Genomic DNA, 72,089 nt, shown 5'->3' with positions numbered 1-72,089 from the left:
CCGGTGCATTTAATGCACCTAATGTCCATCAAATTTGACAAATCTTGCACGAAAGTGATCCCCCTGCAGTTCCTCTACAACGCCATGAGAATATTTTAGTTTGAATGACAACCCATCGGCGCTGGCACCGACCTAAACATGCCAACTCAGGCAGCCTTTTCTGCAGATTTGACAGGGCACCATGCCTACTTTGAACCAACGGTTGAGATCCTTCCCAATAGAATCAAGGACTGTAATTTTCCCTCCAATGTAGATAAGATTGCCCTCTTCCGCCGCCTATAAATAAAAGTGGATTTCATGACTTGAGAGAAGAGAAAATTGGGTCCAAATATCAGAAAAAATCAGCCTCTTCCTCGAGTTTTTTTGGCAACGTCTCTCTCTCTCTCTCTCTCTCTCTCTCTTCACTCTCTCTCTCCACCGTGCTCTTAGTGACCCTAACACTGTCACCACCGGTCTTCCCACAATCAGCTCCACCATAGGAAACTACCAACCGACCACAAGAGCCACCGTCAGTTTCTCTCTCCTCTCTATAGCCCCTCCCGTTTTCTTCTTTTTCTTTTGCTTCCTCTGCCACCGACTTCCACCGCCACCATCATTTCCATCAACCCAGCTCCTCACCAGTGGTAGAACAACCACCGGGACCTTCTCTCCCTTCTCTTTCGAGCATTTCTCTCTCCTCTGCAACTTTTTTCTTCTTCCTCCCACAATCGACTCCGGCCACCATCACCTCAGCCGACGCCTCTTGAGCCACTGGCCAAACCACCTCATCACTTCCAAGACCCCCACGCCATCCAACTTCCTCCTCCCTGCTTTGCCTCTTTCTTCATTGTCGTGGCTGCTGCATGCAGAATTCATTTATGCATGCAGCAGCTAATTAATTAGCCCATGGTTTGGGTCGAGGCCAGCTTGGGCCCAGCCCAAGTGGTTGGGTCTAGCCCGACCCCTATTTTTTAAAAAACAATTTCCAAAAAATTTCAAAAATCATTTAAAAAAATTATGATTTTCTCAAATATTTTTCTATTCATTTTGCATAATATCGGGTTGTATATTTACACTGTAAAATATAAATCTGATATTAAAATACCTGGTTTTATCTGAAATATTTCAAAAAAAAATTCAAAATATTTTCAAAAAGAAAAAAAATATTTTGTTGCATACGGCCAAATCTTGAGATTTTTCCAAGCATATTTTTCATTAAAAAAAAACAAAAATTGCATCTTTTTCATGTTTTAAAAAAAATTCAAAAATAGATATCGTAACAAGTTTATAATTATCCTTTAAGATTTAGCCAACATGTCAAAAATCTTTTTCCAATCCTTTTTTTTAGGATCCAGATGCAGACTTTAATATTTGTGGGGTGTAAAATTACACGATAAAGTACACTCTCAAGTATTAAAGATACAAGGTGTAGAAATGCGATGCTAAAATTCAGACTTTAGAACGGTTAGAATTTAACCTGATAAGGTAAAGACTCTCTCATACAGAGAAATCTGCCTTGAACCTTAGGAAAGACCAACGAAAAGAAACCCGACTTAGAAAAAACAATCAAATAACAATGCAACTTACCTTAGGTAGGTTGCACTGGGGGTGATGCATCTTTCCCTTGTACAACCAGTCCCTTACTCAGACTCTCGCAGACCATAGGTTTCTAGTGACCATAACACTAGGTGGCGACTCCTAAACATTAATCATAATTTTATGATTAAATCCAAAAACCCTTCCCAACACACAACAACTCACACAGGAGGCATGACAAAAGCCTTCACCATCGCCAGACGATGTCGCGTCGGCTCGCACCTCCATGACACTTGCTCTGCCTTCAATCGTGCCTCTCCCTCTGCAAAATGGCTCGACACAATCTTGGCTACTCTCTTTAGCACCTGTGGGTCGCCCACTATCTTTCTGAATCCTCCAGCACCTCAACCCCGGATGACATTCCGCACGAGTACACCTCACCTATCAATCAATTCATTTATTTTACCATTAATATTAGGTTTTGAGAAACTATTTGATTAGCATTTTGACATGATTGTTTAGTCTTTGCTTTTAGAATAGCAACCTCATGGTTGGGAGTTTGACATGTCAATGATAAATTTGTAACCAAAAGGTCATATGTAGTTTTGGCATGTCATTTGAAGGTTGAAACCTTGCATGACCAGAGAGTTACTACCATCCTTTATTAGTTCCCTAAAAAATAAATAAACTGAGTAACACCCGTCCCGTTTAATTTGTACAACTTTGATATTTAACATATTCATTCAAGGAATCATCAATTACAATTCTAAAATTTCCCCATAACAAAAATTATATTATAAAAGGTATGGACATCTTGCATTGTTCACACACTAACAAGACATGGACGGTTCATAGTGAAATTTTTTTATCCCTTTTTTTTTCTTCTAATTTAGCCTTTATTGGACCAAATTAGAGGTCAATTTGTTGGGGGGAGAGTGGGATTGAAAACCAAATGATCAAAGTGAGAAACATGAAGGGAATTGTGGATTTAGCAAAATTTAGGCAAAATATTCATTGTAGTCCCCAAACTTTTCAAATTATAAATATTGGATCCCTTAAGTTTTCAAAATTTAAAGGCAAAGTCAATTTTGATCTCAAACTTTATTCTCCTTATTTTTTGGTCTCTGATTTGAGAGGAAGACACTGGAATCTGGTGTTACATAGAGAAATTTTTGTTGACACTGATTCTAGTCACAAAGATGGTCGATATGAACATCAAATTATTCCATTTGATGAGGGGAGTTTGGTTTCAGGTTTAAGGATGGTTTTTTGAGGTTATGAATGAGTTTATTAGGTTGCATGTTTTCCAGGTATTATGGGTTAAAAAAATAAATTGAAAAATGATTTTTTATGTTGAAAATACTTCTACCCCAATCTTTTGGCCATCATAGTAACTGAAATCTGAATAAATATCAGATGATGCGCCATTTGACTATTTTTTTTCTAAATAAATAGGGCGGACGATATGTTCTTTGCCCATCTAAAATAAGAAAATTAGAGCTCAGATACGTTGGCTAGCCCTTGCATGCCTGTGCACAAGCCCTTAATAAATGGGTCAGGCCTAATAACACATGTTCTTTCTCTTTTATTTTTTGAAAAAAATTGTTTGTTTAATGCCTTTTTTATATGTAGTGTTTTTTTAAATTAATTTTTAAATTTAAATTTAAATTAATGTCCCTTCTCTTTTGTATTTTGTTTATTTAGTCGCTTTTTATAAATAATAATAATTATTTAGTTATTTTTTATGCATTTAAATTTTTAAGAGACTATTCATATATAGTTTTTTTTATGTTTTATATAAATGAAATTTTTTAAAAAAAATAAAAAAATATTTTTTGAATGATATTTCTAATATGTATGACGTTGCATAATATTTATTTGCCTTTTATTTTATTCAATTAATTTCACGTGCTTTTATTTTTATTATAATTTGATTAAATAAAAATTTGATTTCGGTGAACAAAGTCATTCTTAACCTTATCATTCTTAACTCATATCATATCTAAGATCATCATGGTCTTAACTTCATGATCATAAAATTCATCATAATTATCGATATTATATCCTAATTCATTATGGAACTTATGGTACTCATCAGGATCCTCAACAACCTATGTTTTTATAGGGTGCCTTGAGGTAATTTGCCTAGGATAGCATGTAAAACAAACTTTTTATTGTCATCTTCAAGGTGGCTCTTTTTTTCTTTGTGTTCATATTTGAGGCATTCTAACTCCTATTAAATTTTATCCAACCCAACTTGATGAGGTGAAAGAGTTTGACTTTGAAATTAAGACAATTATCAGTGTTATGCCTAATAGCACTATTATGGTACTCATATTTTTGGTCGGGTTTATACATGTAAGGCCTTGGGTTTGGCTCGATAAGTTAAAGCCTCAAGTCCAACACAGACCTTATAACCCAATATATATATATATAGGTCTCTTATTTGCCAAAACAATAACAATAATTAGGTGGATAAAAATTACAAACATTCCACCTTCCTCCTCTCTGTTATTATGTATTAGCATCTAATGGGTGTGAAAGTTTGATTTGAGGCTGTGATAGGATTTGAAAACAAGTAAGAATTCTCTTAAAACCCTTTTAAAGGATTAATTGTGATGAATAGGAACATGATTAGGGTTTTGGGAAAAGAATGAAATGGATTGAATATGATGAATTTGTATGATTTGAATGAGGAATTATGTTAGGGAGTTTAAGAGGACAATTTTAAGACTCTTGAGATCATTTTTATCTGTTTTGTTAATGCTGAGTTTGAGTTTGAAGAATTGCAGAATCGATGTGCAATTTGTTGTTCGAGAATTTGAAATTCCGGATGTCCATTTTTGGTGTCGTAGATTGTTTCCTTTATTAGCTGTCCACCGACTTGTTTCAGTCGATCGATTGGTTCATATATCGGTCGACCATTTAAGGAGCAGTAGGGTCTTTCTCGGTCCTGTTCAATTCATTTTGTATATATATAAGATTCATTTTCGAGTAATTTTTAAATGTCTATTTTATTTCTTCATATAAGTTTCAGCTGATACAACTCCAGTTGATCCTCAGTGAGTCAATTTACTTTGGTTTCGTTTGCACCATTTGGTTTTTATCTTTCCGGCTGAGTGAGATCCTTTAGTATTCCCGAAACCGTTTTTCTATTAAAGAAAACTTCTTAGAGTCAAGCTTTTTTTCATTTTAACCCTCGTGGTTTCTTTCGTGGTAAGGTCAATAGTCTGAGTAACCCGGGTTTATTTGCAAATGTGAAGTATGCTGTAAATTGGGACTTAGAAGAAGTGTTTGATGGCCATAGTGCAAAAGCGAATGGCCATGATGATATTTTTGGCACGACTAGACATTAGGATGTACGTAGTGGAAATTGCCTAAAAGAAAGAGTTGAAGTCGATCAAGGAAGGTAGGTGTAGCCAAGGATTCCGTTACTTGACCCTTATTCTATATTACAAGTTTGACTAGCGCTTCATCGATCGCTTATATACCTGCGGACTTCGAAGCCAATTGCCACCCTCATCTTCCTTAAAGCACCATGTTTTTCAACTTCTAATTCATATGCATCTCAAGATCGACCAAGCAAGGGTTAATGCTGTGTAGTTGAAATAGAGTTATCGGTAACCTTCGGCTAAATAGCTAGCCTAAGATAAGAGGCAATAAAGTAGAGCTAGCGAAGGGGGACCCAAAACAGGAGCTTTTTAAGCACGGTCTAAAACAAAGGAGGCAGATGCAAATACGTGAGTGAAGTGAGATATTGGAACAAGTGCAATGGACGTACTACTAGGGTTTGATTATTTGCACCAAGAAGACCCGGGAAAGAGCCCACATTTCAGGAGCTCGTAAAACTAAATCAAATTCTAGGGCAAGCCATTCCAAAGGAAGCATGGAAGTTGCTACGGGGAAAAACTCCATTGGTTAAATAAAGACGAAGGCTCTTCTACTTGAATAAGAGAGGCTTTTGCCTCAAAGAAAGAGTGGTGGGTGGGGTCGGAAGGAGGGTTTAAAAAAAAAGGCTTATGTACGAGCTCCCATGTAAAGGAACGATTAGGGTATATTTTTAATATCAAGCGTAAGAAAATGCTTTCTGATAAGATGTTTGAAGACTAAAATTGTCGAGCCAGTAGCTTTAGATAGCGCACCAATTGGTATTTTTAAAGCTGTACTTGAAAGAGTCAGTGCTCTTCACTTAGAGCATTGCAACAAGGGGCAGCATCTTCTCTCTTTAAGTTTAGAACAACAAAGGAAAAAGGAAAGGTTATATTCAATAATGCAGGTGTATATGCCCAAAGACTTTTATATATATATATATATATATATATATATATATATATATATATATATATATATATATATATATATATATATATCCTGTGTTTCACAATCCAGTGGGCTGTTTTGATGTCAGTATTTGAATAAAAGATAATTTTATTTAAATTTCACGATTATTTATTTTTTTATTATATATTTAAATAAAAGATAGTATGAAAAACAAAATAATTTATAATCTCGTTAGAGTCCATAACTTGGTTTAAAGGTTTAGTATGTTAGCTCGAGTAATCTGATTCACAAATTTAATGACTTTATCTTTTGGATGAATATGATTTTTTTTTTTTTGATCCTTTGATTTTTTAAAAAAAAATTTCTCAATTTTATCCTTTAATATTAGATTGGTGGGAAAATAAATTACATGATTTATTTTTTATTACTTTCTATAGGGTTATCACTATCTCAAATAAATATCTATTTTTAGATTGATATTCAATTTTATGAGCATATATTTTTATCATATAATTAAAAAATTATTTAACATAATATAGTCCATGACACGTGTCATTAGGGACTGAGATCAATCTAATTTGTCATTATTTCAATAATATTTTTTTAAAAAAATTATCATCTTGGAGTTTTATTAAAAGCTAAGCTATATTTTTACCAACTATAAAGATTGCATTTGAAGCATTGAAATCAATCAATTTAATTCAGGTTAACTCTCATACGATATAATTAGAAACTAAAGTTAGATAAAAAGCTAAGTTGCGAGATCTTAAATCAAGTTTAATAATATGATAAATAACTTTTTCCTTTTTTAATATTTTATTTACTTTTAAAAAAATCTATCCAACTCACACTAGAAGGCAAATAAATAACCTAGTATATATCTATTTAGTGATTAGTATGATAGTTTCTTTGATCTCACTTGGTCTTCCTTTTTTATTTGCTTCCCCTAGTTCGAGAAGTCATCATCAACCAATAGAGTTCGGAGTCATAGTTGACCAGGAAAAAAGAATTGATTAAAGAGACAAGATTTTGCGTAGTTGACCAATATATCAAATCTATAGTTTGTATACAGATGATCATCCAAATTATTCTTAACTTAGGATTTGATCTCTGAAACAATATAAAAAAAATTACCTAGTTACTAGAAATCATGACCAATCTTTTATATATATATATAAAATTTATCTTTCTTTTTGCAATTAATTATTTTCCTTTATAGCCCTTATAACTATCATTTTCTTTTGTCTTTCTTTTTAATTTTATCTAAATTAATTTATTTTGCATTCATTTTCTTTCTTAATTTGATAAGCTAATTGAAAACTCTATATTATGTTAAATTTGCGAGTTTGCTAGCTATTTTTTTTATTAAAAAAATAATAAAAAACAGATAATATAATATGTTAGTCAAGAAAACACCAATAAGTTAATGAATACAAGAAAATTTAGTTGAGATAGGTGCAAAACATTCTGATTATAAAAAAAAAAATTCCTCTATGCTCGATCCTATTTTACTATATATGTAAAAGACAAATCTCTCTTGAATTTCAACACTTGAATTTTTACTTCGCCCTATGTGATTAACAAATAAATGAGACATAGCAAACTAAAATGGGGAGAGAGAAATTCAAGAGAGATTTGAAAATAAATTCAAGAGAGAGAGAGAGAGAGAGAGAGAGGAAGGTAATCCATTGGAACGGGTACAGGTATAAATGAACAAAATAAGTGGAGAAAAAAATAATATTAGTTGATCAAATTACCATACTACGCTAAAAGATTTTGGAGGCGCAGGCACCTTCTTTACTATTTATATGAATGGTAAGGGTTTTTTTTTTTTTCATTTCACTTTTTTTTTATCATTCTTTTCTTAATTCCATTCCATGCTTTAATATTTACTTGATTTATAATTTGTCTTCTAAATTATTTGGGTCAATTTACTTTTTACCAGATTATTTCAATTTTAAATAAACATCTTGATATTTGATTTGTATTCTATTTTATGAACGTCTATTTTAGTTGTATAATTAAATATAAAATATTTATAAAAAAAAGTTCTTAAACTCATGGCATTCATCACTTGAATCGTAGATTTGACGGTTTAAATCATGAAGCCCTGATCGATCTAATATGCTGTCATCTTAGAAATTTTTTTAAAAAATCATCTTGAGTTTTTTTTTAATTGTTCATTTAAATTATTTTTGGAACTCCCAAGATAGCTAAGTTATATTAGAGCAACTACTCTTCCATGTAATTTCATTTTAAACCCAAGAAGAAATCAAATTTAAAAATTTAAAAATTAATGACTTGTTAATCTAAGATAATAACATCAAATAATTCCATATAACTTGTACATTTTCAAGCCACATACCTTTTAAACTTGTTTGAAATAAAGTATATTGCTGTCCGTTCGAGTTTAGCATTTCGAAATTAAGTGGGATAAGCCATGAGTTAAGATCTATAAAATAAAGCCATTACTGATTATTTAGACCATGATCCTAAGCAGCATGCTATTCTTTAGCTTAGTTTTAAAATTTAAACAGTTAACATAGCTTTAAAACATGTGTATTTTCCTACTTAATTTAATTTTTAAATACTAGCTACATGATATTAAAATGCAATTAGAAAAATGCATGTGGGCCGTGGATACACCTCAGGGTCCATGGGCCTTCCACCTTGGGCAGGATAAGAACTCAAAAAAAAAAAAAAACAGAGCATGGGGGCTTATAGCATCAGGTTCTTTAAGCCCGTAGACTCTAAATAAAGACCTCAACATCTCGAACTCCCCAGACCACAACCCAAGTGCCAAAACCACAGGGTCCGACTCAACAACTCCCCCCCTTCCAAGCACCACCGAGTTTACTGACACTCCCTCAAACTCAACTGTAAATCTCGTGTTTTAATAGCAGAATTTTCAATTAAAAACAATAAATTAAGGATAGATTTTTATGATTAGAAATAAAATTTCCAAGAAAATTTGTTAATAATCCCAAACAAAAAAAAAGGAATAAATACAAATAAAATAAATATCAGCATTTGGGTTTTGATGAAAATACTATCTATGGTATTAAATGAGTGATATTCTTGTAATTAGTGGAAAAATTCTCCTCTTTCCACCCTTAAAAACACGTCACCCATGCAAGGTAGGGAACCTTGGAATTTTTTTATTTTCTTTTCTCTTTCCTCTTCAATTCATCTACTTCATGCGGCATGAATTATCATTCAAGTGATTCCTAGTTAGGATAGCAAACCAAAATAGAAAAAAAAATGGAGAGAGGAGTTGTAAGCTTAAAAGCTAGTGTGAGAAAGTGCACAAAGTTGAAGAGGTAGGAGAAAACTTAGGAAATCTTTGCAAGAAACTCATTCCATTGGGTTTTTTTTTGTGGTTGTGATAAGGAGTCCTAATCTGAACATGTTTCACACAAAAAAAAAAAAAACAAAGAAGAAAAAAGGAGCTCAAATGTGTTCAAGAGTAATGTAGTTTGCATTTGATCAACAATTGATAATGACCAAGAAAAGGTAAAAGCAATGACCAGTGGAAAATGATTTTGGTAGCAAAGAACGTGAAAGCATAGTGTTAAGCTCCTGCTAGCTAAACCCAAAATAAATTTTATATCAAGAGCATTTCCATAACCATAGATGCTTTGAGAAGCTGCAATTTGGAGATGGAGTATTTTTCGAAGACAATAGCTGCTTTATAACTGTTTTCTAGTACTGGCATGCTGCTCTTCATTCCTGCGGTACTTTCTCGTGCAAAGTGGAGAGGAGGGATATGTTTCAGGTTCGAATTCCATTGTTGAACTTAACAAAAGTTGGTAAAATTTTCCAGTCATAAAGGCACTGTTAATGATACTCCATGGAATTTCATATGCATGAATAGCTTATAAATATGTGAGATGCTGTGTAGTAGTTTTGGAAAAAGATGATTAACCTGTTGTTAGCAGATAACTAAAGCAATTAATGCAACCCTACCACCGCAAGCCTACAATCATCGATCAACACCACTCATCTAGGATGTACATAGAGTTCTTCTCTTTCCATTCAATAACATTTTGCTTAAAATATTCTCTCTAAAATAGCGAAAAGATTTACCATATAGCTCACATCAAGAATGGAACCAGCTGCCTTCGTAAGAGCAGATAAAATATCAAGCAAATCAGACCTGAACTAAAAAAATAAAACAAAATAGAGAGCTCATCAAGCAAAAGTCATTTCAAATAAAATCTCAAAAGCTCTTAAACGTCTAAGAAACAAAGCTTGAAAGCAAACAGTAAAAAAAACTGAGTCCAAATCGTGTTGCAATCAAGCTTTTTTACTGCCTCTATGGAAAGATAGACCATGAACTTTCTGAACCCTTCATGGCATGTAATGTACATGAATGCAAAGACGACTTGTAACGACCCTAAAATAATAACATTTCCAAATATACCAATTTTAATGGTGCAGATTTAAAAAAAATAAATCAGTAGACCCTAATTTTGTCAAAACGGGTTTCAGTTCAAAATTAAATCCTAGGATTAAATCCTACTGAAAACATATTATTAATGCAAATAAACCCTAGATTATTAATTAATCAAGTTGACTAAAGGGTTTTATGCAAAGAATTAAACAAAAAATGATCCAAATCATAGAGCCAAGACAATAATCTTTTCAAGAAAACAAAGAGCATTGCCCAACAAACCCAGAAATGAAAAACAAGCTGTCAAATCCAAAAAATGGCTTATTATGCCTCTAAAACATGCTTCATCAAGATCTGATTCCATCAATACCCTTAGATATGAGATTTTTGCTTTTAATGACATTACTGCTTCCATCCTATAAACCTAGGAATAAGGTTTAGCTCCTGTACACGTTCTTATTACGGTGCGATATGCATGCAGAGCTCAAAGAAGCATTTCATGTCAGTCCTTGTACGTGACTACCATCTTCTACATAACCTTCTAGAATTCTTGTTGGCAACTTCCACATCACCATTTATCTTTGGTTTGTATAGAGATGAATTCGAGTGCTTGATTTTTCATTTTGCTCAAAACTTTATTATTATTCTTTCATTGAAGTTATGAGCATCATTAGTAATTATTTTCCCAAGTATTAATCTACTTTTTATTTTACAATTTTACACTAGGATACGATCAAAGAAATTTCCTTTTAATATATTTTTATTTAACTACTAAATTACTTCAAGGTGTTGACCACTTATCCTATATTTGTGCAATTGAGGAGGTCTCATGTTGCTGATTAGGTCTTACGACCTCCTTTATACCAACATAATCAACATGTCATTTATCGTTCATAACTTAGAACATGTTTGGGAACGCGGTTTGCATCGCGTTCACAAAAAAAATTAATTTTTTTTGTTAAAATTTAATATGGTTTGTACGTTTTGGATCGTTTTGATGTGCTGATGTCAAAAATAATTTTAAAAAAATAAAAAAAATCATCGGCATGTATTTCGACACAAAATGTTATTTGAAAAGCAACCGCTACCACACTGCTAAGCACCCTCTTAATGATAAAAAAAATCTCATTTTTTTACATAGGTTTCAATTTCTCATTTCAATCATGTCGTACATTCCATGTTCTTGTAATGTATAAAAGTCTACTTCTTTTTCATAAGTTCCATTCTTAATTCGGCGCGATTTAAAACAAATTACACATTTCTTAATTTAATTAATTCTAATACCTTTAAATGGACTTGGTCGAATTTCTAAATCAAAGAGAATACAATTCTCTTTTTCGATCCTTCATTGATATTAAATTCTTAATTCTTAAACAATTCACCTAATTCATTTAAAATCACCCTTTTATATTAACAAAGCTCAAATCAAAACCTTCCCCTCTTATGCGAGTCATGGTCGAAACCTTTATAAGTAAAGAAAGTGAGAATTTCTCTCCTTACTTGCAAAAAAAAAATCATTATCCATATTTAATAAATATATAATTTCACATAATTTCTAAACAATTTTATCAAAACTCTAATGTCCCAAATTTCTTCTTCTTAGCCAAAACCTATATAAGAAAGGAAAGTGATAATTCTTCTTCTTTCTTTGAAAAATGACATTCCATTTAGTAATAACATCTATAAACCTATAATTTTACACAATTTCCTAACAAATGTATTAATTTCCCAATCTCTCTATTCTTTCTCTTTGGATGAAACCACTAATTAAAAGATGGGTTTGGTTCAATCATAATTTACATCATTTTAATGATTAATACTATAAATTCTCAATTTCACATAATCATAACAATTGAGTTTCTTCAGCAAAACATAAAATCATAGAAATTTAATTACTTTGAACATGTTCTTTACCTTAATTGTATAATGATTTAAAGAATGGATGCTAGAAAAATCCAAAATCTCTTCTCTTCCCTCTTTCAAACCCTAGTTTTAAAATTTCTTCAAAACAACCTCTCAAAACTAAATCATCTCTCTTGATTGACTAATAGGTTTTAAGCACTCTATTTACACCCTTTTTTATGTATCTAGAAAGAAAACAAGTAGTAAAATCAAACAAAATCTCTCCCTCTTTTTTGGTTATAAACCGCCGGCCAATGAGAGAAGAAATTGGATATTTATATTTCAATTTTCTTTTATTTGCACATTAACCCTTATTATTTCCTATTTCTCTCTTTGCCTCACTAATTTTTCTTCTTATATAATTTATACCATAATACGTTTTCTTTTATTCTATTACATCCCCTCACATTACTTAAAACTATTTTATTTAGTCTATTCGCATTTTATTTCCGGATTAAATAAATCAAAAAATCTCTTTAATTTTTTATTGTTTAACAAGGTTTTTTTTACATGACACCACTCCCCCCCCCCCCCAAAAAAAAAAAAAAAAAAATTATGCCAAGATGTTGAAGAATTCAATTATCAAATTTGTTTCTCACAAAATCCTTCCCCCGCCACATAATTTATAAACAGCAGATCAGTAAATTAAAAATATTGAGACTCGGATAATAAATTAGATAAAGCTCTCCCTCCCTTCCAATTCAATTAAAATAAATATGAATGAAACATCAACAACCAGCAACGAAAATATGAAATCACAAAGGTAGGCGGAGGAAAAATTGCAGCTAAGAGCTCTAAAAAGCTAGGGCTAAACTGAGAAAAAATACAAAATTAAAAAGGAAGATAGATGAAACACCAAAACACTCAATCTGAAAAAACTCCAATGAAACACAGCACAGCAATCAACATTGATAAAGAAATAAGCAGAAGTGTGCACATAGGTAGATGGTGCCTATTAAAACACTTGACTTCATCCTAATTTCTGGTGCCTTCATGTGTTTTTATTTACCCTAATTGAATTTGCATGTGTGTTTTTGCATTGATTTGGGGATGGAGTTAGGGTTTTCATGCGGGTTATCAATGCACAAGAAAACCTATTTCTAGGATCAAACTATGATTTCAAGGGTATTAGTGTTTTTACAGAGGGTGTGAAAGGAAACTAGGTTTTTCAAGGAAAACACAAGGTTTTTTTTAGGGCAAGACACATATGGCTTTTGAGAGTGTGGCAGTAGAGAGGTGGTATTGGAATTTTGTGTGAAAGGGAAAATAGTACGGTTTGAAGCAAAGGCTGATTAATCCACAATATTTTTCCGAGCCCTCTTATTTGTTTTTTTTTTAAATTAAATGTAATTTATTTTAAGAGAAATGAATTCTTGATAAGTTGAATGAGCACTACATGAGTAATCATTAAATTAGCTAAATGTTTTTAATTATTTTCATATTGTTTTGATATATTATGTTAAAAATAAATTTTAAAAAATAAAAAAAAATTATTTTTATGTATTTTAATATAAAAAACTTTAAAAAATAATTATTATTACAAAAACAAACAGCTACAAAATAGTGGCCTCTCAACCCTCCCTCCCTCTCCTTTTTTTTATTTATTATTATTATTATTATAGTCAGTTGAGGATGGCAGTTTCTAATTAAAACACGGCTGTTGTTATCAAACATTATATTATGCCAGAAAATAAAAATATGGCAGAACCTTTTTTAGTTTATACAGTTAACACTATATATCATAATCTAATATATAGGTCACATCTCACCTAACGTATTCGAAATGTTCATGATTTAAGAAACAAAGAGGGAATGAAGTCAATAAACCCACCGGGCAGTGGACCTTTATACAAATATATATCTTTCGTTTCTTTGGTGTTTATCAAATATCTGATAACCCTATATGTAATTGCTCCCTTTAATTCTTAGCATGTGTTTTTGCACACCTCGTTATATGAAAAGGGCATATATTATATGCTTTTTATGAGTTGCATCGTGTGACGTACCTAGTACATAAACATTTTCTTAATATATGCATGATTTATGATTTACTTTTTATGTTTTTTAACCGTCTAGCAGGTGGCTTGATAGTAAAAACTTGAGACTAAGAGGTTTGTTTTTCCTGTGATCTTAAGTTCAAGTCATGTAGTTATTAATATGATGGTTGCTGAAGATTTATATAATTGTTAATTTCAGAGCCCGTAAGATTAGTCGAGGTGCATGCAAGCTAACCCGAACACCACGTTAATTAAAAAAAAATCTAAAAAGCACGAGTGGATTGGAGATATATTCTTGGTCTAACTTGTAAATCAATTCTTGTAAAGGTTCAATCATCTGAATGAGCTGCCGTGATTCTTTATTTCCTCTTGATAAAGAAATATGCTTCGATAATTCGTAGAATATCTTTTGGTGGATTACGTTTTATACTATGGTTAGTTAACTGATGAGTTTGTGCACATTTACTTTCATTGATGTGATTAAGACTACATATCTTTCCTTGTAAGCCATAGTACTTCCTGTTAGGTTTTATTCACAAGCAAGCCTACCAAAGGTAGGCCGAGCTCTTTGATATTCTTTCGGGCGACGAAAGGCTACTTCAATCTAGGAAACAGCCGGAAACTCGAAGGGGTCGCCTTTGGAAGCGTTCGCCGGTAACCAAAGCTTCACTCCTTCCTTTTAATTATGTCGTAACGCTGACTGAATCCAATCCATAAACCCGGAAACGAAACAAAGTTTCAAATTAAGTTCATGAAATTAGGTTTTATGCACAAGCAATTTTATTTATTATTTTTTTACAACATGTGACGTTTTAATAAAAGAAGATAAATTATTAGATATATAAAAAAATATATAATTTTTTTATCATGAAAATAATTCATCAATTATTATTTATTTGATAAATGATAATATAACAATTATTATTTTCTAATAAAATTGATTTGATCTATTTATTTTAGTTTTTATATCCAGTCAAGGATTGACTTGAGACAATTTATGAATTAGAGCTTAGGGGGTTGATCTGACTAAATTTAATTTTTTATTTTATAAAAAAAGTAAAAATAACATTATTTAAAAAAAATAAAAAAAATTAATGGGTTTTAATTAGGTTTTTATGAGTTTGACTAAGTTGACAGTTAATTTGAGTTTTGATTGGATGTTAATTGTATTATTTTTAATAAAACCCAACTTAATTTAAACCTGAATAACTTGGGTTATGAATCAACCCTGGAAGTCATGTTAGATTTTAAAACAATGCTATTTACAAAGAAAAAAAAAAGAAAAGGAAAACACGAAAATTAGAAAGGGTGTCCCAAGGGACGCCATATGCATACGGCTTAGGAAAGCGGGAATCATTTAAGATATTTGGAAATCCATTTTATCAGAATACGCTGTTTCCCACTAACGCCATGCCAAAAATACAAAATATGGGAAGTACTCTCAACGAATTAAAAGAAAAAAAAAAAGAAGAAGAAGAAACAAACACAGAAAATAGTTTTTTTTCTTCATTTTAACAAAAAAAATAATTAAAAACTATAAGAGAGAATTTTTCATCAAAAAATATTATTTACTTAAATAATATGTTTTAGATTTTTTTGGATTAAGTTTCAATCTACTTTTTGTAAGGTTATTATAATTACTTTTAATGAATTGGCTCGAATTTTTTTTCTTATTAATTTATTTTTTAAATTTAACATTTAATATTGACTTGATTGGGAATTAAACTTAGTGATTTATTTCGATTTGTTTTCTATGAGGTTATCACGTTCTTATAACTCGGGTCACAGGTTTAGCTGATTAATCTGAGTTGACTCAAGTTATATTTTATGTTTTTTTTATTCAAATTTTTTTTTTAATTTTATCTTTCAACAGTTGGTTGATTAAGAATTGAGTTATCTCTGTCTTATAACCTAACTTACAGGTTTAACAGGGTTAAACGGCATTAACTAAGCTATTTTTTAACCTTTTTTTATTTGAGATTTTTTTTAATTTTATTTTTTAATATTAAATTTATTAAAAATTAACTCTTGTAATTTAACATGTGTTTTGTTACAATTGTCATGTTTGTCTATTAATCTACGACATAAATGGTGCCTAATACAACTCGTTTTCCATGTGTCTACTAAAGGTGGATCAAATAATTTAAGGGGTGTTTGGCGCTATGGTTAGGCAGTGTCTTCTAAAAATATGATTTTTTTATTTTAAATTAATTATTTTTAGTGTTTTTAAATTATTTTAATGTGCTGATATTAAAAATAAATTTTAAAAATTAAAAAAATATATTTTAATATATTTCAAAATAAAATATCATTTGAAAAATAATTTTTATTATAGTTAAACATCGTCTTTTAGCAAACAAGTGGAACCATAATTTGATGGTGAGATTTGCGTCTTCTGATTTTTCACCTGACCATTATGTTAGCTCCTAAGTTAAGTATTTGATATTATGGTAATAGTTATTTTTAAATTATTTTTTATTTAAAAATATATTAAAATAATATTTTTTAAAAAATTTATTTTTAATATTAGCATATTAAAATAATTTTAAAATATATATAAACAATTAAATTAAAAAAAATTGAACACGGAAATAAACACAGCCTAGCCAAAGGCAGCTTAGAATTACTTGCAACGAAAGCTAGAATGTAATTATGATCAAGACAAACAAAAATTAATTAATTAATGTGATTATATAATCATGATGATTTCATGTTGTCGTTAGTTAGGCAAGTAATCAGTATGTGTTATTTTTTAAAATGTAAAAGTAATTGTATTAAAATAATAATTTTTATTTTTTAATTTGAAAATCCAAAAAATTAAAGTTAAAAAACTCTAAAATATCCAAAAATACAAAAAAAACTAATTTGAAGCTAAACAAAAATTAAAAAAAAATTAAAAACATGATTGAACCGCAATACTAAATAAGATTTTACATAACATAAAAAAAAGCATTGGATGTTGTATTTCTTATACTAAAGCTCCACTTAATTTAATAAAAAATAATTTAATTCAATCTAGTTAATCCTATCAAATTCTATAATTAATTCACTAGATCAGATACTAAGTTAATTATTTAATATTAAATAAAAAATTAAAATGACAAGGTTTTTTTATTCATTATAAAAAAGAAAAGAAAAAAAAACCAACTTACCTGAAAAAGCAAACTTAGATGATTCATTGTAACTTTATGAAGCGGTGAGAAGTGTGAAATGATTTTTTTTATTTTTTTATTAATATGGATGTTTGTTCGTATCTTGACCAATCTCACAGGCACTGAAATTAATGACCATGTAAACCTTCAGTGATCATGAAATTTGTGAGACTTGAACTGATGATCTCTAAGAAGCAAACCCAGAACCTGACTAATTAAGTTACACCTCACAGAATTGTGCGAAATGATTTTGATAGTTGCAGAGGTAGTGTTAGTGATGATAAGTGCTTTCTAAAATGTTTTTGTTTAATATATTAAAATAATATATTTTTATCTATTAAAAGAAATTTTAATATTAATACATCAGATTTAAAAATATAAAAAAATAATAATTTTAAATTAAAAAATGAATTTTCATGTCACGCAATGACGCCGTATCTTGGAATGTGAATAAGAGCATGAATGGGAGCTTGGGAGATAATCCGAAAAATTTAACTAATCAAACAGCAATAGGCATGTGAGTAGGTTAGTTGGACTGTAATCAATTAGTCAATTGTCTTGAATGCGTACAGGATACTGTTTTTTACATGATAACATACTTATAACTTGATAGTCCATGCTTTGGTTACTTTAAGATAAAATTTATGATGCGTTAAGTACAAACACGTTTTAATTTGTAACCACTAATTAGAAAAAATATTTACAACTTCAATATTTTTTTTATCCTTGGTAAACAGAAAGAGTCTTTTTTATTTTTTGCAATTATATTTAATTGTTTTTTTACATTGTAACATCAATCATAATTACATAGCAATTAACTAAATTACAAAATGATAAGATGATTTCTTAGAGTGTAATAAATAAATTTACTTAAAAATTTATTATTATTTACTTCTTACAAAGTAAATAATATATATAATGTAACAATGTACCTTTTGAGTTGTAATTGTATTGTATTATTAATAACTAGTTAATAAAATTATGGAATAATTAGTTACACCATTAATTGATAAGTTAAATTATTATGGTATAATAAATAAATATATTTTGATAGTCACAATTATAATTCAATATCAAAAAATTATCAAATACAAATACAAACAATATCGTCGATATATTACAGTGATATTTACCAATGTTATCTCCTCAGTATTCACCTGTAGAAAATTTCTGTCGGTGAAAACCATAGGAATTGCAGTTGAAAATCAAGGAATGAAAAAAAATGACGTGTAATTATTACAGATAAAATTACCGATGAAATATGTCTGTCACTAAAACCCATCAGTGAATCCATTGATAATATTTAAGTTATAACTTGACAAATGACCCCCCTCCTACCCCTCACCCATTTATTCTTTTTCATTCTTTTTATTCTATTGAAAACAACACACAACACCCCCTCATTTTGTCACAAATCAAGCTCTCATTATCACAAACTCGACCACTCCAACACTCAATCTGTCAGTATCCTTATTTTGGTTCAATTGTTTTTAGATTCACCTCGCAAGTAAGTAAAATTACCTCTTTTTATTGTTGTAACTCATTTTTAACATGTTAATTTTTTTGGCATTTTTATGTAATATATATATATATATATAGTTTGTTTGTGTGTTTACTTGTTTTATAGCTTTTTCTTATAAGAATTTATTGTATGAAAGTATAATTTGTTAAAAATTATATAGTTATGGATACAATGAGAATGAATCGGTGCTATGCAAGTAACTGTTCAATTGTAGATGAAGAACCAAATGCAGACACAACTAGTTTTTTTTTATCTTTTAAAAGATTCTGACGAACTATTTTGGGATGAGTTCACAAATAATAGTAAATTATCAATCATTACACATATATTCACCACCAAGTCAGATCATAGGCTGAGTGATGCTAGTTGCAATAGAGTTGTTGAATTGGCGAAAAACATTTTACCTAAACGAAATAGGTTAAAAGAGAACTTTTATATTGTTTAATCCATAATGGAAAATCAAAGCAAATTTATCCATATATAACAAATATAATCAAACACTAATCATGAATTAATCAAAGCAAAATAAAACAAGCACATTTATAAATATAGCAAAATAAAGCGACAACTGTGGCAAAAATCATGCTTTTTCTATGGTGGAGGTGTTATCCATGTTTTTATTTTTCTGTTCATTCCCCTTAAACTTCCTCTCGATCTCGATCGGTTTCCCTTCTAATTCTCTAATTCCCCTGTTCTCTCTCGCCATTCCCTGTTCATTCTCTAAATTCCTTAACTTCCTCTCTCGGTTCTCTTTCTCTAATTTCTCTGTTCTCTCTCTTCTCTCTCGCCATTCCCCTGTTCTTTTTCTAATTCCATAACTTCCTCTCTCTATGCACAAAGAAGCAGGACAAAGATCAAAGATTCAAGGGGTAAAAGGGCTAGACCTCAAAGACCTACTCCTCCTTCCCAGTTCTCCTCCCTCTCTCCCCTGGCTACATGTACTGATAATGCTGGGACTTGAAGAAAAAAAAAGAGCAAGGGTTGTTCCTCAATAGATTCACTGATCCCCCCCTTTACTTTGCCTCTTTCTTTGTGCTTCCACCCGGGTATAATCCCTTGGTTATGTTATGGAAACAAGAGTCTTTTTTTTAGAGGGGAGTGGATATGGTGGCTAGATCCGGGGACGGGGAAACAGGGTAGGGACTGGATGGGGAAGTTTTGGGATTTTGTTATCTGTGAGTTTTTTTGGTTTGTTTGGTTACAAACGTGAGCTACCGAATGTCATGGAAAAAATGTGCTTTGTATGGCTTGCTTGATGAATTTGGTTTGTTTTTTCTGTGAACTAGCTGAATGTGACCAGGTAAGATGAAGAAGAAAATTGTGTTATGGAAAAAATTTGACAGGTAGAAGATTTATCATGGTTTGCTTGAACAGCATGGAAAAAAACACAAAGAAACAATGGTTTTTTTCAGAACAGACAACAAATTAAACAAGATCAAAGGATTTTTGTCATAATTCTTACAAATCTAAACGAAGAAGATAAAAACATAAAGGAAATAATATAAAGAAATTTAAGGGAAAAAATACCCGAAATAAGAGGAATATCCTTTAATTGTTCTAGAGATATGCTTCAATTATTCCTGCTTCAATTTTTTTCGGAAAGAGACAGAGAGAGATACGGATTTGAGATGTGTTTTATGTAAGGATAGGAAAGTGTTTTCCTTTCCTTGTCAAAAGGAAAACACTTTCCTGTGATAAAAACAACTTTTTTTCTTTTGACCGGAATTAACTTTCCTTTGACTAGCTTTCCGGATAGTTACCGAACATGGAAAAATAAGGAAAATGGATTCAAGGAATTTGTTTTCCTAGAAACAAACAAGGCATTAACTAATTAAGTAGAATATTCTTCACCTAATATTTAGAATCTTTGTTGGAATAGGATGGTTTGAACTTATTTTTATCCTAAAATCTTATGAATTTCTGACCACAACATGTAAGTTTGTTTTTATTTTATGTATGATAAAAAATTAAAAAAAATGATTAATTTTTGAAAAATTAATTTCAATGCATGAATGGAGTTTAGGTTTATAAATATGAAGACTCCTCTCATGATAACATCGGATACATTAATTAATTAAAAATTCTTGTTCTTTTAATAAATAAATGAACAAGAAGAGATACATTGATTATGTTTTTTTTTATCTGTTAAATGTTTTTTTAGGTATCTTGCTATTGGAAAAAAAAAAACCCTTGAAATAATCATTAAAAAAAAAAGCATTTTCACAAGATAAGGTAGGGCTGGATCACTGTAATTAGATTTACATCCTCTACTGCAAAATGAAATTAATAACCATGTAATACTTCTTTTCTCCCCCTTTATCTCTCTTAAAAAAAAAGAAAAAAAAAAAGAAAACATAGGCATGCCCCTCCATAAAGCTATGCCCAGCACCGACCGACCAAGTCAATAGGTAAACAAAACTTACCAACCTAATCTAATATAGACGACTCCACATATGCCAAGAAAAAATCACATGAGACGTGCAACAGATTCTAAGCTCGTAAGAGAGGACTTTACATGCTGTCAATCTGTTAGATCGATAGATACTCCCTGCTGCGCCTCAGGGTGCAAGGCGCACGCGTGTTTCCTTTCAGACTGAGGCTTTGGAACGGTGGTAAAACATATATTTTTTTAAAATAGTTAATTTTTTATATTAGTACGTTAAAATAATTAAAAATATATTAATTTAAAGTTTTTTTTTAAAAAACAAAATTTTTAAAAATAAGACTGGACCCAAATCTCTTGCGCACATGCCGTTTCTGTTAAAAACAAAAAAATAAAAAAGGTTGCAAAGCCTGAAAGTGCTTTTTCTTCTTGGATCCTGAGCTTCTTTAACTCTCTGCCTTTTATCTTGTATTTATCCTCTCAGTTTATCAAATATTTTTCACAATCGACAGCACAACTTTGGTTTGTGTTCGTGGCATTGTGATTATTCCTTCATTTCTCAAGAGAAGACAAAATTGTTCTTCCATTGATGGCTATGGAAGTACACACATGGCAGCAGAGCACGTCCAGAGCCTCCAGGGGGTTCACCTAAAAATCTGTGTTAGAAGAAAAGAAAAGGATGAAAGAGACAATACAACCATACAGAAAGTATATTTCTAGGTGCCGAAAGCAAATCCTATACATATTTCAATAGAATTTGAGGAAGAACTTGGAAAAAAAATATTTCGAATTTTGGGGGACGTCATCCAAGCTCTCATTGAGATCATGGGGTTTTAAATATAATTTAAAAAAGAATTACCTTTCTATTCATTATTAAGGGAGTTTTAGAATTCTAACATAGTTTCTTAAAAGTATTAGAAAAATAACCCATTTTAATACAACTATTAAGAATATCAGTTAAACAGAATCACTATTAAAAATAGTTGTTGAACAGAACCATTATTCCCAATAATAAAACCATGTCCCTCTCAATTTAATTAACATGCATTAAAAAACCAACCCAAAATTTTATAAACATCCAACAACTAAAAAAAATAGCTAAGAAATGAGATTCAATATCCAATAAGCCAATAAAAAATAGGTTACTAGGGACACACCAACACTTTATTTTTTACACACTCAATACCGTTAGGAAAATCTTGACAAGACAATTCTAACCACATCTTCAAAGATCATTACTGATGGTCATAATTTGTTAGGGTTTTTGTTCGGGGTTAATTATGATCTCATTTGGTGTTATTTCAAAGTGTACTTAGAATTATCTCGTCAAGATCTTTGTAATGATACTGGATGTGTCGAAAATAGAGTTCTAATAACTCATTCTTCCTTTTTTTTTTTTTCTCCTCTCATTTTTCTTTTCTGTCACATCACTTTATCTCCCTTTTTCTTTCATGGTCAGATCTTCAAATCCATCTTTTGGCTATTAAATTTTCATAAATCTTTTGGTTGACTTGTGTTTAGGGTAATTAATTTGTAAAAGAAAGATGTTTTGAAATACTCACTAAACAACTTCTATTTCAAATAAAGGTCGTGTAGAAAAATATATTCTGAGACGCAATCACTATTTAAAAGTGATTATATACAAAAAAAAAAAAATATTTTGAAGCATGATTGTATTCAAACTGTACTATTTTTTAAATAATTATTCAACTTGTATCATTATCCAAAAACTTTTAGCAAACTTTGCTATTTTTTTAATAAAAATCTCTTTTATAAAAAAATTAACGAGATCTATCAAAATTTAAAAGTTCATCGTTTGATTTCCTTTCTTTTAAATTTTCTAAAATACCGTGTTATTGAATATGAAATTATCTATTTATGATTGGTTGTTTTACTTTTTTTTTCAAAGATAATTATAGATTTGAAATTATATTTCTTCACTTTCTTTCAATAGATTCTTTTAAATATTAGATGCCTTATAATTCACCATTCTTTCAATTACATCATCAAAATAATTCAATTAAGGTGCTTTTATTTATTTATTTATTGTTATTTCGATGCATGACATAGATAATATAGTTAAAGATATTTTTCACAATCTGAATTATGCCTTAAAGATGCTTTTCATGTTTTATTTTGTAACAATGATGAAACATATACGAAAAAGTTGGAGTACTAATTAAAAAAGAATGAAAAATCAAGTAAAATATAATAAGCTCTCTCATATAAGGTGTTTGATTATTTTAATATATAAAATATATTTAATACAGAAATTAGTTTTGATCAAAATCATTAAATGTTGTAATTATACTTTTTAAATGAAAGAAATTGTCATTTAAGTTTTTGTAATCTAAGCACGTGCATTTTTTAAAAAGAAATACGACCGACAATTAAAAACATTTAAATGGGATTTTATGGATTGGTGCATGACAAAATTAAATGTTGTTAATTTTACTACTTGGTTTTTATTTATAATTAATAGCATACATTATATTAATTGCATACATTAATAACATTCGTCCTACCATTTCTTTCGTGATTTGAAAGCTGTTTTTTTTTTTTCACTATTAATTAAAGTTGTCATTTAATATTCCTTAATTTGACACATACCCATAAGCAGTTGTGGCAACATAAACAATTCTGACAATAGTAATTAAGCTAATTAAAACCTTGTTAGCAGATTAATGGTAAGGTACGTGCATCTATTATTTTACAAGTGAACGTAAAGATTCGGTATATTATCTTATTCTATATATATATATATATATATATATATATAATTACAATGTTCAAGGTCTATCTCAAATTCAATAAAATATTAATTATCAAATATAAGAGGGAGATGATTATAGTGTTTTGGTGAAAAATTAAAAGCTGATTTGGGCGAGGGTTTTGCGATTCTTAGGTTTATATATATATATATATATATATATATATATATATATATATAGAGAAGTGACTGCTATTCTACATTGTGGATATAATAAACTTGTGATTATACATTGCAATTTTTATTAAAATTGTGATTCAGAACAGCAATTCTATAATAAAAACAATAATATTTTTGTTAAACTGTGTTATTTTCTTAAAAATTCTCTAAATTATATTATTCCCCTAAAACTTTCTTAAAACTGTGTCAATTTAAAAAAAAATCAACTCTTAGATTTAAGCTGTACTAGTTTACCATAGATGACATGACATGCAGTTTTAAGGATCGGGAATGAGCAATTGAACAAAAAAATAATTGACATTCCATTTTAATTGAGTTTAGCATAAATACTTTTAAATTGTAATTTTAATATTTACACGATTTAAATAAATAATTTCTTTATTCAATAATTAATGACATTTTCAATTCGGTTTATAGACTAATCTAAATTAAAAATAGATTTTAAGAAAAAAGAAATTATATAGCTTCATATATTTTTAAAAATTCACACTTCAAAATACTAGTTTAAAATACTAAGAACGTATGGTTGTGTGTTTGCTAAAAATTTAAATTTATTTGTTTAAAATTTAAAATTAAATCAACACATGTCACAAAAATATAAATTAACACAAGACAATCTAAAATTTCCTATTGAGAGTTGAGGTATATACAAGCACTTAATTGGATTGTACATTATTCTATTGATATCAATGAGTTGATAATTTTGCGTAATTGATCCTTCCAGCCAACTTACAACCTCTCTTTTTCTACGAAATGGGGAAAAAGAGTCCGTTCAATGAATGGATAAATGCAAACTAATTACCCAACTGCACTAAAACATTTGTACTTCTGTGAAGCTCCATCATTTTTTTTTTGTCTTTAATTTTTTTAATTGAATTCTTTTATGATCTAATTAGATAAAGATAATAGTTTGAAATTATAGTAAAAAAACCAAACTAAGAGTGTAAGAACTGAAATATAAAACACAAAAAAAAAAAATATGGTCACTTTTTAAATTTTTAAAATTTATATTTTTATTTTAAAATTTATTTTGTTTATTTTTCAGTTTCATAATACAAATAAGCACAAGCAATCCAATAATCAAATAACTCACTTAACAAGTTCATAACTTCAGTAACATTTAAATAAAAAAATAATGCGATGAAAACCAACCAAAATGGATATGCCCACAACTGACAAGTTCAAATGTTGAAAATAAAATGAATGAAGACTAACTTCAAGGATGCATCAAATGAAAACTAATTTTTTCAAAACTGCCAGCTCAATATTATGCAAGTGTAAACATGTATAAATAAAGTATCAAGCATGTTAAATAACATAACACATTTAATTTAGCTAACATTGTAAAAGAATAAATAAATTAATGCATTAGGGAAAAAAAAAAGCATACTATGTCAGCTAAGTATGTTTACTTTGTTCATACATTTTCTGCAACCATTTTAACTTGTTTTCAAGATTTCCTATACTAAACCATATTTATCTCCTCCTTCTAAATTAAGATACTAAATAGTGAAGTCATGAAAATCATCTTGAATTGTGACTCCTGGAATTGAGTGGAGCTCACCCATAACCTTTGAGATACTACACCATTTCCGATCCATATGCAAAGATGTGGAATCACTATTGGTCGGCATGCTCTCAACTTGTTGATCCCATCTTGACAGTAGTTGTAAGCCAACTCCAAAAATCTTTTTCTTTCCACCTCGAACCTTTAAATGATCTCTTTTTTCTCTCTCTCTTGACACTGTTTCTTATGTTGTTGTTGCTCGATATATTAACTAGACTAATCATTTGAGAAATGTCATTCTCAAAATTTAGAATCCCATCTTTCTCTGAATCATCGCTATCTTCTTCCAAATCAGCCTCATCAGTCTTAGCATTGTTAATATCAGCATCAACATCATCATTGCCATTAAGAACTCATGATGATGGTGCCTACGCATACTCTTTAGTAACAACAATGTTGAAGTACATTTAGTCAAATTTGAACTTAAAAAACGATTTAATACTATCATGTCTGAATTTTTTTTATTTCTTTTATTTTCTAAATAAAAGAATTACACATAATTAATTCAACATTAAATAGTAAAGAAATTTAAGAAACATGACAACAACAAATGAAATAGTTAAGATCATAAAAAATAACCTGAATTTTTTCTTTTCACCACTCATCATTAGCCAAGATTGTTTCTAATTCACTACGTCATCCCATACTAGTTTCAGAAATAAGCTTTGTCCATATCCTTTAATTTTTTTTGCATCCATCCCATTTGTTTTTTAGTTATGTTTGGGTGAATGCATGACCAATTTGTTCTTTGAATGATGTTATAAGAAATTTCCAACCCGTTTTATCGAAATGATTATTAGGTCTTATTCTCAAGTCAGTGGCCTTAATGCATATGCCACAAGGTATATGCAACATTTTCTGTCCAAGCAACCTTATCCATAGATTCAGAATCTTTCATTGTATCTTTTAAAACATTTAACGAAGAAAATAACCAGTGATATCATGTTTATATGCAAAATTCATTGTTAACACAAACACTAAATACTTATTATAAATAATAAGAAAAACTAAATAATATAAAATGCATGTTGTGTAACACTTTAGTTTATTAAATAATTGACAAAATAGACAAAGATACTCCATAAAAGCATTTTAAAAAAAGAAACATTATTTCATTCAACACACAACCTAATTGATAATTTCATTTTCAATTCAAAAGGCTTTACAAAACCAGCATGCAATTATAATAATACGACGATAATACTACCTTGATTATGCAATGTTTTAGCAAAAGATCATGAGAAAAAAAGAATTTCAATTCAACTTAGGCTATGCATTTATTACCATTGTATTCAATACTAGAAATGTGTTATAATAAAAGAACCTCTTCCAATACAAATAACACATCACCTGTAAAACCTATACAAGCAACAACAAAGCTAGCTAAACACTCACACAAATTAGTTATTAAAAAACATAATACTAATTAAAAATTGATATTAAATTATTATTACCACTGTTTTCTTAGTAAAATAAAATGATAACTTCGAAATAAATTACATGTAAGAAAACAAACTGAGAACAACATCAATTTCAATAATATTGTAAAAATTGTTGGCAATTTCAAAGAATGCCTAATCAATCAATATATCATCATTAAACAACTGTAATTAGTTAATTAATTACAACTATTCTCAATCTTTCATGCTATACAAGTTCTAGTATTAATTAATTTGGTTTAAGAACACGGGGCATTGTTAATGAAGGGAAAGTTCCTGGACAAGGGAGCATGTGCATTTTAAGGCAATTTCTGGAAAACCGGTTCCGTACAGGTTAGGATTGGTAGCCTAGAACGGATAGGGACCGGCAAGTGTCGGTGGCAGGTTTCCAGGCTGTGATTCGGCGACCACACTTGTCGTTCCCGCCACGTCAGCAATTTCCGTGAAACCTTTCCTTTTTAAGAAGAAAATTGTAAGAAACCCCGCGCAAAAATGGTATACAGGCTGGCAGTCCTCAGTCAACGAGAGAGAGAGAGAGAGAGAGAGAGAGAGAGTCATAAAACCTTGCCCAACCAACCGTTGCCATCTTTATCTTAAGATATATTTGATTTTTGTTTTCTTTCCAAAATTTCTTCTTGGGACAGTTAAAGACTATATTTGATTTTATTTTTATTTTTTAAAATTATTTTAATGTGTTAATATTAAAAATAATTTTTTAAAAATAAAAAATATTATTTAAATATATTTTTAAAATAAAAATAAAAAAGTACAAGTTTCGAAGCAGTAAGGAAGGTGTAATTATGGAAATTTAATCCTCTTCGAAATGATTGCACCCTTATCCTAACTCAGAGGCAAAACAAGGCAGCACTTCGTACATAAAACATTCAAAAATCAAGATCGAAATCAGACGCTCCAAACAAGATGATTATCAACCGCTCCAAATCACTCTCAGCCACAGCTTTCAAGAGAGTGGGGCGGACGCTCCTCAACAAGACACTCATCTCTAAAGTAAATAAATTAAGGGAGCGAGTTATGCAAAATCAGTGCTGCTCAAGCATGACGCGTGTCCCTCGCCAGCTGTGTCCCGAAAACCCAACCGCCTGCCTTGAGCCTTCAGTTCGATGCCCATAACGCCTACCTCTAACCGCCTCTCCCGGTCACCCGCTTCACTCCCTTTTTTTTTTTTTTAATATATATATATAATCTTCCATAAATCACCCTTCACCGCCCTCCTCCCTGTTTGCGACCTTCTCTGGTCTCATCTCCTTCCTGTTGACAGTAAAGAGAAAAGGAACAAAGAAAAACAAAATACGCTCATCTTCTATCTGACCGAAATTAAATCATTTATATATATTTTTAATTGAGACTGGGATTGAGAAGATATGGCTACTACGAGAAAGGAAATGGATAGGATCAAGGGGCCATGGAGTCCAGAAGAAGATGAGGCGCTGAAAAAGCTAGTTCAAAGACATGGTCCGAGGAACTGGTCGCTAATAAGCAAGTCAATCCCCGGTCGATCAGGTAAATCATGCAGGCTCCGTTGGTGCAACCAGCTCTCACCTCAGGTCGAGCACCGTGCCTTCACTCCCGAAGAAGACGACAGGATCATCCGAGCCCACGCTCGTTTTGGCAACAAATGGGCTACAATTGCCCGTCTCCTCAACGGACGCACCGACAACGCCATTAAAAACCACTGGAACTCCACTCTCAAACGGAAGTGCTCTTCTATGACAGATGACGGTAATAACTCCAATCTCGAGGGGTATGATGGTAATTTGGATGTTGATGATACTCAGCCCTCCAAGAGATCGGTCAGCGCAGGTTCTGGTGTGCCTATCTCTACGGGGCTCTACATGAGCCCGGGCAGCCCCTCTGGATCTGACGTCAGCGACTCGAGCCCGCCCGGTTTATCATCTGCTCATAATCATAATATATACCGCCCCGTTGCCCGAACCGGAGGGGTTTTGCCTCCGGTTGAAGCGGCATCATCACCTGACAACAACGACGACGACCCACCTACCTTACTGAGTTTATCTCTACCCGGGGCTGATCCAGCAACCAAGTTGCCCAACCGAGTCGTCGAGCCAACTCAGGAGCGAGTCGCCGGTCCAACTCAAGAGCGAGTCGCCGGTCCAACTCAGGAGCGAGTCGCCGGGTCAACTCAGGAGCCAAAACCCAATACAGTGACATCCTTTTTGGTGGCAGCGGACCCAGCCCAGGTGACCACCCCGGGAGTGGCTAGTACGACTGGACGGCCCGGATGCGGTTATGTTGGGTTGAGCAGGGAGCTAATGACGGTGATGCAAGAGATGATAAGGAGGGAAGTGAGGAATTATATGATGGAACAGAGTGGTGGGGGCATGTGTTATCAGGGTATGAGTGGAGGGGGGTTTAGGAATGTTGCAGTGAATAGGGTTGGAGTTGGTAAGATTGAGTAATGAAAAATTATGAGCTTAAAAAAAAGGTGAGAAATGTGGACAGAGTAGAGTGTAGGGAGAGAGAGAGAGAGAACTGGGCTTTTGTTCTTTCTCTTTTTGTTAGGGAATAATTTTGGGATTGTACAGAGTGTGCGCGTGAGAGAGAGAGAGAGAGAGAGAGAGAGAGAGGGTAAAAGGTGCAAAATGATGTTGAGAGAATGCATTGAGAGTTGAGAGAGAGAGAAGAAATGGTAAAAATTGAGACATTTGTGTAAACTGGATTGTTGTTTTGATGAGGGAACTGAAAAACTTGCAACAAGAACACCAAAAAAAAGAGAGGTCATTCTAAGATTTATTCTAAGCTTGGTCTTAATGTCTCAACTCTCAACTGGTTTTTATTTTTTTATTTTATTATGAATCGTGTGGCTGTCTATTTTATTTTTTCCCTAATTTCAAGCCCCATTTTGTTTACTAGAAAAGAGTTATCTTTTTTGTTTTTAATGTTTTATGTTATGAAAAATAAGATGAAAATAATTTATTAGAAAATAAGAAAATATAACAAATAAAAAAAGTTGATTGAAGGAGGATAAAATTTAAAAAATAATTAATTTTATAAATAAAAAAATAAAAAAATAATCCTGGGACGTGAAAGGATTTTGATGTTTTAAGAAATGAGCAGGTCCATGAAAAAAATATGTTGATTTCGAAGATTGAACAAGTAGGCACGGCAGTTGGGAAGTTGACAAGACAAAACTGTCAAACACCCTCTCCTCCATTCCTCCATTTTTATTGCAGTGCGTGCAGTAATGGCGGGTAGCAGCTAGCCAACACATGCTTCCTTCCTCACCTTTCGTTTTTTTCCTTGGATTAACTCTTCAGACTTGGCGAGCACACAGAAGGCAAGAATGGTCCATCTGTGATAGCAACTCTCACCCACCAGAAATAAATAAGTAAGAATAAAAAGACTAATAATATTAAAAATAAAATAATCTTGAAATAGCAACTCTCACCCTTTGTGGCAGTCAGCTTCTATTTCCTCTAGTATTATTCATAACGAGCAGCTTTACATACTACAATTACAAATCAATTATGGATTCCAAGCATGAAGTTGCAAAAGCTATGCTCTCCGCTGGGAATTTCCCACGACCACAATGTTACAAGGGCAATCCTGAACGATACTGTTTCAGGCAAAGTGATTCTCGTCTTATTTAGATTTTCGTGTAAATTGTCCACCCTTTGCAGCTTGAAGAAGGAACAAAATCGGACAAAATATTTACTACTGCAAAATTACATGGCTTCCTCTGTATCTATGATTCTGGCATTTTCTTTTTCTGTACGCTACCATCTACAGCTCAACAAGTGTCATCTGTCACCAATAACATCACTCTGGATTTCACAACTTGCTGCAAATCTTCCCTCCAGGACCATTTGGGATCTCACTCAGAGCGCGTGTAGAATCGAGGCACGTAAGAAGAGATTCAGTGAAGAACCTGATCATTTACTAATGAAAATAAGCAATAAACGAACTTTTCTGTTTCTTTTGATAAATAGTATTAAACTACGAGCTAGAAAGTGAAGCTATCTCAAAACTGCAAAAATGAACAGAAACTTGAGCAACAAATGGAGATAGCTTTAGCTGCACCGTCCTGTAAAATGACAACAAATTAAAAGGTACATAAAAGTTGAGCTCTTGGTTAAGTGTTCTTCAGAATCAGACCATAAGTATTCTTAAGTATCAAACCGCACGCACCATTTCAAACTTACAAATGATTAACTTCATACTTCCCTTAAATGGAGGACGTCGCATCATGCCATCTTGGGACCAAGAAGGATAAACTAACCTTCATCAGTTTATAACTAATTAATGAGCGAAGTTTCAATGAAAGAAAAAACACATGATGGAAAACTGCTGTTTATCATTTTTCTGTAGAATCTATTCCAAACATGTTCCCAAAGAACATTCCAATATCCTAGAATTAGAAGCTATCACGGCAAAAACATTTGGGAAACAAATCAATAATGAGGTTCATTGAAGCTGACTATCAAACAGATTCATACCGTTGACCAGAGAGGAAGGAAATTCAAAATGGATGGAAGGAAGGCCAGAAATATAGAGGTTAATGCGGGGGCTGCATTTTGCTCGAACTGCATGTACATTTGTACAAGTAATGAGGATTCAAGAACTTTATGCCAAGAAAGTAACAAATGGAAAGGAGATAGAAAAAGACAAGTACCAGGGAAGTTCTTTGGCGAGACTTGATAAAATACAGGATGTAACACCAGGTATGGCATCCCTTAGCAGTAAGGACACAAGCAACAGCTATGGCAGTTGCAGTGGCCTGTTGAGCAAGCACAATCCCGACAGTTGCAGCAGCAAGAGCTGGTGCATAATTAATACCTTCCGACCATGACCAGACCCCCTCCTGTAATAAAATTCCAAAATTTGTTCAGAAAATAGCGGTAGGTTGCATACACATGCAAAATTCCATTAGAACAACTTGAGAACCCATCAACTTCAGATCATTCCTTAAACAGAGATTGCTTAACCCTAGAAGCTCCTTCCACTCAATTACATTTGCTCTAATATTTACAAAAGCCTTCACTAATAAGAAAAACCCCTAGAACACAAAGGATCTTTCACCTGTTGCTACCAAACAATGAAACATCTAATGGTGCAACGAGATAGATAAGGTAGGGTAAGGCAATGAGAAACAATTCAAACTGAGAAGTTGGTATGACACGACATGCATACAATGAAGACACCAGTGAGAAGAACCTAGACCATTGAATAAGTTGAAATAACTCTTTCTGGCTATCAAACCAAAACGAAATCAATGGGGAAGCAATGAAAAGCAATAAATAAGAAGGCATGTTTTTCTTCCATTTATAGTTTGTTGGCAGGAAGCTAAAGCATCTAGAATGTGGCCTCCTTTAAGCAATATCCCCTTTAAACAAAGATCAGCACAGTTAAACCAGGATTGCCACAAACAAAATCATATGAAAACTGATCTCCAGTTTAGCTAAATTTAAGTTTTTGCTTCCACCATGGATTTTTTCAGTCCTGCCAGCTTTAAAATATTCCTTCTTCAACAAATTCCAAAAGGAAATATTCATACATACTTTAATTACATCACATATCAACAATGAACAAACTAGTTTCATATTTAGATGAGAGATTGAAAATGCAAGTACAAAGCATGAAAAAAAATCTCATGTGCTTTATTCCAGAGCGCACTGTGGCAATACTGCAGTAATCAGAGGCATAGTTAACAATGAATAAAACATTAGCTTATAAACATGGCACTCTGACTCATTCACATACATAAGAAATGACAATGGTTACAGGGCTCCACTAAAGGAATCATGAGGACAATTCCGACAAGCACCCACATTTCAACATAGCATCTCCGCATTACTTAGTCATTAACACTAAAACCATTGCATCCAAAGACAAAAAAAAATAATTGTCTATATGGTTATGGCTGCACTTCATTTGTGATTATGGTTAGTAGTTCTCATGTGCCTTTCCTGCACAGGAATTAATAGCAGTGGCATATGCCAATCGAGCTACAGCCAAGGCACAATGTGATGCTGCCACCATCAGGTCTTGTGCTCTGTAGACCGATGCTCTACAAACTACATTATCAACCCAAGCATCAACAAGATAGAATGGATGTGTCAGTAAATATTATGTCAGTTCAATGGTCATAGAGGGTTGTTAAAACAGGCATATTAGAAGATTAATCGGACAAATAACCATGAGTGGCTAAGATATTATAAATTTCTTGACAGAAAGAGAGAACTATCATTAAAGCATCAAACTACCAAAACCATTACTGGAAAAAGAAAAAGGGAAAATTACATTTAGCATTATACAGTTTAGTCCAAATTGCGATTACCTGCTATAATTTGAAAAATTATATTTTACATCTTCAGTAAACACAAATTTTTAAATTGGATGAAATGACCAAACTACCCTTATATATATATATATATATATATATATATATATATATATATATATATTATATCAGAAATTCAACCAAACAACAGATTTGATCTTTTCTCTCTTCCAATGACTATTTCTCTCTCTTTTACACATTTCTTTCTGAACCTGAATTACCAAATCAAACACAAAATGAACACTGATTTCATCAATTAAGGAGACCAGGACTTTCTTTAGATTTTCTCCACCAGATTTCTTTGGGTTTTTAGTGCTTCTGTCTTCATGATGGAAAATGGGTGCCCATTATACTACAAGATGATTCAAACACAACCCAAACAATGGAATACAAGCTCTCTGCTACTTCAATGAACACAATCCACACTGGAAGAAGAAAGCCTAAATCTCAGCAAGCGGTTCAACCAATGGCTGCATTTGGCTCATGCAATAATCATCGCTTTCCAAGCAACTGCATTTGGCTCAAGCATTTCATCAAACACCTTCCTCACAAACTCAATAACCTGATGTTGCAAGAGGACCAGGATGTATTGTTGAGTCTAGAGTTAGACTCTCTCGTTGTTCTGTGAGGTGTGGAGTTCGCATCAGAAGCATGCTTGCATATCTAGCAATATCATCAGATGGGACTCCACTGTTGGGCAATGGAGGTGTGGTTTTACCCCACAAAGAGATCAAATCAAGCAATTTGAAGCCAAAGACAGTTATGTGAGGGTTTGTGTTTGAGATTTATAGACTATGTTTAGACCCTTTCAGGGCAATTTGACCGAGTCTATTGTTAGGAGTAGTAACACTCAGTTCAATAGTCCAGATAGTGTTTACAACTAGCTAACATGTGCTCAAGTAAATTCAGATGCTCAGAGAAAGAGTTTTGTTGTCCTAGGCACTCGTGATTCATTGGGACAATTTGGTTAATGATGGTTTGCAAAGTCAAGATAGGTTTGGAAGGTGGATGATCTAAATCATTTATGACTCTCCCTGTTCAATAGAGGAAGCTACCGACTCTCCCTGTTAAGTAGATGATGTTGTGCTTGAATCTTCAATTTCATCTGGTCATCATTCGCTTGCTTCTCCAGGAATCGATCAATAGATGAAGAAGATAGGTGGAATGACTACTATGGTTATGGTCAGAGTTTTTTTTTTTATTCACCGGAAAATTTGCAATATTTAATATAAAGGCTATTTAATCATTAAATGAAAAACAATGACAATCCGGTAAATAATTAAATATTTTTTGTTGATTTTTTTAAGAGGATATTAAGTGTCAGCATGCAAAGATGTAAAATATAGTTTTTCAAACTATAACGGGTAATCACAATCTACAGGGTAATTTTCCAAAAAAAAATCAAAACCCAGCAATATCATAAAGACATTGAACTTAGACCATTTGGTTAATTCTAAAGAAAAATAAGTCTACATTAACAAATATGTTGCAAATATTTTAGTTTTTGCCATTTGTTGGATCACACCGTTGACCCAATATGTTTTGTTAAATCCACACTACTCCAATTGATATAGCTTTTAGGTAAAGCAGAACAATATCTTTCCAAGATTTTCAGGTTCACTGTGAAGCAGATTTGAAATTTTAAGCAAGTAAATGACTAAGAGACTTTCTTTCCTAAGAGTACCCAACTGCAGATTCTTACACCGGCCAAGTGCTAGATGAGAGGAGGGGACTTTCACTCACCCCTGGCCCAAGACACCACTCACCCCCTTGTTCATTGTTTCTATATAAGATGCCCCCTCAATTATTTATTTATTTTGTTCCCAAGAAGCACAAATACAGCAAGAAGCCAGCCAATTCAATTGACGAAAAGAAGATACAACATACTGGAATAATAACTATGCTTTTGCAAAAACTTAGTAAATTTGAATACATCCATGTGCATAGAGATTTAAGTTAAAATATGGCTATGTTATCACAACATAAAGAGCGTGCGCGCACATAATCACGTTTATTAGTCTAATTATATTTCCTTGTACAAATATATATTAATTTTTCAGTAAGACAACAAGAAAATTTAGATCAAATAAAGGTATTAAAATATATATGAAAAAAATTGTTTCTTAAAAAAACAAATAAGGAAAGATGGAAATGATATGCTTTTCTACAATAGGATTCCTTTTCTAGGCAAAAATGATAAATGTATCTAGGATCCCCTTAATGAGATGTCCAAGCTTCACCACTGCATATATCTAAACCAGTGTACATCCTCAATGAGACTTGTTAACATAGAAAAAAAGCCCTATCCAAATCACATGGAGTGTGCCAAAGCATGCATGATGTCCAATTATCATTAGTAGAATCAATGCATTTGTTTGGTTATGATCTACGAAAAAACAACAATTCCTTAAGCACAACATTGTTGATAACTTACTACAAGGAAGTTCAACAAACACACAAATGGTTTTTTAAGCATAGAATAAAAGTAAATAAATACTCTTCCTCCAAGTTACCTGGTGTGATCATGAATGGCCACTCGAAAAGAAATGGTTCGAGTAGAGCGATGGCAACTGCCAAACCTACAACCAATTTGCTGTAATGCTCACCAAATTCATCCAGACACCTTTGAAGCTTTCGCTTACTGGATAAAACTTCCATAACAAGCATTACTTGATAAATCAAGATAAACAAAATGAATATAGCCATCTCATAACTAAAATGGAATGTCATATTAGTCAGAGTATTAGCTTGTTACAACTCATAATGCTAAAACTTCCACTGGATAGTTAGCTAGCTAACCATTGAAATGTGGCTATAACCACTAACTGCCCCTGAACATTGAACTTATTTTTTAGATGACTACAAAGGCTTAAGCAAAAAAAGTTCTGGCCTACCTAGACAATGAATTTAGAAACAGAACTTTCAGGTAAGGAGGAAACCTTCTGATGTTTGTTGACATTGATATTATAACTAACATAGAGACTCGTCCTAATACAGCCTAAACTCATGAACACTTGAGTTGAAGGGTATATGCAATCTTGAAATGCCATGAAGCCTTTAAAAGCTTTAAATCACATATTGACATCCAATAACAGGCCATAATATGCTGTGCTTTCAGCCGAGATTTCATGACATTACCAATATCAAAACTAAATTAAAATATTGAGCAAAGAGAAAGTTAAATAACTTCAAAAAGACCACACCAACTCCGACCAAAATATAGGATCCCACTTCTATATCATGCACAGGTACACTTTTTTATACGACAAATGAGAAACATCCGGCAGCTTGTCATCATTTACATCCAACACAAGCGCAGAATCCGGATAATTTTCCTTCAACTCTTTAACATCATCAATCACTGACCGATTGGTAAAGAACTCTTCAGCTGCAAATAAGCAAACACATTTTATTCATTCATCACTTGGAAAGTAATCTTCAGGACTGACTTAAAAATGGTGACCAATATGAGCTAAATTGAACATTGCAAAAAGTAACCCTCCCTCCAAAGTAATGCCGATAAAAACTGATGCAAAACAGGCAAGGGCCATTATTAACACATGAATGTTAACTTTCCCATCAGTAATATCAGTCAGTGCATCAAGCGATGCTGAGACCTGACTGGCAATCAATGAAAATGAAAAGGTAAGAACCGACTTTTGGGATGGAAATTGTTACCCAACAAGAGAGAAGGCAACTAGCATGAACGCATTTTGAGGGGGCTTGACTGCAGGTTTCGGAATCATACAAGAGCAGGCAGAGGCAGTGATAAAGAGAGAGAGGCGGAACGACAGCAGAGCTGCAAGTTTTCTCTAAACAAATTCGCCAAGTCCATCCATCCTATTGTTTTTGCAAATTTTAAAGAGCTCTTTGGGGTCCAGTCAGTTGCGAATTATGGCCTCCGTGATGGTGATTTTGATGACAGCTGTGGTGGTGGTTGGTGGCGTCGGTGATGGAAATCGGAGGACCTGGGAGGAAGAAAGAGGGGAAATTGGAAGAAAGGAAAGGTTTTTGTGGTAGTAATTTGGAAGTTAGGTGTGAATGATAAGTGAAGGAGAAGGGAAGTGAGTGACGGAGAGTGGTGGCTTCCATGGTCTTCGGTTGTGAACAATGCATGAACTATGATCAGCTCGTCATGGGAAGGTATGTTATAAATTAGTAAAATGATCGATGGGGAATGAAAAATGACGAGCCCAGGGTGTCTTCCCTAATGGAAAACAATTTATTTTTTTTAGTTTTTCTTTTTAATAAAAAAAAATCTTTGAAAATATTTTTTTTCATTAAAGAAATAAAAATTACAATTATTTTTTATAAAAAAATAAAAATCTTCTCATTTTACTCTAAAAGTTAGGATCCTATACAATTATTTAGGTAATCAGCCTCAACTACTTTAATTAATATACAATCATAATAAATAATAAATATTTAAAAATAATATTTTAGTATAATAAAAATCTCATAACTTTAATAATTTTATAATTTTCTCTGTAAAATATTTTTATTCCTAAAACTTTATCTTTATTTTAAATTTATTAATTAAATATTATATTTATTAATTAAATATTTAATAAATATTAAAAATAAATAAATCTTTATTAACAATTAAATATATTTACATGAACAAATTAAATGAAACGTATACCCAACTAATTGAATATAGAACATATAAATTAATACACACATGGAAGAAAATAGGCATAGAAATAAAGAAAGAAATTGCAAGAACTAAATAAACAAAGGATAGTGAAAAAGCAATAAATAAAGCAATAAATAAAAACAATAAAAGTAGAAAAAAGATAAAATGAATTAAAATTGCATATATATAAGTTTTACTATTTATATTATGTCCTATTTATATTGATGTAAAGTTTGAATTTTATTTAAACATGTAACTTTAATACTATAAAGTTATTGGCATCAAATAAAAGCTATATGTTAAGGCTTGATCTGTTATATCTATCAGCATTCTAATTAAATATCAATAAAAGTTTTTGATTTTTTTGTTTTTTTTTTTTTTTTTGCTAAATATTGAGATTTTATTCAATTGAAATTGAAATTGAGAAGGATTTTAATATCTAAATTTGAACTCGACCTAAATATAATAAAATTCTTTGTATATGAGAAATGAAACAAGTTTTCATGTCATTGAAGACATAAAAAATGTAAAATAAAGTTTAAAAAGAAATTAAGGGTGTATTTAGCAATAATACACACACACACACCTTTTCTTGTCCAATAAAAAAATAGAAAACATTTTCATTTAGTGAAAAAAAATGAATTTTTACATTGAAAACAACTAATAAATAAATTAAGATTATAACTGTTTTTCATAAATAAAAAAAAATATGATTGATAATAGTTATTTTAATATTTTTTATTTGTAATAATATAATTATAGACTATTATTTTTATTTTATTAAAATAAGAAATTATCATGCAAACATTATACCATTAACTCAAAAAAACATCTTTATATTAGATTCTTAATAAAAATTAAATTTGTGAAACTAACTAAATATGAAAGTATAAAAAATTATTTTAATCTTTTATATTGCAAAATAAAAATGCTTGTATATAAAAGAAAAAATTGTATTTTTCATGTTTTATTTTCATTTGAAAAGTAATGAAAAGCTTGTGTTGAAAACTGTGAAAAACTTTTAAAGAGTGTTTTCAAAACTCCATATAAATTTTTAAAAAATAAAAAGTATTGCCTTATTTCTAAAGAGGGCTGAACTTTTTTTTTCTTTTAATAAATGATATTCAACTACTGTAAACGCTTTTTAAATAAGAATGAAAAATTTATGATATAGGTTATAGGCTTAATTGAGTTAAATAATTTATTTTTATTTAATTAAATGATAAGAAAAATAAATAGTGGTATTACATCAACCAAATTTAAGGAAATAAATGATCACCATAACTTGAAAAAAAAATATTTTTTAAAAAGAATACCAACAATATTTTCGGTCATTAAATATAGAAGGATGAAATAAAGTAAAAAAAAAAACAAAAAAATTAGCTCTGGTCAACTCGAGTTTGTATAACAAACTTGTAATCCTGATAATCAGAACCGAACCAATCTAGGTTGTTCCACCAAACCCGCAAACTAGATTATAAGATCAAAATAACTCAATAGAAAAAGAATGAAGAAAATCACAAAACTTTTTTTAAAAAAAATATTAACCTGCGTTAACTTTTCAAACTCATAACTCGGATCATTAGACCCAAAGCACCTTATCTGAAAAAACCATGAAACTCAATTCTCAATCAATTAAATACTGAATAATGAAATTAAAAAAAAATCAATTATACAAAAGGATTCAAAACAAATTTTATATTTTATTGAAGGGTAAAATTGAAAAGAAAAATCAATTTAGCAAAAGGACCTAAAACATCAATCAAACGAATGAATATCAAAATTAGAAAAAAAAATATTTATATAGGGTGAAATTGAAAATAAAAAATAACTTTAATAAAAGAAAAAAATAAAAGTATGAGGTTCAAATTGGTAAAAAGAATATACCATAAATTTGAATTGAATGATGAAATTGAAAACAAATAAAACTTTTACAAAAAAAAAATCAAGGAAAAAAATTAAAAATAAAAAGAATAAAAACCAAATTGAAAAAAAATTAATATATGACAAATTGAGATTAAAGAATAAAACTTAAAACAAATAAAATATTGACAAAAAAACCAAGAACAAAACTTAGAAATTAAAAGAATAAGGAATAGATTTGAATATCAAATTGTCATTTTAGAAGGGAGAGAAAAATAAAAAAAAGACCTAGTTGCCCCTCGGCTTACTTCAAATTAATAAAAACAATCTTTGTGGAAAGATGAAAAATTCTTTTAGGCTAGTTTTAATATTTTGATTTTCAAAAATATTTTAATCATTTCATTATGTGTTTATTTATGATCGGATAATATACCAACATTGCAGTGTTATACTTTATTGAATGATTAAAAATTGCAATATCTACTAACTTGATTCTATATTTACGAGAAGAAAAAATATATTGTTTAGACATAAATGTATAAATATTTAGGCACAGTACATTTCTGATTATGCACACACACAGAGTTATATATTACGTAGGTAGTGGAAATAACACAATAATAGAGATATAAATGTATTACCTAGATTAAATATATTACGTAGGTATATTTCTCTGCACTTATTAAATACTATTTTTTAAAAGTGAATTATATATGTTCGAGTACAATAATTTTAGCCTTTTTGGGTCATTAGTATATATCATTAATTAATGGGTAAATTTCAAATCAACATCATATGGCTTGATCACAGCAACACTTAACACTTTTATATTTGAAAATTACACTTTTAGATGGGTGTAATTTTATAGAAAAATCCTGTATTTTGTTTTCATCAATGAATATCAATTTCTAGCTAAAAATAACATTAAAATTATTATAAATATGCCATTACATCTTTCATAATGGTAATTTTTAGCTAAAAATAATATCAAAATCATTTAACAATCAAAAAACCAAATTGATCCCGATATTTAACAGTACATGTACTCACATTTCATCATGGATTCACGTAATGGAATGACTAATTTACTCTTACGAAACCAAACCAAATAACTTGGTTTGAAGGGTATTATGATCTTTTTAATGGGATTAATTTGGCATTACCAAATTGACTGAGAGCATCTCAATCATCTCGTATTTTCATTGCACAATAAAATTACTAAACATACAATAAAAGCAAAATTCATTTAACTTGTCTTTAGAGGCTTTTTTAAAATTTCATTTTGGTTTGAAAATTAAAATAATTAAATTATCCTCAAAAAAAAATTTCTTATACTTGTGTCCAAGTCATTTAAACTTGGGTTTTTTTTTTTAATTATCAAGTGAACTTAAAGGCAATTCGGTATTTTAAAAAATATAAAATATTTGATACGAACCTTATGGATATAAAGATCTAGAAATTCATAATCAAATCAATTTTTCCCAAGAAAGTTAAATTCAAACTTGTGATTGAGCTTGACACAACAATAATTTGTACATAGACACAAGACTCTAAGTAACCAACCCTCACCCAACATCTATGATCGAGACGCGAATAAGAAGTATAGAAGGTGTCACGATACTTGGTTAATTCATCGATAAGTCAGAGTAATTCTATAAGGAACCAAGAGTAAGAGCGGACTCTCACACATAAGTTTTATTTCTGAATAATCAATTCATCTCTTATTAAAAAAACCTAAATACAAACTAAATAACCCTATTTGTAGTAGGTAAAAATGTTCTAAACAATGTTGAACACATTATTAAAGAGTTCTAAATAAAATACGAAAAAGAATCCTAAATTGCTAAATAACCCTATTTATAATAGTTATAAACATTCTAAAAATGTTGGACAAATTATAAAAGAGTTTTAAATAAAATAGAAAAAAGAATCTTTAATGAACTAAGAAACTAATACAATTTCTATATAGTATCTTCTCGATCTTATCACAAGCCTTTTCAATTTTTAATCGACCTAAAATTTTAATCGTATATAAAACAAGACATCTAAAATTTTTTGTTAAAATTTCAGCTTGATCTAATGGTCTAATCAAAAGTTATGTTTGTTAGTGTAAAATTTTGTATTAGAAAAAATAAGTTCAATACCGAATTTGATTGTGCAACCCTTGCATGGATCGTATCAATATTATTAAGAAAAATTTATTGGCATGTGTGTGACATGAATAAATGTAGGAGACGTCCACACTCTTTGGGTGGCTCGTCTAGTGCTTCTTGGTGGCCGAAAAAGCCAATTACCATGTCATCTAAAAGGTTAAGTGGTGACACATCGCATGGAGCGATGCATGTACAGTGATTCATGATGGTTTAATTTCTTTCTCCCCCTCTTTTCTTTCTCCTCTTCTCGGGAATCATGCTAGCCAAACTAAAATATAAAGTTGTCCTTCTATTTTGTTTTTATTTCAATTATAGTCTTGATTGCTTTTTATTTGTTTTGAATCCTTTTTCTGATTGTTTTTTTTTTCTTTTAATTTTATTCATTGACATTTGATTTTATTTTATTTTTACAGCAAATTTGATCCTCATTTTTTATTGTTATTTTTTATATGCTTTTCTTTTTCAATTTCATTCCTCGTTATTTTATTTTATTTTTATGTTAGATTTGGTTTTTATGTTTTTTGTGGTTTTTGTTTTTTTTGTTCCTTTTTCGAAATTGGTGTTCTTTTTTCAATTTTTTTCCTTTAACATTGGATTGGTTGAGATGGCTTTGTAATTTATTTTTTCAGTCTGGTGATCCTAGTCTCATGAGTATGAAAAGTTAACCTAAATTGACATCGGTCTTTTTTATAATATATTCTTACATTGATTTTCTTTATAAATTTTATTCTTCAACATTAAGTTTATTAAAGATTAAGCTTCTTTAATTTTTTTGGTTTTCTTTCTATAAGAATAACCTTGTCTGACAATCTAGATCACGAATTTTATATGCTAACTTGGATTGGCTCGAGGCTTTTATATTATTTTATTTTTATGTCAAGTTTGATCATCAATATTTTAATTGCTTTTATTTTTATATTTTTTTCATTAGATCCTTCTTCTAAATTGATTTTCTTTTTTCAACTTCTATTTTCTTTTTTCAACTTCTTCCTTCAATATTAAATTGATTGAGAATTAGGTTTCATATTTTTTTATATGGTGATCCTAGTCTCATAACTCGGGTCATGAGTATGACGGATTGTCATCAATCTTTTTTTCAATATTTCTTTATACCAATTTTGTTTTTCGATTTTATCATTCAACATTGAGTTTATTGAAGATAAAGCTTCTTTATATTTTTACATTTTGCTTTCTATGATGATAACCCGATATCATGACCCATGTCATGGATTTTCCATGCTGATTTGGATTGACTCAAGGCTTTTATATCATTTTATTTTTATTTCAAATTTGGTTTTTATTTTTTAATTTTTTTTTGCTTTTGATCCTTTTTTTTTAATTTGATTTTCTTTTTAAATTTCATCCTTTAATATTGGATTGTTAAGAATTGAACTTCATATCTTTTTTCAATATGATGATCCCAGTCTAATGACCTGGGTCACTTATATGAAATATTAACTCGGATTGACATTGGTTTTTTATTTTTATTTCTTTTACAATGGTTTTTTTTTTATTTCAGCTTTCAACATTGAATTTATTAAAAATTAAGCTACTCTAATTTTTTTTTCCTTTCTATGAGGATGACTTGGTCTCACGACTCGGGTCACGATTTTTCCATGCTAGCTTGGATTGGCTCAGACTTTTTTTTGTTATTTTTTTTTCAATTTCATCCCTAAACATTGGGTTATCTTAGAATTTAGCTTTATATTTTTTTTTCTTTTTTGCAAGCATTCTTTTTTTACAGGTCATCGTTATCTTCTTTTCTCTTTAGATTCAGTTCATTTGCTATCATTGTTTTCTTAATCATATAATTAAATTAAATTATTTTATTAGATCTAGTAAAGTCTATAACTCGAGTTGCGAGAATTTGTTTCTCCTTAAAATAGGCTAGCAGCACTTGAAAATTATTGTTTTAAGTTAAAAAAAATTAACCCAGCCTGGATCACCTAATTAAGTGCAACAAATGCAATAACTGTGTCTCTGTTAGGATTTTGGAATTTGTAAGTAGCAAACACAAGTTGTTTTACAGAAGTGATGGCAATTCTTATGAAAGGACCAATGTTAAACATTCTATCTAATGAGGTTTAAGAATATAGTACATGATACAAAATCTATGAAGTCCACAAAATAAGTGATGAACTGCGGAGACAATGGGTGAACAATCCCTATTTGGAAGCCACTCTTGCAAGTTTTATGCATCTCTTAGTGCCCAATCTAGCACGAGCAACACCACTGTATGCATTTCTCTTGGTGTTACTAGTTTTGAACAAGTTTTTTCCACCTAATCCAACCCTAGTAATGCAAAATATATATTTTTTAAAGAAAATGGAGGTGCAAAATGTCGTCTTATTCAAAACATACTGTGCTTATCGTGATATTTGTGATCTTAATTGCGGTTTTGGATCTCTTTGGAGTTTGCTTACAGTCTCAATTGGGGGCAGTAAAGCTAGAAAAGAAGTCTTGGTCGAATTAAAAACCTACAAATGGAGATTATACTAAGAATTTGAAGACAGCGGTGAATATATTCTCAGCATTGTTATCTTGACCTTATACTATATCTCTTATTTTATAAAAACTGTATCAGTACATGAATCATCATCATAAAACAAAAACTAGAAGAACAAGGAAATAATCTATAATGAAAATAAACATGTATGATCTATATCAAATAAATAACAAAGGAATGGCTTGAAAACTATAGTATTTGCAGGCACCCTGAACAAAGTAATGAACCGGCCGGCAGCTTATTACGTGGATGCAAAATAAGAATCGAGTGGCTGAACAGGAAGGAGTCAATGATGGGTGCCAGTGGTATACTTGTTTCCACAGCAAGGGCTAGGACCATCCTTAATTCCTCCGAGTGTCTGACTGTTGGTAAAACTGTTTCCTACGCCGGGACTTGGGCCTGACTGCTTGAGTTCTCCGAGAGATAATCCATCGAAGAAACTCTCAATAGCTCTGCTAGAAGCAGAGTTTCTGGGCTTCACGACGCTGAATGGACGGGCTTCGGTCTCGATGAAGAGAAGGGAGTTTACCGTGAAAAGAATGAAAAAGAAGCTGAGAGATTTGAGCATGGCTGCCATGTTAATCAATGCGGAAAATCAAGAAGTATTGTATAGGCAGAGGACTGATATTGCTTTGTTTGTGCAGAAAGGTGTGCGAGATAATGGGACATGGAGGAGAAGCCCGTGTGCTGTGCTATATATACACACATATTATTACCTTGTGGGATGAGGATTCTTTGACTGGAATATTTGGGCTTGCAAACTCCATTCAAACAAACGTGAGAGGTGAGACTAGCAAGGGAGTGCCTAGGAAGCAACGAGGCAGCTTCTTTATTCTTAGGATTCAACGAAATGCATACTGATGAGCTTGATAATCCAAATTAGAAGGTGTAGAATTTTGAATCTGATTCCTATAGATAGAGCGGTGTTAGTCTGTATGATGTTTTACAGGGGGGAAAGTCATGGGAAATTTGCAGTCTTTGAATTCCAATGGATTTGATGACTGCATGAAACGTGCAGAATGCATGACTAGTCAACTGTCAATGGCTGCATTTGCTTCGATAGGGTAGATAGCAAAGTAGTCCAAGGCTAGCATTGACAGGGGTGAGGGACACGTTTCTTGTTGAATTAGAGCGCTTAACCATTTCCGGAGCCTACATTTTTTTTCTTATTATTAATTATAATAAATTAATTAGTTAAAAAGGATAAAAAGTAACCAATATCTATTTTTTCAGAGGAAACCTTGAGAGGAGGTAGCTCCAGTTTCATATTAATGTAAAATATAATGTTAAATATTTTTTTTTTTAGAATTGTTACTAAATATACTTTATTCAATACTTATTTTGACTTGTATGTTAATAAATATTACTATTCTATAATTTTTTCATGTTAATTTTCCTTAAGAAATCATTCAATTTTAGGAGAAAGTTTGAACAATTTAATTTTTTTATAATTGTTTTTTGGGAATTGACCATGAGGGTCATCTTAGCCTTGACGTATGGAAGGTGGTCTGAAATTACTATAAATCTCAGCCTTGACGTATGGAAGTATGAATTTATTATTCTATTCTTTGAAGAAAATAGTGCTTTAGTATTCTTTATGCATACTATAAATCTTTATTTTTTAAAAAAATTATAAGCCGAATTAGGATTATATAAATCGATAAACATGGCTGGTTTAAGACTATGTTTATTTCCTAGAATTCACTTTCTAGAAAATTACTTTCCAAACTTTTCTATGTTTATTTGTCATGAGAAAAATTGGTCAATGGAAAACACTTTCCAGTCAAAGAAAAATTTGGCTTAATTTTCAGAAAAGTGTTTTCCTAAAAAATTTGGACGGAAAACATTTTCTGGAAGTTGTGAAAAATTTAGAAATATCATATTATTTGTTGATTATATCAAATTTGGTTCTCAAACTTTTGATTGATATATATATTTTGTTTTGAATATTTATTTTTCAATTTCATCTCTTAAAATTTAATTTTTATATTAACTTTGATCCTCATTTTTATAATTGTTATTTGTTTTTCTCTTATCATTTTTTATTGAAATCTTTATGTATCAAATTTGGTCCTCATTCTTTTGATTGTTACTTATTTTATTTGAAATAATTTATGAAATGTTAATTATTATTATTTTAATTTTTTCATATTTTATTTTTTTAGATTTTATCTCTATTATTTTGATTATTATTTATTTTATTTGAGATAATTTATGAAATTATATTTTTTTTTCAATTTCATTCTCATTCAAATATTTAATTTATAAGATTTGTTCCTCATTATTTTTATAAACTTGAAAAAAATAAAATATTAATAAGTTATTTTCCAGCTCATTTTGCATAACATAACCAGACACTGGAAAGTGTTTTCTAACTTATTTTTCATTACACTACCAAATATCAGAAAATAATTCACTTTTCTGAAATTTACTTTTTTAAAAAAAATTATTTTTCAGTAAATAAAACAGGTATATAGTAAATTTAATACGTAGTCTAGCATAAAATTTCCAGTCATGCCTTTCAAACTTGTATTCGAAATACATCTAGATTTCTTATATGTTTTAAATGTCAACAAATCAATAGTTTTATACTTTTATTTAAGTCCTGCATCATTTCACCGTAAAGAATAATCCTTTAATATTAAAAATATTTATAGGCATTATATGAGTAGGTAGATTCGCAGTCTCTCAAACTTTCACGCTTCTTCTTGTTTATGAATGATATTTTTGTTTTTATTGAGATTATGGTGGTAGATATTTTTTGAAGTGTTTATTTTAGAAATAAATTTAAATAATTTATTTTTTATTTTTTAAAATTTATTTTTAATAATAACACATCAAAACAATCTAAAAATATTAAAAAATAATTAATTAAAAAAACAAATTTAGATTTTTATAAAAGTGTTAATTTCCAATGAAAACAATAAACGGGTTCCTATGTGATATGAAATTAAAGAAATGTTCTTTAAGTTTTTTATTTTATTTTAAATGAGAGACTAAATTTCCTTAATTTAATTAATAAAAGTAATGGTGATATTTGATACATTAAAATAAAAAATGCTCAGTGTAGATTGCGATTAAATTCACTATGAATTTTAATAATTTAGTGATGATTTTTCCATTGATTATGTTAAAATATAAGAGACTATTTGATAATGCAGTTGAAACCATGTTTCTTTAAAGTTTAATTTGTTTTATTAAAAATTATTTTTTTATGTTCTTAGATTTTTTTGATGTGCTGATTTCAAAAATAATTTTTAAAAAAATAAAAAATATTATTTTTATATATTTCTAAGCGAAAAACACTTTGAATCGCAACTGCAACCACAATCCCAACAAGCCCTAAGTGGTTTCAGAAGGGTGTTTTGGGTTTTTTCATTTCTTTTATTATGATTTTTCTGCTTCTGGAGACGTGGTTTAATGCCTCCGACTTATTCCACCATCCTTCTTTTACAAAAACAAATTGCAATTTTTTCAAAGCAACTTCTTCTTTTTGTATATCAGATAGATTGAAGCGAGAGAAGAAGCATGGAGAAAGTAGAATAAAAAATAGGGTTATGGGAAAGAGGCAGCAGGTAGAAGAAGAAAATGGGGCTAGGGTTTAAGCCATATAAACAGCCTCCAAGAAGAATGATTCTAGACATAATTAACCGTGTGAGGGAGAAAATAAAATGGCTTTTAGATGGTGGGTTCACTAGGCCAACTCTGGGTTTTCTAAAAGATATGAATGTAATAAAAATAGTAACTTAAAATATGTTTAAGAGTCTTGTAGATCCCATTAAATAATATAAAGTTGTTTATGATTTGTATGAATATTACCTAAAAATTAATTCTTCTTTCTAGTGTTTGATCAATTCTTCAAAACTAGGTGATTATAAATTATAAGTTATTTAATTATTCGGTCTCTACTATTAATCCATAAGAATCATTAGACCAAAAATTTACTAAATCCTTTTAGAAGAGAAGAATTATTATACCTTGACAAACTAATTGGTTTGTATTTGAAGATCAAATATAATGTTTAGCAACATATTACGATCCTCTAAATATTAGAAAAGTCATATTTGATTTTTTTGTTGTTGTGATTTTCAGGGTGATGAGGGGTGTTTTATATTATTTACATTGAATTTTTTTTTCTTAAAAGCTATTGGGGTATACTCGTTACGCGTCAACGCATGGGCTGTGTCTATGCTTTTTGGGCATCGCACGATACGCCATCCAGTGTCCAAATCTGACCTTATGTCGTGTCTATGGAAATGTCACTGCATTTGTTTTCTCCTGGTGTGGCGCATGATGATGGATCTTGGACAGTTTGAAGTTGATGATTGTTTTTTTTCCCTTTCTTTCTCTCTCATACTAGGAAAATACATGGTTGTCCTCTTTGTTTTTTGTATTTCAATTTCAGTCTCTATTCTTTTAATTTATTATTTTTGTTCGTTGTTTTTAATTTAGTCCTTCAATTATAATTCTCATATGTTATTTTTTTTCATTTTAATCCTTATTCTTTTGATTTTTAATCTTTTTTCTTGGCTCTTTTATTAAAGTTTTATTAGTTTTCAATTTCATCTTTCAATCAAAATCTATATTGTTTTATTATTTCTAATCTAACTCTCATTCTTTTGATTTATTTTTCCTTTTCTCAAGTTATTTTTTGTTTCAATTTAATTCTCCAATTGAAATTTTTGGTTTGTCCTCTAATTTATTTTTTTTATTTCGATTTAACCCCATTCTTTTGATTACAATTTTTTTTAGATCCTTTTATATTGGTTTCAACTATTTTTTCTCCTAGTTTTATCATTTGACATTTTATTTATTGGAGATTGGACTTTTTTTTTTTACAGTTATAGTGCTCTCGATCTAATAACTCGAGTCACAGGTTTGAAAAGTCTCATTTTATTTTACGATCTTATCATTCTATATTAGTTTTTTTTTTAAAAAAAGAATTGGTTTTGTGATTATCTTCAATTCATAGATAACATTCTTTTTTTCATAGAATTACTAATCATATACAATTATAATAACATTTTTAGTGAGTATAAATATATAAAAAGGTGAAGAACATTAAAATAAACTTGGAATACACAAAAACATGAAAGCTCCCCTCTCCATGTTTGTTTTTACATTTCAAAATCGTTTTTAAAAAAAATTAAAATTTTTTATTTTTTTCTTTACTTCAAATTAATATTTTTTTTTCATGTTTTTAAATTATTTTAATATGCTGATATTAAAAATAATTTTAATATATTTCCAAATAAAAAACACTTTAAAAAACAATAACTTTAAAATAAAAAATCATTGTTTTTCTTTTCAGTCAAGACACTAATAAGAATATTCCTATTCTTTTTCAAGAGAAAGTCCGTACCCACGATTTAATTCTCAATCATCTTGATTCTTGACTCGTGGATCCTGTCGTTAGCTCACCGTTCCTTTTTGGGAGATGAGTTGTGAATAAGTAAAAAGGAATAATAATAATTCATGACTTTTGCTCTCAGATTTCACGTCCACTCCGACAATTTAGAACACAGACAGTGTGAAACTCTGTAAAGGAGGTTTGGATGGTACTGGTTGTTCCATGATTCTACTGTCCTCTCCTGACCGTTGATCATACTTTCTTCCTTGACCACTGAAATGGAAGAGGTATCGAGAACGGCAAATTCTTCACCTCCCATTCCCAAATTATAATTTATTATCCCTTTTCAATTTATATCTCGAAAATACCCTCTTTCCTTTTATTCCTTCATTTTAGTGCTGGTTAAATTGCATAATCTCTCACTTTTAGACCATGCAAAGTATTAAATTTGTTGCTCATTTATTTATTTATTTCTAACTAGAGTTAATAATTAATAATGGATGATCCTAGCTATATTAAAAAAAGCTAAAAGAAGTCAATTACAAGGATTGGAACAGTGTTTTTGATGACAAGGGTTGCTCTCAAGGGCATTTTCATCTCTTCCACGTGGTTCACCGGGCATTGCCGAATTCATTGGGGGTAGATTGGTCTGCACGCACATTTTTTTGCATGGTATAATGATTTTTTAACTCTTGAAAGTAAAATGGCATATATCTCTCTCAGCTGGGGTATTTTTCACTATTCATGTTGAATTGCAAGAAGCTGGCATGCACAAGCATCTGTGTATTTTCCTTTTGGTTTTCAGTAATAACCGATTTGACCGAGGGGCTGATGTGTATTTTACTAAATATATAATATTATTTAAATAATTTACAGGGAGGCGTGTGGGAGCTCCAAGAATGTTGTGGCGGCGTGTGCGGAGGATGTGCTTGTCTATACAGGTGGCTTTCAAGATTGCAAATAGAATACTCTCGACGATCTTTACCTGCCAAGACAACGCGTGTAACTTCATCATCTCAAAGTTGTTGTCAACAACCTCTTTTTTTTTTTTTTTTTTTTCTCTCATTTTATAAAACCCTTAGATATCAACACAACCCTTCAACACAAGCCGGCCCTGAAAATATCAACACAACCCTTCAACTTAAATTTGTTGTCAGCACAAATTTTTTTTTTTTTCATATTTTTTCTCTCAACTTATAAAACACGATGACCCTAATAATGTCAACACAACCTTTCCATTAATTTTTTCTTCTGATTTAGTTTTTATTTTTTTTATTAATACTTGTTTTATTTAAAATTTTATAAAATTAGATTTTTTTTTTAATTTTATCCCGTATAAATTTTTTCATAAGTTAAATTTGATGCATATTCTTTTAATTCTTATCTATTTTATTTGAAATGGCTTAATTTTTTTTTTAATTTCATTTTCTTTGAGTATTTTTTTCCAATTGAATTTGATTTTTATTTTTTTTATTGTTTTTTTTTTACCTTGAATATTTTGTTTTAGTTTCTCCAATTTTTTTCTATTTTCTACGATATTTTTCAGTCGTTTTGAGAATAACACGGATTGCCTTTGTTTTTTTAGTCTTTGTTAAATCTAGCTTTTTTAATTTTTTTAATTAAATTAAATTAATTCATTTCATCTTTTAATATTAAATTGCTTTGGCAATGCCTTAAGTTTTTTTTTGTCTTTGTTACATCTTGTTTTTTTGAAAATAATTTTTTTTAATTAAATTAATTTTTTTATCATTTAACATTAAATTGTTTAGATATTGAGCTTCTTGATTAAACTAATATATGAAATTTAATGGGTTATAAGTTTGAGAGATTAACTTGAATGTGCTTGACTTTTTCCCCAGTTTTGAATTTTTTTTCGATCTCATCCTCAAATGTTTTTTTGTTTTTTTTTCCTTGCTCGTTATGAAAAAAATTACCCTACGCTTCTTTTTGATCTTTATTGAATTTAGTTTTTTTATAAAAACTTTTGTTTTTAAATTAAATTAAATTAATTTATTAAATATAAACATAATATACTCGTTTTATCGTAATTTTTAAGTTTGTTTTTCGAGTTATTATTATGATAACACAACCTTAATCTTAAATTTTCTTTTATTTCTTTGAAAACAATGATGTCGTATGAAATATTTTTTTTTTATGTTGTGATAGAAATTATCCCGGCAGTGCAACGTAACGCGGATTATCTATAAGCTACTTAAGTACTATATATTTATTTTCCACTGCTGCCTTTCGGAAATAACTAAATAAAGATCGGGAGTTAAAAATTTACTAAGCACAAAAGCCAAATTAGGTAATGAAATCGGTGCTTTTAATTTAAAAAGGAAAATACCAATTTCATTTCAATGAGATCATTATAGAAATTATTAAAAGCTACCTTCACATAAAATTAGAAAAACATAATATAAATTATTATTTACTATTTAAAACAAGTAAATGACAACATGGCAGGTCGATGGCCTTCATAACATTTTGTTATTAAAATAATATAAATGACTAATAAAACTTAGTAAATGTGGATTATGTGGAGGGATTGGTTGCATTGTACGTAGACAGATGAGATAGAGCACCGTCGAAGAACGTTGCATTTTCAAGCCTTGTTTATGGAAGGTTCAAAAAACATATATAGATCACCGTCAATAAATTACATAACTAGAGTTTAGAGCACTCGATGAAATTAAGGGTTGATAGTGATATGATTTTCTTCTAAAGGATCTATAGTGAAGATAGAAAGAAAATGGAAAAACCAATAAAAAGATTGAAAAAAAAAGAAATAAATTTAGAAAGAACTAACGTAGTAATGAGTTCTTCAATATTATTAGTTTTGATATTCTACAAGCATCTCAATATAAAAATATAAATGGTAATTGAGATTTCAGGAATGGTTTAATAATAAAATAGTGTGGAATAAATTTTTTTTTTATTAATATAGGTGTCCCGGTTAACTTGCGCGTATCTCGACTAATCCTACATGCTCTGAAGTTAACGACCATGTAAGTTTCTAATGGCCTTAAAGTTTATGAGACTTGAACTGGTGGTTTCTAGAAAGCAAATCTAAAACTTGACAAGTTAAACTACAGCCCTCAAAATTGGAATAAAAACTTAATCATATAAGATGTAAGTATATTTTCTTTCATTACAAACTGATTACGTATTTTATCAAATTGATTTTTTTTTTCCTATTACAAAATAAAGAACCCTTGTATGAATTGCTATGAAAGATGCGGCCTAAACGAATAATCAACTTCCACCACTTGTGTTTCCAAATTTGGTAATCAATTTCAGAGACAAAAGGAATGGAAGAACACAAATGTGAAAGTGAAATTTGCTTCGAAACAAACAGAAGAGAATTTGTAGTCAAATGTTCTCTTAGTTGAAGGGTCCCATTTCAAGAAAAGCCCCCTCCGCCCTGTGCCACCCAAACTATCCCTTAATGCGACTTGTGTGTATAATTTAAGGTTGGTAACCTGTTCAATGGAGATTCGAAAATCCAAATCAACTCCTTCAGCTCCGTTCTTTGCCCCAACCAAAAGACAAAAAAAAGAGCTCCACTCTTTTTGGGTCTCAAGAGAATATTTCAAGGATTGTCATAGGTGGAGCTGCTAATAATATTAGAGTTTAAAAAACCATAACCCAACAGCTTCAACATATCAAACAATGAGACACTTCTGTTTTGCCGTACTCATCTTGCTCATGATCCTACTCGTTACAAACCCAAGTCTCGTTGATTCTAGAGCTCTTGCATCAGCAACGAAGAACGAGAGCGATGATCACCATGCTGCTACTGATCCTATCGATGACCGTGGGTTTGGTTCTGTGTCAACCACTATGAAAGCTTCAGTTGATCCAGAGCCTGTTAACGACGCTGGTGGTGGTCAGGTTTCCGGAGCAGAGCGGGAGGTGTATAAGGTGGCTTCCTCTGGACCTAGCGGGAAAGGCGCCGGACACTAATCATCATCTGTGTAACACTTGTTAGTTTTATGTAAGAAGAAGTAGCTAAAGCAAGTTAGGTTACAAGTGCATGTTTCATGGAAATTCTTTGATGTTGTTAGATGGTGCACATAGCAGGTGTGAATGTTATCAGATGAACAAATAAATTTTATGTTTAAAAGGATCACCAAAGGCACAGAGTAAATAACTCATGTTCCATTAATAACACAGAAATTTGACCGTTATGTTTAGCTACCTTTCCTGTTTCTTGGTCAGTTAAGGAAAGGCAGAGGTTAATGAAACTGTGAACGTTTTCTGCTTCGAATTTCTTCGGCATTGATTTCCACCGGTATTGGCAACAGCTTGTCTTCTGGGCAGAGTGGCCGGAGTTCACTCGTATTTGCTGCTACATTAGAGACAAGGCCACAATAACATCAGGCAACTAAACTTCATTCATCGTCATAAACCCATGTCAGGTCTGTGCTGTTTAGGCCCATGTCTAGAAAAATGAAGGTCCATTTACTAGGTTACATGAAAAGAGAAAAGAAAAATATTTGATAGATCCTCCGTTCTTGCAAGCCCTCGATCGAAGGTCTTTACAAATATCAAGAATTGTTATGCACGTGAATTCACTCAAGATTTCAGTAATGGTATTACTATCATAAATTGTATTATAAGTGAGAAAGAATTAGACATCCATAAAATCAATTAAAAGAAAAGAAAAACACTTAAAGATCCATGATATTTTTATATATCAAGAGAGTAAAACATGTAGCAGTGTTAAGCATGGATTTTCTTGAAAAACAAATTTATTAGTTCTAAAAACATATCATTGAATTGATTGGTGAATATTTATCTTTCACAGGCCAGTTATATATACTTCTTTTTTTAAAAAACAAAAAATTAGTAAAGTAGAGGCACGATACAGTCATTCATGCATGAATATAGCTGAAGAATTGCAGCATCATATTATAACTTGAGCCTTCAAAAGAAGGAAGCAGGGTAAGCTCTAAGGCCAATGCTGCTTCCTCAAAAACATTAACAGGAACGGCCTTAATTTGCTAGGAGTATTTATTCCTCTCGATTCATTCACCAATAATCTTCATTTGATCAAGGAAAGTTTGCTTTTGATGGTTGTTTCTGAGATTCTCATACAAAAAGTTGAAGTCTGGAAGCAAACAGATCAAGCATATCTTGGCAGGGATAATATTACTCCAAAGTTCAAATTGCTTTTTGTTTATTGCAAAATTCTGCTATTATAAACATGCCTTGCAGTTTGATTAGCAATGTTAATCCGACGCAAAACAAAAATCGAAAGGAAGTATGCAAAGAGGGGCATATGAAAGAAGACAGTTCAGTCTGTGCAAAGCTAAATAGCATGAACTTCGAACTTTGCTACACTTGTCTCTGCATACCTAAAGCATTCATCTGGCATCATCAATTCTTAATTGGGAGAAAACTTCAATTGCCGGTGAGTTTGATAGATCCTCTCTCAACATGGGCATATCATCCCTCTCCATTGACATGCTAAGAGAAGGAAGATGTTGAATATTAGGCAGTGCTAGCATGGCTGAAGCATCGGTTGTGCTGTCCTCATGTAGCTCCCTTGGCATAGCAGTTTGTTGTAGTTGCAATGCGTACTCCAAATCCCACACCACATCTCCCATATTAGGCCTATCTACACCATATTCTTCCAAGCATCGCTCTGCTGTGTCAACAAATTTCCTTAGGCAATTGAGGTTGATCTCGCTTCTTATTGAAGGATCCACAATCTGTTCCAGCATTCCTTTTTTCTTGCAGAACATTGCCCACTCAGCTAGATTTACTTGCTCTAGTGGAAGCAAGGTATTGATAGCAGGTCTTGCACATAGAACCTCAAGAAGAACCACGCCAAATGAGTAGACATCAGATTTTTCTGTTAATTGTTGGGTCTTAAAGTAATCAGGATCAAGATAACCGAAGGTGCCTTTAACAACTGTGCTGACATGAGTTTGATCGGGAGGACCTGATAACCTTGAGAGCCCAAAGTCAGCAACTTTGGCCACGTAGTTCTCATCAAGCAAGACGTTAGTGGATTTGACATCGCGATGAATAAATCCCCCAGAGGATCCTCTATGGAGATAGTGAAGACCATTTGCAGCACCAATGCAAATTCCAAGTCTTTGCTTCCAAGGCAAGGAAGGCAAAGCTGAATCATACAGGTGATCCCTCAATGTCCCTTTCTCCATGAATTCATAAACCAGTATCATTTCGGAATTTTCATCACAATACCCAATCAAAGAAACAAGATGGCGATGGCGAATCTTAGATAAAACGATTATCTCTGTTTGAAATTCTGGAAGGCCCTGGTGTGACCCTGGCTCACTTCGTTTCACAGCAACTTCAGTGCCATTACTCAGAGTTCCTCGGAAGACAGTCCCAAATCCACCCTTGCCAATTTTCTTTTTGATATCAAATTTGTTCGTTGCGAACTGTATTTCAGCAAATGAGATCCTCAATCCAAGGTTTAAATTAGGCGTCATGGAGCCAAACATGGCACCTTCAGGTACCTGCAGCCTACTGTCAGTGCTCCCTCCTCTATGTACCGGCACAGGTGACCAATCCAAAGTCTCCATTGCTTTTGGTTTCCTGCATCTTCGACCCAAGCATAAAACAACTGCCAAAATGCAGATGAGAACCAAACCTCCAAGAACTGAGCCAACAACAACAAAGACACTAGTGTTCTTTTTCTTGGGATCACTTGTCCTTGCTAACTTTCCGAGTTCCCCCATTATCTCCATGATTTCTAGCCCATTTAAAAAGGCAGTATGATTTCCAGAATCTTGACGGGGGCCGATACTGATCCTCATAATTCCAGAATCATCAGAATCTACAACATAGTCAACATGGAAAGGAGCGGCCAACTGGCCAGTTTCTTCATATGGATTGATTTGAAGAATGAAGTTGCTATAGATATAGAGATTGAAACGCAACAAAGCACCAGGTGATGCACTTAAAAAATCGCAGAAGTGAACGCGAACAAAGTGCATAGCATTCTTGCTCACATTAAAAGACCAGGTTATGTTGAAGTTATTTGAAGACCTACTGCTATTTATATTCATCTCCTTGGCAGTCTGATAGACCAAATCAGGGGCAATGTATTCGCTAACTCCTCCTTGGGAATCAGGCTTGCTTGAAAGAGAGCTGATGTTCTTGGCAGTGTCTGGACTGTAGAGAAAACTATCATCTGGGACCCAATATCTCCATAGAGTGTCATTTTCAGGTAAGAGTGTGGGGCCTCCAACATTTATTCTGTGGATTGTCAGTAAAGCCTTAGAGAGTATGTCCTCGTAATTACCCTCACTTCCAGCAGGGCTTACGAGTTCAGCGGAACTAGGAATGAAATTCTCGGGGGCAAGGAACAGTTCTATGGCATTGACAAATGCGAAAGATGACCCTTGGGGCATAAAATATATCGGAAATTTGCCAACAGTGATGTTAATAAAGAATTCCTTTATTAGGGGAGAGTTGCTCCCATGCGGTACACTAAAGTTACCAACAAGTGAAATTTCAGAAGCCAAAACATCGAAAAGGGCTGTGGAGAGGTTAGCTGAATAAGAGAAAGAAAAGAAATGGAGTCGTACCAAATAAGTACCGGCACTGCTGATCACAAACTCATAAGAAGATCGTTCTCTGAAAATCCTTGCTGTTTGATAGAGAGGTGGTGTGGCTGTTGACTTGTTGCTATCTTTAACAGGACTACTCTGCCTTGTAAAGGTGAAGGAACCAGAATTCCCAGAAGTCAAGTCCCCGATGAAGGTCCGGCCAGAAGCAGTACTATTGGTGTCTGAACCACAACTGATGAAATACTTGTCTGGAACAGTGTAAGCTAAGGAGGGAAGGTGAAGTGATAACATGTGAAGCAGAAACAAAACGGAAGGCAGAGGATATCGGGTTTTGTGGCTCTGGATCATTTCCATGGAAAAGGTGCCTTCGCCTGATTTTTCTTTTCTTAATTTTAGGATTATTAACGCCCTTTTGATGATTCAGCACCAGTTCATTCGACTAGCTTGGGACACAAAAAAAAAAAAGACTTCAGAAGGGCCAAGACAGGTCAACTCGTGGACCTCAGAGTCCAGACGATAAGAAGGCTACAGGAAGGTCTCATTAAAGAAGGGCTGCATAATCTGCCAAAAGAATGGGTTGTCATTTTGCATTTGGAAAGAATCAGTTAAAATACCATTGGTCCCTCGTATTTATTCCATTAGATATTCATTGGTTACAGCTGGGAAAAGAAAGAAGACAGAGAATAGAAACAAAAATATGTAGGGATAAAGATATAAAAATAATGAATTTATTTTTAGAGATAATATTTATTATTTTTTTAATTCTAAAGTTATTTAATTAAAATATATAAAAATAAAAATAATTATTATAATGTGACTAAGGCATTCAAGTCAAATATCTTTATTATCTTTTCTAACCTGCAAGTCACGGACTCTGCCAGGAAGTTGTTTTGCGTGATCTTAAGCAATAGTGGCAAACACTAGTAAAAAGTGAATTCTAAGAAAAAAAAAAAAACAATAAATCAAGACGAAATGATAATTCTTAAAAAAAAAGAAGAAGAGAGAGAGAATGTCATTAAAGAAAAGTGAATACTACAGACTGATTGAAGCACATTTACTCACTAAAGGTAGGATTTTTTTTTTCTGAAGTTAAAATTAATCTGGTATTAAATATAAAATAATATGGTATACTATTTGATTCTGTCTTGGAAATTGAAAGGTATAGTATCTCGAATTTTGTGGATATCTTGGGAAACGTGATTAGATCGGTATAATAAAATGATGTGTAATGGGCAAATACATGTCATCTAAGTATCTATATCAATCATCGGATGCCGCTCCTCAAAAACACGATCTCTTCTAGCATTCCAGATATCAATGTAAGATGCATGAATTACCTACCAGTTTTCCTTGTGCCTACCCTTGTGACTAATACCACGTAGCTCATCTCCAATATCAACATAATCCGGAATATGCTTAAATAGTCCAAACTATTGTATTACCTGATCTGGATAATGCATCTCAATAATGTCAAAACAATGCAATAGAATCTATGCTAACCACATGTCAGATCCCTCATGATATATTGGCGAAGCTAAAAGTATCAAGTCCTCCGTATAAGGCATCTATATAACCTTTCAAAACATATAAATAACTTATTTCAGACAATCAATCTAAACTAAATAATTAACGTTCAAATAAATAAAAAAATTAAAACATATGTGTTACATACCTGATGTGGCAGCTAAACGTCTAGTTCATCCTAATGAAACTCGTGGACATGAGTGGGATTTACCATGAAATATCTAGCCCTACACCATATAACAAGACAACTTTATCAATGTGACGCTTATCTTCGTCATCACTTGGTTCAGATTCTCCATAGCAATATAGAGCAGATGTCATGCTCAACTGAGGTTCCATATTAACAATTTCCTCCACCAAAACTTGTCTATTAGCATTATCACCTAACCTAGAAGGACTAGCTGTTTGTGATGCCTGTGTAGTTCTTTAAGAGTTACTTGAAAATTGAGTCAACTCTATACTAGAAGAGTTTTCTCGTCTAGGTCTACTATTCTAGTAAAGCTCCATCATATTAATCTCATTGATCCTCACAAACCCAAACATTGAATTCATACTTTCATCACTACAGAATGGTACACCAATATAATAAGCTTGACTAATCCCGGTTTGCAATATACTTCAAGTAATTTCAACTTATATTTTAAAAATATTCTAGCCAAGTCGATAACATAACATTTTTTATCATTCATTAAGGGACATTTCTAATGTAGCAATTAGATATTCATGGCTTCCTCCATTATAAGTGATACCATTGTCAATATTAACAATGATACCATCATGAAAGTATAATATTTCTAAATTCTTAAACATTCTTTCAAACAATACAACGAAACATAATTCTAATTTATTATATCTTGAGATTAATCAAAGTGCATCAATTATCAACTAAAAATATAACATTGATTATGTAACAAAATAACCTAACTGTCACCTAAAAATATATCTAATTAACGTAATCTATAATTTAATCTAAATCAATACTAACATTTCAAACACATAATTTTGTTAATTCACAATCAACAACAACCTAAAATAATTGATTATTTAAAAAAATAACCTAACTATCAACTAAAAATATATCTAATTAACCTAAATCAACACTAACATTTAAAACACATAATTTTTTTAATTCACTAAATCACATAATTAATAGTAATTAAACATAAATTAAATCTAATTAACCTAATTTCTAATTCAAAACCCTAACATTTAATAAATCAAATTAACATTAATTAAATATAAATTATCTCAAATTAATTGAGGGGAAGTGTGCAATATACCTCTAAAAGTGAAATATGGTCGGTGAGAGTGACCAGTGGTGGTGTTTTGGTTGGAATGTCTTTGCTCCATTGTTGGTAGAGAGAAAGAAAGAGGTTACCACGAGTAGAGGTAGAGAGAGAGAGAGACAGAGAGAGAGAGATGAGTGATGTAAAGAGAGATCAATGTTTTAAGGCTTTTTTGAGGTGTTTTTAGTCGTGGAGAGAGAGAGATCCAGTCGGTGGTGAGATGAAAGGAGTGAGGGAGAGAGAGAGGGAGGATGAGGAAAGGAAAGAAAAAGAAAGAAATGGGATTGCAAGATTTAAAATTCAAAACGAGTTCCAGATCAACTTATTGAAGTGTGCTAGTGTCCTAATTATTTTTTCAACTGTGTTACTTTACTATTTTGTTTAACTGTGTTAAAAAACTAAAAAAAAAACTTGAGCATTAGGAAGGATGCATAGTCCCAACTAGCATAATCTTTAAGGTGGTCCATCTGAGCCACTATATACAAACCCCATTTGAACTTAGTTGTTCCTCAGAGGGGTAAGTCCTGCACACTCAGACATGATTTTCTAAACTCATTTTTTTTACCTACCCTATTTATAGTTGATATTTTAAATTAAATGATAACCTAAGGTTAAAAAAATGATATTAAGGCATGCCCATGCTAGATAAAGATCTATATGATATCATTATTTTTCAATCAATAATATAACCACCAATCATTAAAAGCTAGTATCTAAAATTATTCAATGTATTCATATATTCTCCCTTCTCCACGCAAATTATGTGTTTCATAGGTATTAAAAACCCTATAAAACTCTTGGAAAAACTAATTTATTGATTCTCTATATTCACAAACATCCCTCTTTCTCTAAGAACATGCATTTATCATCTTCTTCAACACACTTTACCATATACAACACACAATCTTCAGGTTATATTCCTCACAAAACTTAATCAACTTAAACATTAAAGGGTTCCTAAAACTCTACAAAGAACTTGTTTGCAAGTGTTAATGGGCTACCATTGTAGTGTTTCTTCTTCAACTTCTCAACTTAGTTATCTATTATATAAAAAAAACACCCAAATCTAGTGGGATTTGCCTCAAACCTTTTTAGTGAGACCATATATAAGAAATTGAATAAAAACCATTTCATCTCATTTCTTTCTATAAACTTTCCAATTCTTTCCATTATAGATAACCTAGAAAATTCAAGACATAGGAGGGTTATAGACCTCCTTCCCATAAATGCATTATCAACTTCTCTAAATATTCAACAACTAGCTAAACAAGTAAGATTTCTTGTAAAGACTTTTTTAGATACATAAAGGCGATTTAAGGATTTGCCTTTTCCTTAACAAGTATCTCCACTACTAGCTTTAACACATGCTCCTTCTAGTGTAGGTAGACAATTATAGTTTCTATAAGAAGTTAATCAAAATATTATATAAGAGAGTAAAAATGAGCATCATCTTTATTAAAATCTATTTAAAAGCCACTCTCACTTTGGCAAAGAGCATTCTTAAAGTGGATAACTAGAAAAGTCCAAATGCATAGAGACATGCAGTCACAATCATATAAATAATTGTTTCCATCATCATCACTTCTTATCAGGGTCTTTCTTAAGTGTCCTTAACTAGAAAAGGCCTTAAAAGGAATTTGGATCTAGGTTATATGGTCCCTTGATGGGGAGGAATACACATTTGACTTGACTTATTGGTTAACTAAAGAGTTCTGAAATATTCAGGGTCAAAATAACCAAAACTACCATTCAAACCCATATTTATATGATCCAAATTAAGCATTCCTAATTGAGAAAGATCGAAATCAACTACTTTAGCCATATAATGTTCATCAAGTAAGATGTTTGTGGACTTAACATCACGATAAAAGATTTCTCCACCTAGACCAATGTAAAGGTAATGGAGACCCTTTATTAAGCCAATACAAATTTCAAACCTTTGTTTCCAAGTCAATTCAGTTTCTGCAGATAGATTCTTTAAGCACACCTTTCTATTGTATAAGTGGTCTCTTGAAGTCCTCTTTTTCATGAACTCAAAAACCAGTATCATTTATGATCATTCATCACACTAGCCAAATAACAAAACAAGATGCCGATGTTGAATCTTTAAAAAGACCGTGATCTTAGTTCGAAACTTTAGAAAACCTTAGACAACAAAAATCCAATAACCATCAAAGACCATGATCTTAGTTCGAAACTTTAGAAAACCTTAAACAACAAAAATCCAATAACCATCAAGATCAATATTAGTGTCTGATCCACAGTTCATGAAGTACTTAAGCAGAGGATTGTAAGATACTAAGTATGAAAGAAAAGGAAGAAGAAGAAGAAGAAGAAGAAGAAGAAATTAAAGAAGAAGAAAAAAGTAATTGAAGAAGAAAGAGTGGATGGAGAGTGAGCTCCATAAAAATTAGATGCAGATATTTGAAGCTTTTTCTTTAAATGCAGATATGTGAGGGAATACTGACAAGTTTGAAATGTCAAAGGAAGACTTGGTTGACTTGTATTTGTTACTTTTTGTCCAGGTATTGACAAGATCATTTTTTATCGCCAATGAAAAAATATTAATTAATTGAATAAAGGAGAAGAAAAGTCACATTCTTTGTTTTAGCCAAATTTAACTACTTGTAAGTATGTCATGTTCGCTTCCATTTCAGTTGCAAGTTTTTAAAATTGTTTTTCTAATCTCAACTAGTTTGCTCTACTATTTTGGTTGAAAAATAAAGGGGCTATAATTGTTTTGAGTTGTGAGTTCATAGTGGTTTGATTTTAGAGAGAGAGTGATGAGAGACAGTTTAGGGTTTTTCATTTTATGAAAAGCAAGGAGAAAAAAATGAATAGTTTCTCTCTTTTTTTTTCAGCACACTTTCTCTTTTCTATTTCGCTTCCTCTCAAATTTTTTCATTGGTGGCTAGGGTTTGTGGTGGTGAAAAAGGAAGTGAAAGAGATAAAGCTAGATTTTTTTTTATAGATTGGTTTGTGATATGGGTGGCTAGGGTTTTTGGTCGTAAAAGGGAAAGTGAAAGAGACAAGGCTAGATTTTTTTATGGGTTGTTTTGTGATTTGGGTGACTAGGGTTTTTTCTCCATTCTCTCAAAACTCCTCAACTATTTATAGCTCATAAATTATGTAATTTTATTTTCAATTGTTTGGTCCCAAAGTAACTCCATTTTAGATTGATCCCTTATTTATTTATTTTTTTGCATTTTAGTCCACTTATCTGTCTTGCTTCCAATTTTTATTTTTTTTGTTTTTTATTCAAAACAACTTTAATGTTAATTTGATGAGAAAACTAATCAAGAATTTTGAAATGCACGCATTAATGGCCGAAATGCTTTAAAAGCCTTTTTTTTTTGCTTTTTTTCAAGTGTTTTTTGAATTTTTTAAAAAGACGTTGAAAACTACTAAATGAGTGCAAATGCCTTTAAAACACTTTTTTTTTTAGAATTTTTACTTTTGTTTTTGGATTTTTGAAAAAAGTTTTGAAAAGAAGGGGTCAAAATTTGTGTTACGACAGCTGCTTTATTTTTACAATGCTTACTATACAAAGCCCTATGAAAAGTAATATTCATATACTTTGTGTAGTAAGCTTGTCAAGAAAATATAGTGTTTACAAAAAAACTTTAAAAACCATCAAACTTGAAAGGCAAATCCACTAGAGAATTTTGAATTTTGGTTAAACTTAGAGGTGACCAACCTTATTTTTCTGAAATAGTTAAATTGAGAGGTTGGCCTTATTTTTCTAAAATGGTCAAATGATGAGGTGATCTACCTCGTAAATTTAAAAAAAACAATTGATCAGATTGAGAGCCTACCTACCTCATGAAAAATGATATTTTTATAGAGTAACTTTCTCGAAGTGATTTTTTGAAAACTTATTCATTTTGAAGAGAGATATGCTCAATGTGATTTTGAAATTTGAGTTTTTATAGGGTGATCATCTTGAAGTGAATTTCTTAAAATTTATTCATTTAAAGGGATATTAGCTCAAAAGGGGTCTGGAAATTTGTTATTTTATAGAGCGATCATCTCAAAGTGCTTTCAGATCCAAAGTTTCTTAGGGCCTCCCCATACAAGGTAGCCATGGATTCATTAGTTACCTTAGAAATATCTATCATGACTTAAAAAACTCTTAAGATATTGGAAAAATGTTACATAAATAGAGTTTTCTCACCAAATTTCAGCAAAACGCAACTAGAGTTCCTTTGAATGTTAGCTCTATAACTCAAAATCACACTGAAATTCCTCTGTAGTGAGTAGAAAAGAAACAAGACTATTTTTATGGTAATTTAATGGCTGGTTTACAAGTCATAAAATGATGAACACTTGCTTAAAATTGTTAAGACTAACATAGAAAAGGTGTAATTGTTTTGATTTTATGAAAGTGATAGAATGAGAGAAGTTGCAAACATTATATATGTATGCTCTCCATTAACAGTGGCCTATAATCTCTCGACATGTAACAACTTCTCATTTGTTAGTTTCAAAACTTAAAAGCTATAAATCTTTTAAGATTTCCCTCATGTGGTTGTCATAATTGTTCTTGTGGAGATGAAATGATGTGACTTATGTCTACACTTGGGATCGGCATGGATACAAGATAAAGTCTTCGTTTCATAACATTTTAGGGCATTGATTAGACCTAAGATTTGCGATATCCATTACCTAGCTAACTTAGACAAATCTACCATGTATTTTAGTACATTGAGCATCTAGTCAAGCTTTATTATTTCTTATGTTTTACAAATATACATTCAATATTAATAAGAAGACATGTAAATTAACATCTAGAAACTCATATATCAATCACTCTTTATTGACCTAATAGGTACTACATTGTTCTCTAAATTTAGAATTAATGATTGGTATTACAACATTCAACAAAGAGTGATTAAGGTAGATGAGCTTGATAAATGAGTTTCAAGTTATGAATTGATATGCCTTCTTATTAATATTGGAGGAATATTTGTAAAACATAAGTAGCAATAATTGTTATATACTCAAGTAATTATAAACAAGTCACAAAATAAAAACTAGAAAGTTTATTATTTCACAATAGGGATTTGTCTTTGCTACAAAATAACAAGTAATATAACATGCTAACATATTTGGTTGGGCTACAATTTACATTATAAAATGCTAATGCTTTAGCATATTGAGGAAATTTAAATAAAAAAGGTTTAGTTTATACCAAACAAGGAAATGTTTATCATATTCAAGACAATATTGGACTACCTGCAATATACTAGATGAGTTTACTATTTGTATAAACTTAATTATAATGAAGTTTAAGGAAAATTGCATTGGATTTAGGCTTTTTTAACAAAAAATAACTAGGTTAAGAAGTTGAAGAAGAAACATTGCATTGGTCATGACACCTATTGTCATAACCTAATTTTTGAATAAATAATAAAAAATAAATGAATAAAAATATATTTGATAGTGGGGTTAAGACAACACAAAATTTAAAGTTTGAGGATGAAATTATTAAATTTAAGAGTTAATTGGTCAGAAATTGAAGAATTAATAAGTTTGGGAATTTAATTAAAATTTGAATTATTTTAATTAATGAAATCAAGAGCTTAATTGAAGAATTAATGAGTTTGAGGACTTAATTAAACTTTGATTCAATTAATTAAAGGAATCAGGAATTTAATTGAAGAAATACCAAAGTTTGAAGTTAATTCAAGGAAAATTGCTAGAAAATTAAAGTCCAAGGACCAAATTGAATAGTCCAGAACCCATGACTATTGTGTAAATGGCGCTATAACTCAGGGATTCAAATTGAATTTAATCCAAGGGCACAATTAGAAATTAATTATTACTGATTAAGATCCCAATTATTGAGTTTAAAACGTTTAGGGGCCAAAGTGAAAAATAGCCATTCCCAAGGACACAAACGGCGCCGTTTGGAAGCACTGTTCATCATCCCTTTCGTTTCGCACGGAGAAAGCCGATTCAACAGGAAATCTGCAGCAAATCGTGGACCACGTCTCCTGCCCACGATCCCGTTCATGATTTGAATAACAGTCTTGCAAAGAAATGACTGGTTTTGAGGCTCTCTGGCTCTACAAAAGGCAGAACAGAGCAAAGCGAAAGGAAGAAAGAAAAAACCCAGAAAACAGAGGAAAAACCAAGAAAACGCAAGCCACACACAGAGCAAAAACCCAGACCCAAATTTGAAAGGAGAAGCCAGCACCGTCCTCTGTTCTTCATCACAAGGACTGATCAGCAGACAGAGAAGGAGAAAAAGGTAGAGGAGAGTCACAGATCAGCCCTGCCATTGTCTTCGTCCCTGTAGAAAAAGAACAACAAAGAACCAAAGACTATTGACAACCGGCATCACCATTGTCTACTTTCCTTCATCTCAAAACCAGAGGAGACAGAACGCAATCAAAGAAAGAAGCAGAAGGAAAGAACACAAGCAGAGGAAAGTCACGGAGACCATTGCTATTGCCTTCGGCGTTGCTACTACCTTCGGCGTTTCCAGAACCAGGAGAGAAAGCAAAGGAAGACAGAAGGGAGGAACGAGGCGTTGCCTAACCAGTGCACTAATCACCCGCAACTTCGTCTTCGTTGTCAAGCACACCAGACCAGGTAAGCTCATCCTTTCCCATTCTGTTGCCGTGAATTTTAATTAGCACATTGCACTGTTCAAGTGAATTTTAATTCACTTGAACAGTGAGCAACACGCGTGAATTAGCTCACGCGTGTTGCTTTGCCCAACCGGGCCACTGGCTTGGGCCAGTAACCGGGCTGGCTGGGTCTAGCCCAGCCCATATGGGCTGGCCCGGGCCCAGCCCAAAATATAAAAAAATAAAAAAAGCAAAGATGTGTGTAAGTATAAATAAAAAAATAAATATGAATTTATTGTTTTTATTCATTGACGCCAGAGTCAGATTAAAAATACTGATTCAAATTTATTTTATTGTATTTTTTTTAATTACATAAAAATAAAATAAAATAAAATAAAATAAATTTATTGGTTTATTCACTGATGCCAGAGTCATGAATAAAGATACTGATGTAAATTTATTTTATTTTATTTTATTGTATTTTACTTTTATTTAGTTACATAAAAAATGTGTATGTGTAAAAAAATAAATTTATTTGATTTGTTTATTCACTGACGCCAGAGTCAGGAATAAAAAAAATACTGATTAAAATTTTTTTTTGTGTGATGCGTAAAAAATAAATTTATTTGATTTGTTTATTCATTGACGCCAGAGTCAGGAATAAAAAAAATAATTTAAATATATTTTGTTTTTATAGCTACGTAATATTTATCAACGCCAGAGTTGGAAATATCCATAGTTAAATATTCACTGACGCCGGAGTCAGGAATATTACACGCAAAACCACCATAGCATAAACTAACAAAACATTAGCAATTTATGACAAAGTCAGCAATGCAGCCTGCCTTAGGAAGGACGCTTAAGGAGTGATAATATCTTCCCTTTTGCGTAACCAGTCTCGTACCATAGAATCTCTGTTGACCAGTTAGGGTTCCTAATGACCATAATACTAGGTGGCGACTCTTTAAACAAGACCATTCACCATCAAAGAATAGGATGCTAGAAATCCATTCTTTTCATGAAATATTATTTTTATGACCGCCGCGATGTCGGGTGCTGACACCTATAAAACATGTTCTATATAGAGCTTTGGGGACCTTTTGATTCTTAGGTTTGTTCGGTTGCATGATGGATATAACTTTGAAGGTTGTGTTTTGTATGTAACAAAGTATATTGAAGAAGATGATAAATACAAGTGCTTAGAGAATGAGAATATTTTTTTATGCAAGGAATGAAAAAATTAAATTTTACCTAGTGTTTCATGTGTCCTTTTAAACCCATGAAACACACCAATCTACATGATGAATGGGGCATATATAGAAAACCACTATTTGACCTAGTTCAAAGGCAATTATTTGAGTTAATTAACCCTATTAGTTGATGGTTACATTGTTTATTAAAAACAATATGGTGTTAAATGTGTCATACTCTAGTATTGACATGCCTTAATATTGTTCTATAGACCTAACTACGATAAGAAGGGTCCCATTAGCATTTAGTGCTAAGTACCAACAACATAAACGATAGGTAAAGAAATAAGGGTCGGCTAATTCTATCTGGGTGTACAAATATTAGATTCAAATTTGTCCATCTGAGAGACACCATGAGCTCAAATGGTGGTTTACATGTAGTGAGTTAGTTAGTTAGACCAATTTAAAGATCGTGTCAGCTGGATCAACTTGACTTATTGGAGATTAGCTTAGTCGAGTCAACTAAAATTTCTAAAAATCATATTAGCCGAGTCAACTGAATTTCTTGAAAATTATGCATCATTTCTGATTCTTGTTCCTGAAAGAATAAAATAATTCTTAGGATGCATTGTTTGAATAAGAGTGGTGGCCTATCAAGTTTTGAGCAGGTCATCTTGATTTGCTTGGCCTCACATTTAATATCTAAAATTGAGCCCATGATTCGAACAAATCTACATGAATTTCAGTACATTAAGCATCCAATCAAACTTTATTATTATTTATATTTTACAGATATGCATCCAAGGGATGAACATTAGCATCTAAAATCTGTCAAGCTATCCACCTCAATCACTCTTTGTTGAACAGGCACTTCCAACCCAGAGAATTACTAAGGCATTTGGTGTGATCGACAAAGATTGTGAACGTACTTGCTGTTATTTAGAACTTCTCATCTGACAACATGAATTAACTAGAGCATATACTCAAATGACTTCAAAGTCCATTCGTTGCTGGAGAAATTTGATATAATAATAGGAGGCACTGAGAGCTCATTCCTGACCCGTGGGGATCATCTGGAATCGTTAATTCTTAATTGGGATACATTACAGTATCTGTTGTATCTGAGAAATCATCAACTGGGAACATATTAGAACTCATGTTCTGCATAAGTGGGAGTGCTGAATCTGATGAAACACCTGTTGAGGTGGTGTCCTCATGTGCCTCTCTATGCACTGCAGTCTGTTGAAGCTGCATTGCGTATTCTAAATCCCAGCACACATCAATCATATTAGGCCTGTCTGCTCCTTGTGGCTTCAAACACTTCTCAACTATTTCACCAAATTTTCTCAGCGAATTAGGGTTGAAGCGACCTGCCAATAGAGGATCAATAATCCTTTCAAGCTGCCCTTTCTTTTGCCAAAACATCCCCCATTCAACTAGGTTTATTTCTTCCCTCTGCTGTGAGTTTACAACAGGGGGTCGAGCACAAAGCACTTCAAGAAGAACCACACCAAAAGAGTACACATCTGATTTATTGGTTAACTGAAAAGTTCTGAAATATTCAGGGTCAAGATAACCAAAAGTACCTTTAAAACCCATGCTTATATGGTCCGGATCAGGCATTCCTTGTTGAGAAAGACCGAAATCAGCTACTTTGGCCACGTAATGTTCATCAAGTAAGATGTTTGTAGACTTAACATCACGGTGAAAGATTCCTCCATCTGGACCAGTATGGAGGTAATGGAGACCTTTTGCTGAGCCAATACAGATTTCAAGCCTTTGTTTCCAAGTCAATTCAGTTTTTGCAGATGGATTCTTTAAGCACTCCTTCGTGCTGTATAAGTGGTCCCTCAAAGTCCCCTTTTCCATGAATTCAAAAACCAATATCATCTCCCATCCTTCATCGCAGTAGCCAACCAAGGAAACAAGATGCCGATGTTGAATCTTTGAGAGGACCATGACCTCAGTTCGGAACTCTGGAAGACCCTGGCCATGACTTGAATCGCTTCGTTTCACAGCCACCTTCATACCAGTCTCAAGAGTTCCTTTATAAACTTTGCCAAACCCACCCTCACCAATCAACAACTTTGGATTGAAATTATGAGTCGCAGCCAGTATTTCAGCTAAAGACATCTTCAGTTTGAGGTTTAAATTAGTAACGTTGGAGGCATTTTCAATTCTTTCAGTTATCCAACTGGGAGACCTCCCTTTTCCATAAAGAAACTCAGCTTTTACGGGCTTTGGTCGCTTTAATCTCAAACATAATGAGAATAATAAAATCAAAACCAAGGCTAGAGTCCCACCTCCAGCTGAACCAATTGTGCGAGCTAGATGCTTTTTTGGCTCATGTTCAACAGGCACTACAATTGTCGTGTTCCCCACAAACTCCATGATCTCCAGTCCATTCAGAAAAGCAACTTTCTTAATAGAATTATTTCCTGGGGCTATCCTAAAACTCATATATCCGGAATCATCAGAAGGAACCACAAAATCGTAGAAAAATGGAGATGCCATTTCACTAACCCCATTAGGATTAGGATCGATCTCATGACTGAAATTGGTAGATATATAGAGATCAAATTTCACAGTACCTGGTGAATCACTGAAAAAGTCACAAAAGTGCAGACGAACAAGATGCCTAGCTTTCTTGCTCACGTTAAAACGCCAAGTTATATTTGGAAAATTGGATGCCCCTTTATTATCTACACTCGCTTCTTTGTAAGTTTTGTACACAGAATCAGGGGCGATTTCTTGGACAATCAACCCTTGACTGGCCTCATGAAGTTCACCACCAAAAATACGGTTTGCACCCGAACCCCCGAAAGTTAGATAATCATCATCTGGCACCCAATTCCTCCACAGGGTATCGTTAACTTCTGGACCTCCAACATTGATCCTATAAAGTGTCCTAAGAAGTCCATCTTCGGTCCGTAAAGGAGGAGTTGTTGAATTATCCATGAAGAAATTTGGTGGGAGAAGAAAGGCTTCTATGGCATTCACGAAAGCATAAGATGTTTCTTCAGCTGGTTTAAAGTAGATTTTGAATTTTCCTGCAGCAATCGTGAGAAAGAACTCCTTGATCACTGGGAACTCAGTAGTACTGTTCGGGACTCTAAAATCTGTTAAAAGTGAAAAATTTGAAGCAGACACATCGAACAAAGCATCAGCAAGATGAGTCCCTTTGAAGCTGAATGGAAAGAAATGAAGGCGGACAAGGTAGGAACCATTTTGAGTGATATCAAGCATATACGGGGTTAATTTCGTATAGATTCTGGCTGTATGATATAGGGGTGATATGCCGGGTAAAGGGTTTTCATTTTGGATAGATTTGCTTTTTCCTACAGAGAAGGAAGAGTTAGAATTCTCATCACCAACAAAAGTCCGCGGGTAACCGTCAAGATCATCGACATCGGTGCCTGATCCGCAGTTCATGAAGTACTTAACCGGAGGATTGTAAGATACTGAGGATGAAAGAAGAGAAAGAAGAAGAAGAAGAAAGAGTGGATGAAGAGAGAACTCCATAGAAATTGGATGAGGATATTTGATGCTTTTTCTTTGAATGGAGGAAAGGGTGTCAGGAGCGGAGGATATGAGGGAGTACTGGCAAGTTTGAAATTTCAGAGGAAGACTTGTTGACTTGTATCTGTCACTCTCTGTACAGGAGTTGACAAGAGCAGTTTTTATGGCCAACGAAAAGAGATTAACCAATTGAATGAAGGAGAAGAAAAGTCACATTCTTTCACAACCAAAAAGTATAGAATCTCGATGACTGTTCTCATTCATTGCTTGACCCAGTTTGCGAGTGTCTTTCTAACTATGCTTGATCATTTAATCTGTCCCTGTCGTTATAGAATCTTTGGAAAACAAACTAACAAATAAATGAAGAAACAATAATTGACCGTTCTCGTTGACTGTTCTCATTCCTTGCTTCTTACGGTTTGGGACTCATTTTCTAATTTTGTTTGTACATGTTTTAAAAGTATATTTATTTTATAAAAATATTAAATTAATATTTTTATTTTAATATGTTTTAATT

The 72,089-nt window shown here is 31.7% G+C and overlaps 3 protein-coding genes, 1 long non-coding RNA gene and 1 pseudogene across 8 annotated transcripts; 1 reads left to right on the top strand and 4 right to left on the bottom strand.

Moving 5' to 3' along the window:
• The first annotated feature begins 28,308 nt into the window (after positions 1–28,308).
• Positions 28,309–29,968, top strand: LOC133694988 (transcription factor MYB44-like). Its single transcript, XM_062116708.1, has one exon. The coding sequence runs from the start codon at positions 28,484–28,486 to the stop codon at positions 29,537–29,539; it is 1,056 nt and encodes a 351-aa protein (XP_061972692.1). The 5' UTR covers positions 28,309–28,483; the 3' UTR covers positions 29,540–29,968.
• A 1,051-nt stretch (positions 29,969–31,019) lies between these two features.
• On the bottom strand, positions 31,020–37,587 carry LOC133694989 (uncharacterized). The gene is made up of 5 exons (XR_009842347.1): positions 37,099–37,587; positions 35,934–36,808; positions 31,753–31,941; positions 31,577–31,663; positions 31,020–31,164 (listed from the first exon to the last, which is right to left on the bottom strand). It is a non-coding gene; the product is annotated as an uncharacterized LOC133694989 (long non-coding RNA).
• Positions 37,588–44,562: 6,975 nt separating this feature from the next.
• On the bottom strand, positions 44,563–45,390 carry LOC133693484 (PAMP-induced secreted peptide 2-like; annotated as a pseudogene).
• Positions 45,391–53,165: 7,775 nt separating this feature from the next.
• On the bottom strand, positions 53,166–57,959 carry LOC133694637 (probable receptor-like protein kinase At2g23200). 5 transcript variants are annotated; one of them, XR_009842317.1, is made up of 3 exons: positions 55,289–57,959; positions 54,130–54,279; positions 53,166–53,901 (listed from the first exon to the last, which is right to left on the bottom strand). XR_009842317.1 is itself a non-coding variant. In XM_062116249.1 (2 exons), the coding sequence occupies exon 1, from the start codon at positions 57,830–57,832 to the stop codon at positions 55,298–55,300; it is 2,535 nt and encodes an 844-aa protein (XP_061972233.1). In that variant the 5' UTR covers positions 57,833–57,959; the 3' UTR covers positions 53,166–53,901; positions 55,289–55,297. The 5 variants fall into 5 exon arrangements, 3 of the variants coding, with proteins under 3 accessions (XP_061972233.1, XP_061972232.1, XP_061972234.1); XR_009842318.1 differs by having other exon boundaries at positions 54,130–54,276; XM_062116249.1 differs by lacking the exon at positions 54,130–54,279.
• A 10,844-nt stretch (positions 57,960–68,803) lies between these two features.
• On the bottom strand, positions 68,804–71,707 carry LOC133693184 (probable receptor-like protein kinase At5g24010). The gene has a single exon (XM_062114345.1). The coding sequence runs from the start codon at positions 71,573–71,575 to the stop codon at positions 69,143–69,145; it is 2,433 nt and encodes an 810-aa protein (XP_061970329.1). The 5' UTR covers positions 71,576–71,707; the 3' UTR covers positions 68,804–69,142.
• Between the last annotated feature and the right edge of the window lie 382 nt (positions 71,708–72,089).

Source organism: Populus nigra, chromosome 5 (assembly GCF_951802175.1).
Source record: "Populus nigra chromosome 5, ddPopNigr1.1, whole genome shotgun sequence".
Taxonomy (NCBI): Eukaryota; Viridiplantae; Streptophyta; class Magnoliopsida; order Malpighiales; family Salicaceae; genus Populus; species Populus nigra.
Note: the sequence above shows the minus strand (reverse complement) of the source record. Positions and strands in the feature narration are given on the sequence as shown.

Excerpts from the sequence above, each read along its gene's own strand:
- LOC133694988 (XM_062116708.1), top strand. The coding sequence starts at position 28,484 with ATGGCTACTACGAGAAAGGAAATGGATAGGATCAAGGGGCCATGGAGT.
- LOC133694637 (XM_062116249.1), bottom strand. The coding sequence starts at position 57,832 with ATGGAAATGATCCAGAGCCACAAAACCCGATATCCTCTGCCTTCCGTT.
- LOC133693184 (XM_062114345.1), bottom strand. The coding sequence starts at position 71,575 with ATGGAGTTCTCTCTTCATCCACTCTTTCTTCTTCTTCTTCTTTCTCTT.